The sequence below is a fragment of the Pseudorca crassidens genome, chromosome 9, assembly GCF_039906515.1.
Source record: "Pseudorca crassidens isolate mPseCra1 chromosome 9, mPseCra1.hap1, whole genome shotgun sequence".
NCBI classification, from domain to species: domain Eukaryota; kingdom Metazoa; phylum Chordata; class Mammalia; order Artiodactyla; family Delphinidae; genus Pseudorca; species Pseudorca crassidens.
In genome coordinates, this window is record NC_090304.1 from 60,151,057 (window position 1) to 60,223,145 (window position 72,089).

A 72,089-nucleotide genomic window follows, 5' to 3' on the forward strand; every position below is an offset into this window, starting at 1 on the left:
TGCCATTTGATATTACGTGGAGCTGGGAGGTCTCTTGTGGACCAGTGTCCTGATGTTGGCTCTCCCACCTCAGCGGCACAGCATTGACTCCTGGCAGGAGCACCAAGAACCTTTCATCCACATGGCTCAGAATAAAAGGAGGAAAAAATAGAAAGCAGGAAAGAAAGAGGATAAAATAAAATAAAGCAAGATCAAATAAAATGTTATTAAAATAAAAAATAATTATTAAGAAAAAAATTTTTGAAAAGTAAAAATGAAAACAATAAAAAAAACCAGATGGACAGAACCCTAGGACAAATGGTGAATGCAAAGCTATACAGAAAAAATCTCACACAGAAGCATGCATATACACACTCACAAAAAGAGGAAAAGGGGATAAAAATAATATATCTTGCTCCCAAAGTCCACCTCCTCAATTTGGGATGATTCGTTGTCTATTCAGGTATTCCACAGATGCAGGGTACATCAAGTTGATTTTGGAGGTTTTATCTGCTGCTCCTGAGGCTGCTGGGAGGGATTTCCCTTTCTCTTCTTTGTTCTCACAGCTCCAGGTGTTCAACTTTGGATTTGGCCCCACCTCTGCGTGTAGGTCACCTGAGGGCGTCTGTTCTTCACTCAGACAGGACGGGGTTAAAGGAGTAGCTGCTTTGGGGGCTCTGGTTCACTAAGGCCGGGGGGAAGGAGGGTTACAGACGTGGGACGAGCCTGCAGCGGCAGAGGCAGACATGACGTTGCAGTAGCCTGAGGTGCGCCGTGCATTCTCCCAGAGAAGTTGTCCCCGATCACGGCACCCTGGCAGTGGTGGGCTGCACAGGCTCCCGGGAAGGGAGGTGTGGAGAGTGACCTGTGTTTGCACACAGGCATCTTGGTGCCGCAGCCCTAACGTCTCATGCCTGTCTCTGGGGTCCACGCTGATAGCCGCGGCCCGCTGTAATGCTCATTTAACATTTGTGTATCTTCTTTGGTGAGGTGCCTGTTCAAATCTTTAGCTCATTTAAATAATTGTATTGTTTTCTTTTTTCTCCAGTTTTGTGGAAATATGGTTGATGAATAAGAATTGGATATATTGAGGTTGTGCAATGTAATTTTTAAAGTGTATATTGTGATGATTTAATATATATGTATATTGTAAAATGATTACAAAAATCATGTTAATTAAGATATCCATCAACTCACCTAGTTACCATTTCTTTGCATATACTGAGAGCAGTTATCATCTATTGTCCTTGAGAATTTGAAGTATACAATATGTTACTAACTATAATGATTATGATGTACATTAGATCTGTAGCACTTATTCATCTTATAATTGAAAGTTTGTACCTTTGACCAACATCTTCCCAATTTCTCCAACTCCAATCCCTGGTAACCATGTTCTGTTCTTTAGTTCTATGAGTTTTATAGGTGTAACATACAAGTGATATCATACAATATTTGTCTTGTTGTGTATCACTCTTCCACTTAGCATAATGCCCTCCATGTTCATCCATGTTGTTGCAAATTACAGAATTTCCTTCTTTTTTATGGATGAAAAATATTCCATTGTATGTGTACACCACATTTTCTTTATCCATTTATCTGTCCATGAAATCTTAGGTTGTTTCCCTAACTTGCCTATTATAAATAGTGCTGAGATGAATATGGGATTGCATATATCTCCAGGAGTTGCTGATTTCATTTCATTCAGTTCAGAAGTTGGATTGTTGAATCATAGAGTAATTCTATTTCTAATATTTTAAGGAAACTCCATACTGTCTTCCATAATGAGTGTACTAATTTATATTCCCAACAGTAGTGTACTAAATACACTTTTCTCCTTACCCTCACCAACACTTATTACCCCTTGCATTTTTAATAATACCCATTCTAGCAGGTGTGAGGTGATGTTTCATTATGCCTTTAATTTGCATTTCCCTGGTGATTAGTGGTCTTGAGCACCTTTTCATATACCCATTAGACATATGTATGTCTTTTGTGGAAAAATGTCTACTCAAGTCCTTTGTCTGTTTTTTTAAATCAGATTATTTGGGGTTTTTCCTATTAAGTTGTATGAATTTTTACATATTTTGGATTTTAACCATTCATCATATATAGTGTTTGCAAATATTTTCCAATTCCATAGATTGCTTTTTCATTTTGTTGATTGTTTCTTTTGGTGTGCAGAAGCCCTTTAGTTTGATGTAGTCCCACTTGTTTATTTTTGCTTTTGTTGCTATACTTTTTGCTGTCATATTGAAAAATAAACATAGTCAAGGCCAATATGAAGAAGTTTTCCCCCTGTTTACTTCTAGGAGTTTTACAGTTTCAGGTGTTATATTTAAGTCTTTAATCCATTTTTAGTTAATTTTTATGTGTGTTATAAGATAAAGGTCCAATTTCATTCTTTTGCCTGTATATATCCAGTTTTTCCAGCACCATTTATTAAAGAGACTATACTTTCCTCATTGTGTATCCTTGGCATTCTTCTCAAAAATTAGTTGGCTGAATATGCATGGATTTATTTCTGGGCTCTAAATTTTGTTCCATTGATCTATGTGTCTGTTTTTATGCCAGTAACATACTGTTTTGATTATTATAGCTTTGGAATATAATTTGAAATCAAGTAGTGTGATGCATTCAGATTTGTTCTTCTCAATATTTGTTTTTTGGTTATTCAGGGTTGTTTTGTGGTTCTAATGAACTTTAGGATTGCTTTTACTATTTCTTTGAAAATGCCATGGAATTTTATTAGGGATTGTATTGAATTTATAGATTGGTTTGGGTAATATGGACATTCTAACAGTATTAATTCTTCCAGTTCATGAATACATAAATCTTTGCATTTATCTGTGTTGTTTTCAATTTCTTTCATCAATGTCTTATAGTTTTAATGTACAGATCTTATACCTTGTTTAAATTTATCACTAAGTATTTTATTATTTTTAATGTTATTGTAAATAGGATTGCTTTCTTAATATATTTTTCAGAAAGTTAGTATGTAGATATGAACAAAGTTTCTGTATATTTTGTATCCTGCAACTTTACTGAATCCGTTTATTAGGTGACAATTTTTGGTGAAGACTTTAAGGGTTTCTATATATAAGATCATAAACAGAATCAATTTAACTTTTTCTTTTCCAATTTGGATGGGTTTTATTTCTTTTCCTTGCCTAGTTGCTCTGGCTAGGACTTCCTGTACTGTTTTGAATAAAAGTAGAAAAATTGAGCACCCTCATCTTATTCCTGATCTCAAAGTAAACATTTTCCCCTTTTCAGTTTTAAATATAATGTTAGCTGTGGACTTGACATATATGGTCTTTATCATATTGAAATACATTCCTTCTATACCTAAATTGTTGCAAGTTCTTATCATGAAAGTATATTGAATTTTGTCAAATCATTTTCCTGCATCTTTTGAAATGATCATATGTTTTTTGACTTTCATTCTGTTAAAGTGGTATACTGAAGTCCCCCACTTTTATTGTATTGCCGTCTATTTATCTTTCAGTTTTGTTAATATTTGCTTTATATATTTAGGTGCTCTGATGTTTTAAGTGCCTATATATTTACAATTTTTATATCCTTTGGTGAATTGACTCCTTTATAATTATTTAGTGGCCTTCTTTGTCCTTTGTGAGAGATTTTCACTGAAAGTTTATTTTGCCTAATATAAGTACAGCTACCCTGCTTTCTTTTGGTTACCAAAAACAGTATCTTTTTCCATTCCTTCACTTTTAGCCTATATGTGTCTTTAAGACCAAAGTGAGTCTCTTGTTTGATTCTTTTATTTTTTTCCAGTTCAACCACTGTGTGGATTTTTTTTGGTGAATTTAATCCATTTACATTTAATTTAATTGGTAGATAAGGACTTACTACTCTCATTTTGTTAAATGTTTTCTGACTGTTTTGTTATTCCCTTGTTCATTTTTTCTTCTTTTTCTGTCTTTATGATTTTTTGGTCAGGGTATACTTTGATTCATTTCTGTATTTTTTTTAAACCAATTTTACCTTAAGTATGATGTTAGATTTACATTTTATTTATATTTTTTGGAAGTTTTTTCCTATGAGTGCATATTTAGTTTTCTTAAATGCTTTTTTTTTTTTTTTTTTTGCGGTACGCGGGCCTCTCACTGTTGTGGCCTCCCCCATTGCGGAGCACAGGCTCCGGACGCGCAGGCTCAGCGGCCATGGCTTACGAGCCCAGCCGCTCCGTGGCATGTGGGATCTTCCCAGAACGGGGCACGAACCCATGTCCCCTGCATCGGCAGGCGGACTCTCAACCACTGCGCCACCAGGGAAGCCCTAAATGCTTTTTTTATATCTATTGAAATAGTCATGTGGTTTTTCTTATTCAATATGCTAATAGGATAATTACACTGATGGACTTAATGTTGAACTTGTTTTCCATTCATGGAATGAGCACCATTTTATAATGAAATATGATTTATTTTTATATATCACTTCGAATTTCCAATATTTTGTCAAGGAGTATTTTCTCTCTGTTTACAAGAGATTTATTGGTCTGTATTATTCTAGTTATCTCTTTATCTGGTTTTGGTATTCAAGTAATACTTGGCACATAGAATGAGTTATTAAGTTACCCCTGTGCTTCTATTTTCTGGAAAATATTGTGAAATTTTCCATCATTTCTTACTTAAATGTTTGGTAAAATTCAATGGTAAAACCATCTGGGGCTGTAGCTTTACAAAGTTATTAGTCTTTTATTCATTGTCCTTAATAGATTTAAGGCTATTTAGGTTATCTGTTTTTCCTCATGTAAATTCTAGTAGTTTGTATCTTTCAAGGGTTTGATACTTTTTATTCTAATTTATGAAATTTGATGGGATAGAGTTGTTCCAAGTATTTATTTATAATCCTATTAATGGCCATGGGATCAGTAGAAATCCTCTCATTCATTTATGATATTGGTATTTTTCATCTTCTCTCTTTAAATCTTAATTAACCTGTCTAGTGTTTTATCAATTTTATTGCTCTGTTTAAGAAGCACTTTTGCTTTTGTTGATTTTCTCCATTGTTTTTTGGGTTTTAGCTTCATTAATTTCTGCTATAATTTGTATTATTTTTCTTTCTTGCTTTAGACCTAAATTGATCTTCTGTTTCTAGTTTTCCTATAGACTGTATTTGTCTTTTCTTGAGTCTTTGCATGCATACACATTTTTTTCTGATGTTTAGAACAATAATTTACATAATAAGAGACTTTATTTCCCAAACAGTCCCTTTAGGTAGTTATCATCTACATTTTACTAGTGACAAAATTGATAGAGAAGTTATTACTTCTTCCAGGCCACAGAGCCAGTGATTGAGAATACTTGATTATAGTTCTAAACATTTCTAAAGGCATTGTTTGTAAATATACTACTATTTCCGTGTGAAAATATGTGGAGTTACTTAAGCTTGTGCACAAGTTTATCATCCTTCATAGTCTCTCATATCTTGAAAATGGGATAGCAATACTTACTTGTTTATATCCTTCAAGGAAATGCAATTTTAATATATATTTAATTGCTTTTATAAAATGAAATGAAAAATAGCATTTCTAATTTTTGTAAATATCTTTGGATATGTTTTAGGCAGCAAGTTTTATGGGAAATGACTGTCAAAATTATCAGGTTTTCAATTCTGCTTCTCATTTACTAATTAGACAAGTTTTTAAAATTCTCTCAATCTTAATTTTATTTTTTGAACAATGTGGATAACACCATCAACCTCTCAGTGCTCTTGGGAATATCAAATAATGAATGGATCTAGAAATGTATTATAAATTGTAAAAAACTCTACACAATAGCAAAAATTGTTATTTTTTATTAGGAAGAGTCTCTTCTATTTCAGCATTTCAAAGAGACACTTATAAATTTTGCTCACATTTTAAAATGCTATCTTAATTTTCATTCAAGAAGTGTTTAGTTTCAGGGCTATGGGATTCACTAGGGAAAAACTGGCAAAGCAGTTATTCTATAACATGAATAAATTTAGTCATAAAGTGAATTTGACAGTTGGTGATAATCTGTATTTCAATGATTAATAATATTAATAAAAAACAGAAAGAATTTTTAAATCCATCTCCAGTTTCCTCTGTGTTTGTCTCCCTCTTTTTCATGTTTAATTTTTTGCTATTCATGAGAAAATGAAAACGCCATTGTGTGGAATGATTCTGATAAAGTGAGGAATGGATAGGATAGATTTGAGGGATGGTATAAAAGGATGTTTCAAAAGAACTTTATCAACTTTGTAGGCATTCAACAAATCAGTGCCAAACCCAAGATAATTTGTATGTATATTTTTTATTGAATGAAATATTATTTAAATTCCATAGTGCTTTATAATTTTCAAAAGTTTCACACAGATGATTTCACATAGTCCCATAATAACTCTTTTTTTCTGCCTACCCCTATATTGCTTCTCCCACCTGGTAATCTCTAGTTCATTCTCTATATGTGTGAGAACTTTTTTGTTGTATTCACTAGTTTGTCATATTTTTTAAATTCCACATATAAGTGCAATACTTTGTAGGTATTCAACAAATCAACATGCCAAGACCAAGAAATTTTATAGTTTTAATCTAAATGAGACAACAAGAGAGAATGATGAAGAATTCTGATTACTCTAGAAAATTAGAGGATGTTTTTAAAATTTGGTAGGCATTGAGAGCAAAGCACTTTTATTTGACAACTTCAATTTTGTTTTGTTTTGTTTTTAGAGATATTTATTCAGGGCCTACTGGTTGTCATAAATAATGGTAGCATCTTTGAGTAATATACATATATGAGTAAAGGGCAATGAATATATAACTACCCTGTACCAGACAGTGTTTTAATCATTTTATGTGGGCCTTTCATTTACTCCTCAGAAAATTCCAAATTTAACAGTAGTGAAAAATAAAGGACAGAACAGTGAAATAATATTTTTTTAAGTTCTGGTAGATAATGAATGGAAGAGCTTGGGTTCTAATTCATATCTTTCTGCTTTCAAATCTTTACTATTTCTAATGACTTTCTAATGATGTTTCAATCAATTAGAGAAGAAATAATAAACCAAAATTTATTATATTTATGGCAATATGAATGTAACATAAGATACTGATGAGACTCAGGTTGGATCTCAAGGAGAACCCAAATTTGGTTGAAAACTTACAGGAAAAAAAATCTTTAGGGAGGAGATGACATTGAGATATTTAACAGGAACTTAGGAAAGACAGGAAATCTAGGAAGTGTAAAATAACTGAATTTGACCTCAATATCAGAAATGGGGCTTTAGTTATCAATGACAGTAATTTTAATAGTCACATCATCAGAGAGAAGGAAAAAAAGATAATGTGTACAAACTCTTCATCGAAATAAGGATGGTGTACTGAGCATCTTGCATTTGGCTCTCAAGATATGCTCTCCTCTCTTCTCATATTGTCACCTACTCCATGTTTCTTTGCCTTCCAGCTGGATTTGTCTAAGCAGATGACTTTACAGGGCGCTCTTTCTGGATATTGGTACCAATACCTTCCACTTATCCCTTTAGGCCTCGAGTTGGTAAGTCCTTTGTAGTACAATATTTTTACAGTACTCCAACACTCACATCCTGTAAATAACCCCCTTTTAAATAAACACTCCTCAAATAATCCAATTTCAAGTAGGCCACCTGTTTCTTATTGGAACCCTTCCTGACACAGATGGCTTTATGGAAAAAGTATTCAAATTGAAGAAAGTACAGAATTCAATAAATTGGGGTAAGAAGAGGAAAGTCTATATATGAATGCATAACCAGGACCAGAATAAATGTGACTTAGTGAAAGCACTTTGAAAACTAAAATTACTGTGCAAACAATGAAGATGGTCATGACAACAGTGATGACAGGGACTATCTTGAGTTACCAGAAGCTGTGATCAGGGAAGGAAATGGTAAATCTAAAATCAAGTTTGGAACCAGAAAAGGAGCAGGATTTAAAACAGGGACTTTGACAAAGCTAATACAAGGTTACTGATAAAACATGTATCACTGAACCAAGAGGGAATGTTGTTAGAGATGATATAGGGGGGACATTTCTGGGTAGGAGATGTGAAATAAAATTCATATTTTGTGGCAAGGCAAGAAAAATTTAAACATAAAAATTTTTCGGTGCCCTTTGGCCTCCTTTCCCCATTCTACTTTGTATTGCATAGCTGCATTATGCATCAGCCAAACCTCCCTATCAGCAAAAATACCTGCTCATCCATGATGAGCGACATTCTACTAGCACCAGTAAGACAACTCCTTAAAAGATAACATTCCTTCTTGATCTTGTAAGAGGCCACAATGATGCTTAGATCTGGATTGTGTAAACTGTTAATAATACATCATCTAATGTACAGCCCTCAGTCTCAAAAAACTTATATAACTGTGTTGACTTTTAATGGCTGGAACAGTTCTTGGTGCTTTCGGAGATGCTGTTCCTGAGTTTTAATACTGAATAAAATTTTCCATTTCTTTCTTAGATTGACTGATTAATTTTTTTGTCAACAGATGTTAATATTTCATACTGGCTTTTTAGAAATACTTTATGAGACTGGGCTTCCTGTTAGCTGAGGCCTGCTGTCACCTTAGTCATGCACCTATTTTATGACACAGAATTGTGATGGTAAAAGCTGATTGGTAGAAAATAAATGTGACACTGTGGTGGTGATGGGGTGATAGTGGTGGTATGATTCAGAATGATGGTTAAGAAAGCTGTAGTGTCAGGGATGAAAGATGTGGCAAGACTGGATTAAAACTTTAGTGAGAGAGAATTAGGAGAGATATTCAGATAGTTGATGTGGAACCAGGTTACAGAACCAAAAAAAGTGCTTGAGTCATTTCTATTTCTTTATAATTATAGAATGATAGAAATACAAGTTGAGCATTCAGTTGAGAATGTACAACTGATGAGCACAGTGACACTGAACTAAGATTACAGCCATCACTAAAGTGAGTAAACGAATTTGATAAAATTGCCAACACCTTATCATGTTATCTGGGTCTGTAATTTCCTGCCTCTTCACTCGATAGTGATAAGACACATCACACACTGCATTAATGCTACTAAATGTGCTCTTTTTCATTTTGCTGATTCAGTAGCTCAGAAAACTATTACTCTCCCTAGCTATGTCTTGCTCAGAGAAACTAAGCCCTCCTTGGAAGAATTCGTTTTTGAACATAAAATTCACAATCTGATATAAGAATACTCAGAGTTATGACTAGGTTTTATCTGTAATATTTTTTATAAGGTGGTAGTTTAGAGTTTGAACACACAATTTTCTCCAAGAAAGAGAAATAAAATTAGCATTCATTAAGCACTTATAATATGCATTGTTCTGGGCTAGGTACACTACTTGTACTATTTTAATCCTTCTAATACTTTAATCATGTAATATTCATCAATGGGGCAGCCATTCAGATTGCATAATGCCCATACTGTACTGGCCATTAAATAATTTGACTGTTAACTCAAGCCTTTGGAGATAGATATTAGCTTTATCTCATTCTAATAATAGTGAAGTACAGAGAAGTTTAAAAATATATACTTGTCATACAGAGAGAAATTGATGATTGAAGGAATCATTAAACATTGAGGCCAGCCCACAAAACTTACCTATCCTATAGTGTGGCTGAAATTAGTTGAAACATTAGGCATTTACTCCGTTTCAGACACAGTGCTAGGTGGGATAAACATAAGAGAGAGAGAAACTCTGGCCATAGAAAAATATAAATTCCTTAAGACCAAAAGCAATTATATAATTTTCAGGTGTAGAACAGATTAAATAGGCTTTGGAGTCTATCCTGGAATAGTTATCCAACATCTCAGGTTTTATTTTCTTCAAATCTCAGGCAGCACTTCAGGAGAGGAAAGGACTAGGAAAATAACATTTACTAACTGTGGCAAACAGTTTTATAATTTTATAATCATGAATTGAAAGGATAGTTTATGACAGTGCTTCCCATACATGTTCACATTGTGGCACATAGAAAAAAAAAACAATATTTGTACAGCATATTTGAGAAAACTGGAAGGCATGTGAGGGCATTACATGAGGCTTGATTTTTTAATTAATAAATTTATATTACATTAATAGGAACAGAAAATAAAATATTATAAAATATTAGATATTAAACCTCAACATTTTTCACATTTTGACAAGAAACTTGAATTTATTACTGGGAATATAACTGTAGCAAGTATTTTTATATATAAAATTTTATAACTTTTAAAAATAATTTATGCTTTAAATGGTTACATAAAATTCCAGATCAAGTTATTTTAACATTAATTTAAAAAGCTAAAGAATGTACTTGGTTTAGTTAATCAAATGATGCAAAAGTGTTATAAAAATATACAGTTGTTTTCTAACCCATATATTCCTAATACATTGATTAGCTCTCCCAAAGGCAAGCTCTTTCAACTCTTTTAAAATAATGTGTTTACAGTGCTTTATTTTCATTCACAAACTTTAGAAATTATCTTTTGGATTCCTATTGAAGTACATGTGAATTTATCTCTCTTAAAACTGAATCCTTTTCGTTTCCCATCTCCCATTGTTCCAATAACATTATTAATTTCTTATTTATATCATAGAGGTAGTATTTACAATATTATCCTTATGAAAGATTATTCATAAACTGAGCATTTAGTATATTTGATTATATTTCCTTTCTTTTTGTTTTTTTGAAAGCAAATATTTGTCTTCTTATTTACTTGGTTATTTTGTTTGTCCTCTTCCTATATGTTCTAAAGCCTCTCACTACAATTTTCCACAAAGTCAATCTTATGTAATCCATCATCTCCTGTTTTTTCTTGGAAACTTTCCTCTTAGAGATTCTCTTCTCAGGACCAAGTGCTCACTAGTCCTGCCACACAGCTTGGCTGTCTTTGATCACGTTGAGGTTGTCTGCACTGGCCTCAGTTTGCACTGAGCTTATGTTTGTCTCTTGTCTTATACAATTAGTATCAAGTAGGATTCAAATATGTATTTTTTATTGGGATAAAAAACACATAACATAAAATTTAACATCTTAATAATTTTGAGTGTACAGTACGGTAGTGCTAACTATGTGCACACTGTTGTGCAACAGATCTCTAGAATTTTTCATCTTGCAGAACTGAAATTCTATACCCATAGAACAACAACTTCCCTTTTTATCTTCCCCCAGCCTCTGGAAACCATTATACTTTTCATTTCTAAGAGTTTGATTTTTCTAAAACCCTCATATAAGTGGAATCATGCAGTATTTGTCTTTTTGTGACTGGCTTACTTCACTTAGCGTAATGTACTCAAGCTTCATCCATGCTGTAGCGTATGACAGGATTTCCTTGTTTGTAAGGATAAATAATATGCCATTGTATGAATATACCACATATTCTTTATCCTTTTATCCATGGATGGACAATTATTTTGCTTCCACATCATGTTTATTGTGAATCATCTGTTACTGAGTCCAAGCTCCTACTGTTTGCTGCACAACAGGTCAATAAATCAAGAAACAAATTGTTGGGGCAAGGAATAGCAACTTTATTTGGAAAGCCAGCAGACTGAGAGAATGGTGGACTAGTGTCCCTAAGAACCATCCTGTTGCTGTTTGGATGCTAATTTCTTTTCTAGAACAAAGAAGGGGTAGATGAGGAGAAGAAGTAAAAAAGACCATAAATTGCTGCATATTTTTGCTGGTTCTAGCTAGTCTCCTGAGGGGATATGTTAATGTCTTCTTTCCTGCAGCCATTCACAGGTGGGCTTAGTCATGATGTTTCCTGTGAGCTTAAACAAAGGTATTTTAGTTTAACACTCAGGCATGGGAGGCAGGGTTCCTGGAGATAGGCCGTTATGTATACTTTAAGGTATAGGCAACATCCATTTAGTGATTAACTTGTAGCAAAAGCAATAGAATACATGGGTTAAAGTAAAAGAAATAGATCCAGTGTGGAGTCAGTTTTATTCTTCTCTATTACGCATGCTACAGTGAACATGGGTGTGCAAATATCTTTTCAAGATCATGTTTTCAATTCTTCTGGATGTATACTGAGAAGTGGGGTTGTTTTATCATATGGTAATTTTATTTTTAGTTTTCTGAGGAACCTACATATTGTTTTCCATAATGGTTGCACCATTTTAAAATCCCACTGACATTGCACAAGGGTTCTAATTTCTCCACATCCTTGTCAACACTTGTTATTTTATTTCATCGTGGCCATCTTCAGGGTATAAGCTTATGTCTCATTGTGGTTTTGATTTGCATTTCCCTAATGATTAATAATGTTGAGTATCTTTTCATATATTTGTTGGCCATTTGCATATCTTCTTTGGAGAAGTGTCTAATCAAGTCCTTTGCCCATTTTTTCAATCAGATTATCTTGTTTTTGTTTAGTTATAGGTGTTCTTTTTGTATTCTGGATATAAATCCCTTATCAGATAAACAACTTACAAATATTTCCTACAATCTCATAGGTTGCCTTTTTACTCTGCTGATTGTTTCCTTTTTTTTACATAATTATTTTTTTAAAATTAATTTATTAATTTATTTTTTGGCTGCATTGGGTCTTCATTGCTATGTGTGGGCTTTCTCTAGTTGCGGTGAACGGGGTCTACTCTTCATTGCAGTGCGTGGGCTTCTTATTGCAGTGGCTTCTCATTGCAGAGCACTGGCTCTAGGCACGTGGGCTTCAGTAGTTGCAGCATGCAGGCTCAGTAGTTGTGGCTCATGGGCTTGAGAGCACAGGCTCAGTAGTTGTGGCTCACAGGCTTAGTTGCTCCACAGCATGTGGGATCTTCCGGACCAGGGATCAAACCCTTGTCCCCTGTATTGACAGGTGGATTCTTAACCACTGCACCACTAGGGAAGTCCTGATTGTTTCCTTTGCTATGCAGTTTTTAATTTGGTATAATCCAATTAGTCTACTTTCTTTTGTGGCCTGTGCTTTAGGTATTGTATCCAAGAAATCAATGTCAAATCTAATGTTAGGAAGCCTCTCCCCTATGTTATCTTCTAAGAGTTGTATAGTTTCAGGTATTACATTTAGGGCGCATACATTTTGAGGGAATTTTTGTTTATGGTGTAAGGTAAAGATCCAATTTCATTCTTTTGCAATTAGATACCTGGATTTCCCACTTCATTTGTTAAAGAGACTGTTCTTTCCCCACTGTGTAGCTTTGGCACCCTTTATAAAGATCATTTGAACACTTGATTGTTTGAGGGCTTATTTCTGGGCCCTCTATTCTGTTCCATTAATCTATATGTTTGTCTTTATGCCAGTACCATACTGTTATTTTTTATTGAAGTATAGTTGATTTAAAATTTTGTGTCAGTTACTGGTGTACAGCAAAGTACACCATATATATATTCATTTTTATATATAGAAGTTTATATCTGCTAATCTCAAACTTCTCACTTATCCCTCCCCTGCTTTCCCATTTGGTAACCATAAGTTTTTTTTCTCTGTCTGTGAGTCTGTTTCTGTTCAGTAAATAAGATCATTTGTATCATTTTTTTGGATTCCACATATAAGCAATATCATATGATATTTGTCATTCTCTGTCTGACTTACTTCACTTAGTATGATAATCTCTAGGACCATCCAAGTTGCTACAAATGGCATTATTTCATTCTTTTTTATGGCTGAGTAGTATTCCATTGTATAGATGTACCACATCTTGTTTACCCACTCATCTGTCAACGGACACTTAGGTTGCTTCCATGTCTTGACAATTGTAAATAGTGCTGCACTGAACACTGGGGTGCAGTATCTTTTTGAATTATAGTTTTCTCTTGATATATACACAGGAGTGGGATTGCTAGATAATATGGTAGCTCTATTTTAGTTTTTGAAGGAACCTCCATACTGTTTTCCATAGGGGCTGTATGAATTTACATTCCCACCAACAATGGAGGAGGGTTCCCTTTTCTCCACACCCTTTCCAACATTTATTGTTTGTAGACTTTTTGATGATGGTCATTTTGACCAGTTTAAGGTGACATCTCTTTGTAGTTTTGATTTGCATTTGTCTAATAAGTAGCAATGTTGAGCATCTTCTCATGTGCCTCTTGGCCATCAGTATGTCTTCTTTGGAGAAATGTCTATTTAGGTCTTCTGACCATTTTTTGATTGAGTTGGTTTTTTTGTTTGTTTGTGATATTGAACTGTATGAGCTGTTTGTATATTTTGGAAATTAAGCCCTTGTCAGTCACATCGTTTGCAAATATTTTCTCTCATTCCATAGGTTGTCTTTTCATTTTATTTTTGATTTCCTTTGCTGTGTAGAAGCTTATAAGTTTGATAAGGTCCCGTTTGTTTATTTTTGCTTTTATTTCTATTGGCTTGGGAGACTGACCTAAGAAAACATTGCTACATCGCAATTTATGCCAGAGAATGTTTTGTCTATGTTTTCTTACAGGAATTTTATGATGTTATGTCTTATATCTAAGTTTTTAAGCCATTTTGAGTTTATTTTTGTGTATTGGGTGAGTGTTCTAATTTCACTGATTTACATGCAGCTGTGCAGCTTTCCCAACACCACTTGCTGAAGAGACTGTCTTTTCTCCATTGTATATTCTTGCCTCCTTTGTTGAAGATTGATTGATCCTAAGTGTGTGAGTTTATTTCTGGGCTCTCTATTATTTTTCATTGATCCATATGTCTCTTTTTATGCCAATACCACACTGTTTTGATTACTGTAGCTTTTTAGTATTGTCTGAAGTCTGGGAGGATTATGCCTCCTGCTTTGTTCTTTTTTCTCAGGATTGCTTTGGCAATTTTGGGTCTTTTGTGGTTCCATATAAATTTTAGGATTATTTGTCCCAATTCTGTGGAAACTGTTATGGGTAATTTGATAGGGATTGCATTAAATCTGTAGATTGCTTTGGGTAGTATGGCCATTTTAACAATATTAATTTTTCCAATCCAAGAGCATGGGATATCTTTCCATTTCTTTGAATCATCTTCAATTTCCTTTATCAGTGTTTTATAGTCTTAAGCACTTAAGTCTTTTACTTCCTTGGTTAGGTTTATTCCTAAGTGTTTTATTTTTGATGTGATTTTAAAGGAATTTTTTTCTTTCCTTTTCTGATATGTCATCATTAGTGTAAAGAAATGCAACTGATTTCTGTATGTTAATCTTGTATCCTGCTGCCTTGCTGAGTTTATCAGTTCTAGTAGTTTTTGTGTGGAGTCTTTAGGATTTTCTATATATAGTATCATGTCATCTGCATATAATGACAATTTTACCTCTTCTCTTCCAATTTGGATATGTTTTATTTCTTTGTCTTGTCTGAATGTTGTGGCTAGGACTTCCAATATTGTGTTGAATAGAAATGGCAAAATGGGCATCTTTGTCTTGTTCCAGATTTTAGTGAAAAGTCTTTCAGCTTTTCACCATTGAGTAGTATGTTAGCTGTGGGTTTGTCATAAATAGCTTTTATCATGTTGAGATATGTCCCCTCTATACCCACTTTGGTAAGAGTTTTTATCATGAATGGATGTTGAATTTTATCAAATGCTTTTTTCTGCATCTATTGAGATGATCGTGTGGTTTTTGTCTTTTGTTGATGTGGTGTATCACATGGATTTGCACATGTTGAATCATCCTTGTGACTCTGGGATGAATTCAACTTGATCACGGTGTATGATCCTATTTATGTGTTGTTGCATTTGGTTTGCTAATATTTTGTTGAGGATTTTTGCATCTATATTCATCAAAGATATTGGCTTGTAACTTTCTTTTTTGGTAGTGTCTTTGTCTGGTTTTAGTATCAAGGTGATGGTGGCTTCACAGAGTGACTTTGGGAGTGTTCCCTCCTCTTCAATCTTTTGGAAGAGTTCTTCATTGTATGTTTGGTAGAACTCCCCAGTGAAGCCATTTGGTCCTGGACTTCTGTTTGCTGGGAGTTTTTTCTTTCTTTCTTTTTTTTTTTTTTAATTACAGATTCTATTTCACTTCTGGTGATCAGTCTGCAAATTATCAATTTCTTCTTGATTCAGTTTTGGTGGGCTGTATATTTCTAGATACTTGTGCATTTCTTCTAGGTTGTCCAATTTTTGGCCTATAATTGTTCATAGTATTCTCTTATGGTATTTGTGTATTTCTGTGGTATCAGTTGTTATTCTACTCTTTAATTTCTTGCTTTGTTTATTTGGGTCTTCTCTTTTCTTCTTGGTGAGCCTGGCCAGAGGTTTGCCAATTTTGTTTATCCTTTCAAAACATCAGCTCTTGGTTTTATTGATTTTTTCCTATTGTTTGTTAATCTCTATTTTATTTATTTCCTCTCCAATCCTTATTATTTTCTTCCTTCTGCTGACATTAGATTTTGTTTGTTCTTCTTTTTCTAATTCTTTTAGATAGTAGTTTAGGTTATTTATCTGAGATTTTTCTTGTTTTTTGAGGAAGGCCTATACAGGCATTTTAGATGTGAAATTTTTTATGGTAATTCTGGGACAAAAACTACTTCTGTCTTACAGTTCTACCATTCTTTAAATCGGGGTCAGAGGACAAATCATAGCCACCACCTGTTTTTAGATGACTTATGAGTTAATAATGGGTTTTATTGGGAATTCCCTGATGGTCCAGTGGTTAGGACTCAGCACGTTCACTGTCAGGGCCTGGGTTTAATCCCTGGTTGGGGAACTAAGATCCCACAAGCTACACAGCATGGCCAAAAAAAAGAGTGATTAAAAATGTGTTTTACCTAAGTAGTTGAAAAAATTCAAAATAAGAATAACATTTTGATGAAATTATGACATTTTTTAATGTCAATAAATAAAGCTTTATTAGATAACCAATTTGTTACATATTTTCTATGGCTTCTTACACTAAAATGAGAGTTTAGTCATTATGACAGAGATTTTCTGACCCTCAAATGCTAAAATATTTCTCTTTGGTCTTTTACAGAAAATATTTATTAGTCATTCAGAGGTTTAGAGATTCAGAAGCTAGCCTAGAACAGCTCAATTTCAGATTGAATTGGGATGATCAAGCCCTCACAATATCTGCCTAATAAAGGAAAAAGAAAAATCTTTTGGCGAATAGATGGTTGATCTTTCACTTCCCAGAAAACCTTGGCCTCTTTAAGCAAATTAATGTATTTCCTTCTAAATGACAATATTTTCATAACAGGGATTTTAGGCAACAGAAACTTGCATTGTCAAAAAGTACATTTTATCCCTAATCAAGGCCAGTCAGCTTATTTATCTAAGGGACTTATTTTCTGAGGTGTGAGATCTGCATTAGTAGGAAATATGCTTTATGCAGATGTGTTATTCTCCCTGGGTAGGTCAAGTTTACTGTTAAATATTGATGAAGATATGTTTGATAGTATTGAGCAGTCCTTTGAAGAATGTAAGGGAGATTATATATATATATATATATATATATATATATATATATATATATATATATATATATATATATACTTTCTTAAATAAGAATACAAATGCTTATGAAGACCAAACTATTGTGTCTAACCAAATAACAAATCAAGTAAACTGAGAGGCTGTAAGACATAACCTCAGTAGGTTTTCGACATTGCTGGTTTGTATCAAAATTACTTGTGGAGCTTGGGGAAAATGCAGAAACCATACCCCATAGAAGCTGAGAACAACTAATGCATTCAAAAACTTTAGACACTGGATTCAGATGAGTCTGAATTCCAACCTTGCCTGTGATTAAATATATGGCTTTGGACCAATTTCTTAAAATCTCTGAACTTTATTTGTCAAAAGAACAAAGTTCTTGGCTTCCTTTGGAGCTACTGTGAGGGTTAAATAAAATTATATAAATGTATACTATAACACAGTACTTAGCACTTAATATATGTTTAATTTTTTTTTTTTACTTCCCCTTCCATGAACTAGAACCTATTTCCACCTACCTTTAGCCCTATTATTATTTTAGTGAACCCTAGCAGAAGTCTTGAATTGGTCAAGTCCCTGAATTAGCCACACAATTGGAAGCATAATGGAACGTCACAAAATGGATCTCAGATGCTAAAAAGAAAATTTCTGGGTTTGGACTCATCCAGGATGAAAAAAGACTCAGGACACAAGGGTACTCAAATGTACACAAATGTACTCAAAATTAGGGCCAAGACAAGACCAGCACCTTGGTTCATAAGTTCTAAAAGTCTGAATAGCTGCCTGGGGGAACCAGAGTAATTGGAAGTAAATTTGACAGGGAGCTTGTGAAACAAGCTTTTTTTAGACAGCTGTGTTAAAGAATCCCCTGTGAGAAGCAACTACCTCTATACTTACAGATTTCAGAATTTAACCAACACCTCTGACAGGTTCTGTGACTTGCAAAATCTATCCAGACCAAGAAAAGTTGCTGGACTTTTTCCTTTTCTTAATTGTACATTCTCATATTTTTACTCTTAAATGATAGCAATATTTTTATAAAATTCAACCAAATAGCCTATAGCTCTAGGAAAATTATGGAAGACAAAAAAGATCATAAAATAAAATATAAAAATACAATGTATTATTATTTGTGCAGAGAAATAATTCACAAAGCACTTTGCATATTTAGAATCTATCTCTTGGAAAGTATACAATAGACCCATCATTGTCATAATTTATATTTTAAGTAAGGAGACAAACATAGAGAAGTTGAGGAAATTGACAAACTAGTAAGTGACAACTAGAATTCAAATGAAATCTAATTAATTCAGACTTTGGGCTCTTTGTCCATTTAACAATTAATTCAAGAAATTTTTATTGATATTTTACTATGTGCCAGGTTTTATGCTGGGTGCTTGGTATATACAAATAAAAAAGACATAGTCCTGCTTTTCAAAGAATTCATATTTTAATATGGGGATAGAGTTGAAAACAAAGAATTCCAATAATGTATGACAGTTTAAATGAAAGATTAGATAATTGAGAAATGATATAAATTAAATGAAAAAAAGATTAACTTTACTTAGAATATCAGGCAAAAGCAAGAATATTTTTTATAAAGGATGTTTAATATGGTATAGAGTTTTTCATAGGTATTATCGCATGTAATCCTAATTATATCCTACAAATTAGGGACTCTTATCCCATTTTTATAAATGATCAAACTAAGGTTCAGAGCAGTGATAGCAAGCCCATGTTTATACAGCTAGTAAGTAATAGGGACCAAATCTGTTGGTCTCCAAGCTCCATCTCATAACCATTATATACATTATCTCTGAGATAGCCTCCCAGGAAGAGATGTTTCATCTTGGTGCTCAAGACTATAGGTGTTCATCCATTAGACAACTTGGGGAAGGTATTTCTGAAGAAGAGAGTAGCAAAGCCTAAAGGGACAAGATGTTGAGCCTGGAGAACCATGTGTAATTCAGTGTTAGTGATGCAGTGCCAGCTTTGGAGAGGGCTAAGCTGTGAGGCTGGAGAGAGAGCCACTGAGCAGAGCCCAGTCTATCCTAGGTACCTTGCTAGGGAGGATGGGAGTGATTCATAATCACTAAAGAAGGTTCAGCCACAAAACTACATAGTAAGATTACCATTTTGGAAGAATGAAATTATAACACTGTGATCCATTGTGCCATTCTGTAGCTAACCAGTAATTCATCTAATTAAGTATGCCCTCCTACCTTTCTTAAAACATGTCCTTGGGGAGTACAGAGATGAGCAGAACAGGAATTTAGTGTAAAGAGGAGAAGCCAGGCTTAGATTTCAGATAGGTAAGCCTTTTTACCTCCTCTAATCTGTTTCCTCCAGTGTGCAACCTGGGTAATGAATACAACCTGCACTGCTTACAATCAACTGTGAGGATCACATACGGCTTCATTTTTTTATGACAACTTTATTGAAATATAGTTCACATACAATATAATTTGCCCATTTAAAGTATACAATTCAGTGGATTTTAGTATATTCACAGAGTAGTGCAACCATCACTATAATCAATTTTAGAATATTTTCATGACCCCAAAAAGAAACTCCACACCCTTTGGCCTTCAGTCCCCATTACCCTCCCCCTCCCTGGGCCCTGGCAACCACTAATCCATTTTCTGTCTCTATGGATTAGCCTATTCTGAACATTTCATGTAAATGAAATCATACTGCACGTAGCCTTTGTGACTTAGCTTGTTTTATTAAATGAAATCAGCCATTATCTGAACTACTACCCTGGCCATTAGGCAATATAGATACTATCACTAATAATAATAGCATAATAAAATAATACAATAAATCCCTCCAATGAAAGTGTATGTGTTCTAATAACCTCTATGTCCTCAGAGTTTAGCCCTATTCTGGGAATATACTAATTAGTCACTCATTTGTTGACTACTGAATGAGTATTAATAAAAAATAATCACACATTTGCACAATACTTTGTTTTCAAAGCTGTTTTATTTGATTCTCACAAAATGCTTGGAAAAATGAGTACTATTATTATAATTACTTTACCAAGCAAGCAGAGTCCAGAGAAGTTAAATGACTTACATAAGAACAGAAGCCATTCAGTAGTAGAGCCAGAATTTAATTATAGATTTTCACGTCTCAAAAGCTTTGTCTTGTGGACCACAAATTCTGAATATGATTGATTTGGAGACTCATAAGAGTGATACTATCTTAAAATCTTGCCCAGACTGGTTTTCAAAGGGATATATCATTCATACCATTTATAGCCACTTATTATGGCCTATCAGTTTTATCATACATGGAGCTCCTGTTGACTGGTGAATCCTTGAGCCCTGGGTTGCAGTGGATTCAGAGGCTCTATCTGGGTATGGCAGAAATGAGTGTCAGAATTAGTGATGTCTGTGAGAGTAAGAAGTGAGTGTAGGCTCTGACATGTACTTGTCACCCCTGTGATAAGACACTGTCCCTGGAAGAAGACATAAAAATATATTGTAGTTTTTAACTTACCTATAGTACATTATCACCCATGCCCATATGAGTGTGGCATTTGATGAATGATTAAAAGATCACAGAATAATTGTTGTTGGCTTTTTAGGGAGATATGGAGTACACACTAAAACAATCCACAAAGAGGAATTTTCTGTCCTATAAAACCTTATTCAGAAAAATATTGATTGAGCACAGATGATCCAATAATGTTATTTTTCTAATTTCAATGATTATAAATAATATTTTATTGAACATTTTTGTATATAAAACCTTTTTGGCATTTTAGAATTTTTCCTTTTGGATAAATTATTGTCTAGTAGCAACCTGATGCATAGGAAAATGCTTTCCAAAAGCTTTTATGTTAAACTAGAGACATCATTAGAAGATGATAATATAATTGAAAGAACTAATTTAACAGAAAAAAGTAAAAAGTATAAAGCTTCTTTGTGGCAGAAATATGGAAATGTATCTGTATAGAGAGTGCTGTAAAAAGTAGGAAGCAGTGCTATATGCTCTTTTTAAAAATTTATTTATTGAGGTATAGTCGATGTACAATATTATGTTTCAGGTGTACAACACAGTGATTAACAATTTTTAAGGTTATACTCAATTTATAGTTATTATAAGCTATTGGCTGTATTCCCTGTGTTGTACAACATATCCTGTTAGCTTCTTTTTTTATTGAAGTGTGGTTGATTTACAGTGTTTTAGGTATAATGAAAAGTCATTCAGATATATATATAGATATATATGTATTTTTTTCAGATTGTTTTCCATTATAGGTTATTACAAGATACTGAATATAGTTCCTGCTGCTATACAGTAGGTCCTTGTTGTTTATCTATTTTATGTATAGTAGTGTGTATCTGTTAATCCCAAACCCCTAATTTATCCCTACCCCCTTTTCCTCTTTGGTAATGATAAGTTTCATTTCTAGATGTGTGTCTCTATTTTGTAAATAAGTTCATTTGTCTCATTTTTTTAGATTCCACATATGAGTAATTTCATATGATATTTCTCTTTGACCCATTTCATTTAGTATGATAATCTCTAGGTCCATCCATGTTGCTGCAAATGTCATCGTTTCATTCTTTTTTATGGCTGAGTAGTATTCCATTGTGTATATATAACACATCTTTATCCATTCATCTGTTGATGGACATTTAGCTTGCATCCATGTCTTGGCTATTGTAAATAGTGCTGCTATGAAGACTAGGGTGTATGTACCTTTTCAAATCAGGGTTTTCAACTTTCTGGATATATGCCCAGGAGTGGGATTGCCATATCATATGGTAACTCTATTTTGCTTTTTTTAAGGAAACTTCATACTGTTTTCCATAGTGGCTGCACCAATTTACATTCCCACCAACAGTGTAGGAGGCTTCCCTTTTCTCCACAATTTATTATTTGTAGACTTTTTTTTTAGCATCTTCATTGGAATATAATTGTTTACAATGGTGTGTTAGTTTCTGTTGTATAACAAGGTGAATCAGCTATACCTATACATATATCCCCATATCTCCTCCCTCTTGCATCTCCCTCATACCCTCCCTACCCCACTCCTCTAGGTGAACACAAAAACACTGAGCTGATCCCCCTGTGCTTCACAGCTGCTTCCCACTAGCTATCTCTTCTACATTTGGTATTGTATATATGTCCATATCACTCTCTCACTTCTTCCAGCTTACCCTTCCCCCTCCCTGTGTACTCAAGTCCATTCTCTACGTCTGCATTTTTATTCCTGTCCTGCCCCTAGGTTCCTCAGAACCTTTTTCTTTTTTTTAGATCCATATATATGTGTGTGTGTGTGTGTGTGTGTGTGTGTGTGTGTGTGTGTGTGTTAGCATATGGTATTTGTTTTTATCGTTCTGACTTACTTCACTCTGTACGACACCCCCTAGGTCCATCCACCTCACTACAAATAACTCAATTTTGTTTCCTTTTATGGTCGAGTAATATTCCATTGTATATATGTGCCACATCTTCTTTATCCATTCATCTGTCGATGGACACTCAGGTTGCTTCCATGTCCTGGCTATTGTAAATAGTGCTGCAATGAATATTGTGGTACATGACTCTTTTTGAATTATGGTTTTCTCAGGGTATATGCTGAGTAGTAGGATTGCTGGATCATATGGTAGTTCTATTTTTAGTTTTTTAAGGAAACTCCATACTGTTCTCCATAGTGGCTGTATCAATTTACATTCCCACCAACAGTGCAAGAAGGTTCCCTTTTCTCCAGACCCTCTCCAGCATTTATTTTTTGTAGATTTTTTGATGATGGCCATTCTGACCAGTGTGGGGTGATACCTCATTGTAGTTTTGATTTGCATTTCTCTAATGATTAGTGATGTTGAGCATCCTTTCATGTGCTTGTTGCCAATCTATATATCTTCTTTGGAGAAATGTCTAATTAGATCTTCTGCCCATTCTTGAATTGGGGTGTTTGTGTTTTTGATATTGAGCTGCATGAGCTGCTTGTATATACTGGCGATTAACCCTTTGCCAGTTGCTTTGCTTGCAAATATTTTCTCTGATTCTGAGGGTTGTCTTTTCATCTTGCTTATGGTTTCCTTTGCTGTGCAAAAGCTTTGAAGTTTCATTAGGTCCCATTTGTTTATTTTTGGTTTTATTTCCATTTGTCTAGGAGGAGGGTCAAAAAGGATCTTGCTGTGATTTATGTCATAAATAAATAAATATAGTGTTCTGCCTATATTTTCCTCTAAGAGTTATATAGTATGTGGCCTTATATTTAGATCTTTAATCCATTTTTAGTTTATATTTGTGTATGGTGTTAGGGAGTGTTCTAGTTTTATTCATTTAAATGTAGCTGTCCAGTTTTCCCAGCACCACTTATTGAAGAGGCTGTCTTTTCCCCATTGTATATTCTTGCCTCCTTTATCAAAGATAAGGTGACCATACGTGCATGGGTTTATCTCTGGGCTTTCTATCCTGTTCCATTGATTTATATTTCTGTTTTTGTGCCAGTACCGTACTGTCTTGATGACTGTCGCCTTGTGGTAAAGTCTGAAGTCCGGAAGCCTGATTCTTCCAGCTCTGTTTTTCCTTCTCAAGATTGCTTTGGCTATTCGGGGTCTTCTGTGTTTCCATAAAAATTGTGAAATTTTTTGTTCTAATTCTGTGAAAAATGCCAGTAGTAGTTTGATAGGGATTGCATTGAATCTGTAGATTGCTTTGGGGTGTATAGTCACTTTCACAATATTGATTCTTCCAATCCAAGGACATAGTATTTTTATCCATGTTTGTATCATCTTTAATTTTTTTCACCAGTGTCTTATAGTTTTCTGCATATAGGTCTTTTGTCTCCTTAGGTAGGTTTATTCCTAGGTATTTTATTATTTCTGTTGCAATGGTAAATGGGAGTGTTTCCTTAATTTCAGTTTCAGACTTTTCATCATTAGTGTATAGGAATGCATGAGATATCTGTGCATTAATTTTGTATCCTGCTACTTTACCAAATTCATTGATTAGCTCCAAAAGTTTTCTGGTGGCATCTTTAGGATTCTCTATGTATAGTGTCATGTCATCTGCAAACAGTGACAGCTTTACTTCTTCTTTTACGATTTGGATTCCTTTTATTTCTTTTTCTTCTCTGATTGCTGTTGCTAAAACTTCCAAAACTATGTTGAATAATAGTGGTGAGCATGGGCAACCTTGTTTTGTTCCTGATCTCAGTGGAAATGCTTTCAGTTTTTCACCATTGAGAACGATGTTGGCTGTGGGTTTGTTATATACGGCCTTTATTATGTTGAGGTAAGTTCCCTCTATGCCTACTTTCTGGAGAGTTTTTATCTTAAATGGGTTTTGAAATATATCAAAGGCTTTTTCTGGGGCTTCCCTGGTGGTGCAGTGGTTGGCGGTCTGCCTGCTGATGCAGGGGACATGGGTTCGTGCCCCGGTCCGGGAAGATCCCACATGCCGCAGAGCAGCTGGGCCCGTGGGCCATGGCCACTGAGCCTGCACGTCCGGAGCCTATGCTCTGCAGCGGGAGAGGGCACGGGCAGTGAGATGCCCGCGTACCACAAAAAAAAAAAAAAAAAAGCTTTTTCTGCGTGTACTGAGATGATCATATGATTTTTACCCTTTAATTTGTTAATATGGTGTATCACATTGATTGATTTGCATATATTGAAGAATCCTTGCATTCTTTGGATAAACCCATCTTGATCATGGTGTGTGATCCTTTTAATGTGCCGTTGGATTCTGTTTGCTAGTATTTTGTTGAGGATTTTTGCATCTATGTTCATCAGTGATATTGGCCTGTAGTTTTCTTTTTTTGTGACATCTTAGTCTGGTTTTGGTATCAGAGTGATGGTGGCCTCACAGAATGAGTTTGGGAGTGTTTCTCCCTCTGCTATATTTTGGAAGAGTTTGAGGATAGGTGTTAGCTCTTCTGTAAATGTTTGCTAGAATGCGCCTTTTAAGCCATCTGGTCCTGGGCTTTTGTGTGTTGGAAGATTTTTAATCAGTGTTTCAATTTCAGTCCTTGTGATTGGTCTGTTTATGTTTTCTATTGCTTCCTGATTCAGTCTCGGAAGGTGGTGCTTTTCTAAGAATTTGTCCATTTCTTTCAGGTTGTCCATTTTATTGGCATATAGTTGCTTGTAGAAGTCTCTCATGATCATTTGTATTTCTGCAGTGTCCATTGTTACTTCTCCTTTTTCATTTCTAATTCTGTTGATTTCAGTCATTTCCCTTTTTTTCTTGATGAGTCTGGCTAATAATTTATTAATTTTGTTTATCTCCTCAAAGAAGCAACTTCTTTTTATTGATCTTTGCTATTGTTTCCTTCATTTTTTTCATTTATTTATGATCTGATTATTATGATTTCTTTCCTTCTGCTAACATTGTTTTTTTTTTTTTTTTTCCGGTATGTGGGCCTCTCACTGTTGTGGCCTCTCCTGTTGCGGAGCACAGGCTCCGGAAGCGCAGGCGCAGCAGCCATGGCTCATGGGCCCAGCCGCTCCGCGGCATGTGGGATCCTCCTGGACTGGAGCACGAACCTGTGTGCCCTGCATTGGCAGGCGGACTCTCAACCACTGCGCCACCAGGGAGGCCCAACGTTGGTTTTTTATTTGTTCTACTTTCTCTAATTGCTTTAGGTGTAAGGTTAGGTTGTTTATTTGAGATTTTTCTTGTTTCTTGAGATAGGACTGAATTGCTATAAACTTCCCTCTTAGAACTTCTTTTGGTGCATTCCATAGGTTTTGGGTCATCGTGTTTTCATTGTCATTTGTTTCTAGGTATTTTTTGATTTCCCCTTGGATTTCTTCAGTGATCTCTTGGTTATTTAGTAGTGTATTGTTTAGCCTCCATGTGTTTGTATTTTTTACCGTTTTTCTTCCTGTAATTGATACCTAGTCTCATAGTGTTGTGGTCATAAAAGATACATGATCTGATTTCAATTTCCTTAAATTTACCAAGGCTTGATTTCTGACCCAAGATATGATCTATCCTGGAGAATGTTCCATGAGCACTTGAGAAGAAAGTATATTCTGTTGTTTTTGGATGGAATTTCCTATAAATATCAATTAAGTCTATCTTGCTAATGTGTCATTTAAAGCTTGCATGTCCTTATTTTCATTTTGGATGATCTGTGCATTGGTGAAAGTGGGGTGTTAACGTCCCCTATTATTATTGTGTTACTGTCAATTTCCTCTTTTATGGCTGTTAACATTTGCCTTATATATTGAGGTGCTCCTATGCTGGGTGCATAAATATTTACAATTGTTGTATCTTCTTCTTGGATTGATCCCTTAGTCATTATGTAGTGTCCTTCTGTCTCTTGTAATAGTCTTTCTTTTAAAGTCTACTTTGTCTGCTATGAGAATTGCTACTCCAGCTTTCTTTTGATTCCCATTTGCATGAAATATCTTCTTCAATCCCCTCACTTACAGTCTGTATGTGTCCCTAGGTCTGAAATGGGTCTCTTGTAGCCAGTATATATATGAGTCTTGTTTTTGTATCCATTCAGTCAGTCTATGTTTTTGGTTGGAGCATTTAATCCATTTACATTTAAGGTAATTATTGATATGTACCTGTTACTATTTTCTTAATTGTTTTGTCTTTTTAGAGGTTTTCCTTCTCATGTTTTTCCCGCCTAGAGAAGTTTCTTTTGCATAAAGCCAGTTTGGTGGTGCTGAATTCTCTTAGCTTTTGCTTGTCTGTAAAGGTTTTAATTTCTCCATCAAATCTGAATGAAATCCTTACTGGGTAGAGTAATCTTGGTTGTAGGTTTTTTCCTTTCATCACTTTAAATATGTCCTGCCACACCCTTCAGGCTTGCAGAGTTTCTGCTGTGAAATCAGGTGTTAACCTTATGGGGATTCCCTTGTATGTTATTTGTTGTTTTTCCCTTGCTGCTTTTAATATTTTTTCTTTGTATTTATTTTTTGATAGTTTAAAATGTTTCACGGCGTGTATCTCCTGGATTTATACTGTATGGGACTCTCTGTGCTTCCTGGACTTGATTAACTATTTCCTTTCTCATATTAGGGAAGTTTTCAACTATAATCTCTTCAAATATTTTCTCAGTCCCTTTCTCTCTCTTCTTCTTCTGGGACCCCTGTAATTTGAATATTGGTGTGTTTATTGTTTTCCCAGAGGTCTCTGAGACTGTCCTCAATTCTTTTCATTCTTTTTTCTTTATTCTGCTCTATGGTAGTTATTTCCACTATTTTATCTTCCAGGTCACTTATCCGTTCTTCTGCCTCAGTTATTCTGCTATTGATTCCTTCTAGAGAAATTTTAATTTCATTTATTGTGTTGTTCATCATTGTGTGTTCGCTCTTTAATTCTTCTAGGTCCTTGTTAAGCATTTCTTGTGTTTTCTCCATTCTGCTTCCAAGATTTTGGATCATCTTTACTATCATTACTCTGAATTCTTTTTCAGGAAAACTGCCTATTTCCTCTTCGTTTGGTCTCGTGGGTTTTTACCTTGCTCCTTCATCTGCTGTGTATTTCTCTGTCTTCTCATTTTAGTTAACTTACTGCATTTGAGGTCTCCTGTTCTCAGGCTGCACGTTCATAGTTCCCGTTGCTTTTGGTGTCTGCCCCCAGTGGGTAAGGTTGGTTCAGTGGGTTGTGTAGGCTTCTTGGTGGAGTGGACTGGTGCCTGTGTTCTGGTGGATGAGTTTGGATCTTGTCTTTCTGATGGGCAGGACCGCGTCTGGTGGTGTGTTTGGCTTATCTTTGAATATATTATGATTTTTGGCAGCCTCTCTGCTAATGGGTGGGATTGTGTTCCTGTCTTGCTAGTTGTTTGGCATGTGGTGTCCAGCAGTGTAGTTTGCTGGTCGTTGAGTGGAGCTGGGTCTTAGCATTGAGATGGAGATCTCTGGGAGAGTTTTCGCCAATTAATATTACGTGGGGGTGGGAGATCTCTGGTGGACCAATGTCCTGGACTGGCTCTCCCATCTAACAGGCTCAGTCCTGACAACCAGCCAGAGCCCCAAGACCCTATCAGCCACACAGCTCAGAGGAAAAAGGAGAAAAAAGAAAGGAAGAAAAAGAAATAAAGTAAAAGAAATAAAGTTATTAAAATAACAAGTTAAAAAATTATTATTAAAAATAAAAAATAATAAAAAAAAAGGAAGAAAGAGAGAGCAACGAAACCAATAAACAAATCTACCATGATAACAAGCACTAAAAACTATACTAAAAAAAAAAAAAAAGACAGAACCCTAGGATAAAAGGTAAAGCAAAGCTATACGGACAAAAGCACACAAAGAAGCATGCACATACACACTCACAAAAAGAGATAAAGGGAAAAAAAAAAATATATATATATATATATAAAAAGGAAGAGAGCAACCAAATCAATAAACAAATCTACCAATGATAATAAGCTCTAAATAATAAGATAAACATATAACCAGAAACAAAGTAGATGTAGAAAGCAAACCCCAAGTCTATAGTTGCTCCCAAAGTCCACCACCTCAATTTTGGGATGATTTGTCGTCTATTTAGGTATTCCACAGATGCAGGGTACATCAAGTTGATTGTGGAGATTTAATCTGCTGTTCCTGAGGCTGCTGGGAGGAATTTCAATTTCTGTTCTTTGTTCACACAGCTCCTGTGGTTCAGCTTTGGAATTGGCCTCGCCTCTGAGTGTAGGTTGCCTGAGGGCATCTGTTCCCTACCCAGACAGGACGGGGTTAAAGTAGCATCTGATTAGAGGCTATGGCTCACTCAGGTAGGCGTATGGAAAACGGGGCGAGCTGAGGGAGCAGAAACGGGGATGACATTGCAACAGCTTGAGGCACGCTCTGTGTTCTCCCAGGGAAGTTGTCCCTGGATCCTGGCACCCTGGCCATGGCGGGCTGCACAGCCTCCCAGGAGGGGAGGTGTGGATAGTGACCTGTGCTTGCACACAGGCTTCTTGGTGGCTGCAGCAGCAGCCTTAGCATTTCATGCCCATCTCTGGTGTCTGCGCTGATAGCTTCACTCACGCCTATCTCTGGAGCTTGTTTAGGCCATGCTCTGAATCCCCTTTCCTCATGCACCCCGAAACAATGGTCTCTTGCCTCTTTGGCAGTTCCAGAATTTTTCCCGGATTCCCTCCTAGCTAGCTGTGGCACACTAGCCCCCTTCAGTCTGTCTCCACGCAGCCAACCCCAATCCTCTCCCTGGGATCTGAACTCCAACGCCTGAGTCTCAGCTCCCAGCCCCCACCTGCCAGGCGTGTGTGCAGACAAGCGTCTCAGGCTGGTGAGTGCTGGTCGACACCGATCTTCTGTGCGGGAATCTCTCTGCTTTGCCCTGTGCACCCCTGTTGCTGCGCTGTCTTCTGTGGCTCCGAAGCTTCCACCCCACCCAACCCCTGTCTCCACCAGTGAAGGGGCTTCCTAGTGTGTGGAAACTTTTCCTACTTCACAGCTCCCTCCCAGAGGTGCAGGTCCCATCCCTATTCTTTTGTCTCTGTTTTTCATTTTTTCTTTTGCCCTACCCAGGTACATGGGGAGTTTCTTGCCTTTTGGGAAGTCTCAGGTCTTCTACCAGCATTCGGTAGGTGTTCTTTAGGAGTTGTTCCACATGTAGATGTATTTTTGATGTATCTGTGGGGAGGAAGGTGATCTCCACGTCTTACTGCTCTGCCATCTTGAAGGTCCTCCTGTAGACTTTTTAAATGATGGCAATTCTGACTGGTGCTGTGAGGTGGTACCTCATTGTAGTTTTGATCTACATTTTTCTAATAATTAGCATTCTTGAGCATCTTTTCATGTGTTTATTAGCCATATTTAAGTCTTCTTTGGAGAAATGTCTGTTTAGGTCTTCTGCCCATTTTTTGATTGGGTTTTTTTTTTTTTTTCGCGGTACGCGGGCCTCTTACTGTTGTGGCCTCTCCCGCTGCGGAGCACAGGCTCTGGACACGCAGGCTCAGCGGCCATGGCTCACGGGCCCCGCCGCTCTGCGGCACGTGGGATCTTCCCGGACCGGGGCACGAACCCATGTCCCCTGCATTGGCAGGCGGACTCTCAACCACTGTGCCACCAGGGAAGCCCCTGGGTTGTTGTTTATAATGGTTGTTGTTTTGAGCTGTATAACCTGTTTGTATATTTTTGGAAACTAATTGCTGTTGGTAGCATTGTTCCCAAGTAGTTTGTCCAATTCCATAGGTTATCTTTTCTTTTTGTTGATTTCCTTTGCTGTGCAAAAACTGTTAAGTTTAATTAGGTCACATTTTTTTATTTTTGCTTTTGTTTCCATTACTCTAGGAGGTAGAATTTTGTATATTAATTTTGTATCCTGCAACTTTACTGAATTCACTGATGAACTCTAGTAGTTTTCTTTTGGCCTCTTTAGGGTTTTCTATGTATAGTATCATGTCATCTGCAAATGGTGACAGTTATACTTCTTCATTTCCAATTCTGATTCCTTTTATATTCTTTTCTTCTCTGATTGCTGTAGCTAGGACTTCCAAAACTGTGATGAATAAAAGCGGCAAGAGTGGGCATCTTTTTATTCCTGATCTTAGAGGGAATGCTTTCAGCTTTTCACCACTGAGTATGAAGTTAGCTGTCATATATGGCCTTTTATGTTGAGATATGTTCCTTCTTTGCCCATTTTCTGTAGAGTTTTTAATCATAAATCCACATTGAATTTTATCAAATGCTTTTTCTGCATCTATTGAGTTGATCATATGGTTTTTATTCTTCAATTTGTTAATGTGGTGTCTCACATTGATTGGTTTGCAGATATTGAAAAATCCTTGCATCCCTGGGATAAATCCCACTTGATCATGGTGTATGATCCTTTTAATGTATTGTTGGAGTTTGCTAGTATTTTGTTGAGGATTTTTGCATCTATAATCATCAGTGATACTGAGCTGTAAGTTTCTTGTTATGTGCTATCTTTGTTTGGTTTTAGTAACAAAGTTACTGTGCCCTCGTAGAATGATTTTAAAAGTATTCCTTTCTCTTGAATTTTTTTGCATATTTTGAGTAGGATAGGTGTTAACTCTTCTCTAAATGTTTGGTAGAATTTAACCTGTGAAGCCATCTGATCCTGGACTTTTGTTTGTAGGGTGTTTTTTAACTACTGATTCAATTTTGGTACTGGTAATGTGTCTGTTCATATTTCCTTCTGGTTCAGTCTTAGTAGATTGTAGCTTTCTAAGAATTTGTCCATTTATTCTTAGCTGTTTGTTTTATTGGTCATATATTGGTGTATATTTGGTGTGTAGTTCTCATAGTAGTCTTTTATTTTCCTTTGTATTTCTATGGTGTTAATTGTAATTTCTCCTTTTTCATTTCTGATTTTATTGATTTGGGCACTCTCCCTTTTTTTCTTAATGAGTCTGACTAAAGGTTTTTCAATGTTGTTTACCTTTTCAAAGAACCAGCTTTTAGTTTTATCAACCTTTTCTATTTTTTTTCTGTCTCTGTTTCATTTATTTCTGCTCTGATCTTTATGATTACTTTCCTTCTACTAACTTTGGATTTTGTTTGTTCTTCTTTCTCTAGTTGCTTTAGGTGTATGGTTAGTTTGTTTATTTGAGATTTTTCTTGTTTCCTGATGTAGTCTTGTATCATTATAAACTTCCCTGTTGGGACCGCTTTTGCTACATCCCATAGGCTTTGGATCATCGTGTTTTTGTTTTCATTTGTCTCTAGGTATTTTTTTATTTCCCCTTAGATTTCTTCAGTGATCCACTGGTTGTTTAGTAGCATGTTTAGCCTCCATGTGTTTGTGTTTTTTGCATTTTTTTCTTGTAATTGGTAGACTCATAGCATTGTGGTCAGAAAAGATGCTTGATATGATTTCAATTTTCTTAAATTTACCAAGGTGTGGTTTTTGGCCTAGCATGTGATCTGTCCTAGAGAATGTTCCATGTGCACTTGGAAAGAATGTGGATTTTGCTGCTTTTGGGTGGAATGCTCTATAAATATCAATGAAGTCCATTTGTTTTAATGTGTTGTTTAAGACCTGTGTTTCCTTATTGGTTTTCTGTCTGGATTATCTGTCCATTGATGTAAGTGGGGTGTTAAAGTCCACTACCATTATTGTGTTACTGTTGACTTCTCCTTTTATGTCTGTTTATATTTGCCTTATATATTGAGTTGCTCTTATGTTGGGTGGATATATATTTACAACTGCTATATATTTTTCTTGGATTGATTCCTTGACCATGACATAGTATCCTTCTTCTCTTGTAACAGTCTTTATTTTAAAGTCTGTTTTGTCTGATATAAGTATTGCTCTTCTGGCTTTCTTTTGATTTCCATTTGGTGAAATATCTTTTTCCATCCCCTCACTTTCAGTCTGTATTTGTCTCTAGATCTGAAGTGAGTCTCTTATAGGCAGCATATATATGGGTCATGTTTTGTATCCATTCAGCTAGTCTGTGTCTTTTGGTTGAAGCATTTAGTCCATAAATATTTAAGGTAGTTGTCAATATGTATGTTCTTATTGGCATTTGTTAATTGTTTTGGATTTGTTTTTGTATGTCTTTTTCTTTTTTCCATTTCTTCTTTTGTTCTCTTGTGATTTGATGACTATCTTTAGTGTTATGTTTGGATTCCTTTTTTGTGTGTGTATATATATTATAGATTTTTGGTTTGTGGTTACCTTGAGGTTTTTGTATAGCAGTCTACATATATATATGATTGTTTTAAGTTGCTGATCCCTTCATTTCAAATACATTTTAAATACCCTGCATTGGTACTCTTCTTACCTCACAATTACTGTTTTTTGATGTCATATTTTACAACTGTTTTCTGTATCCCTTAACTGCTTATTGTGGATACAGACGATTTTACTCCTTTTTTCTTTTAACCTCCCTACCAGCTTTGTGTGTGGATAATTTCCTACCATTTCTGTATGGTTGCCTTTACCAGTGAGCTTTTTCATTCTGTAATTTTCTTGTCTCTAGTTGTGGCCTTTTCTTTTTTATCCAGAGAAGTTCCTTTAATATTTGGTGTTAACGCTGGTTTGGTGGTTTGAAGTCTTTTAGCTTTTGCGTGTCTGTAAAGCTTTTGATTTCGCCATCAAATCTGAATGAGCGACTTGCTGGGTAGAGTATTCTTGGTTGTAGGTTTTTCCCTTTCATTTCTTTAAATATATCATGCCACTCACTTCTGGACTAGAGTTTTTGCTGAAAAATCAACTGATAGTCTTATGGGAGTTCCCTTGTATGCTATTTGTTGATTTTCCCTTGATGCTTTTAGTATCTTTATCTTTAATTTTTGTCATTTTGATTACAGTGTGTCCCTCTTTGGGTTAATCCTGTATGGGACTCTGTACTTCCTGAACCTGGGTGACTCTTTCCTTTTCCAGGTTAGGGAAATTTTCAGCTATGATCTCTTCAAATATTTTCTTAGGCCCTTTTTCTCTTCTCCTTCTGTGCCGCCTCTAATGCAAATATTAGTGTGCTTGATGTTGTCCCAGAGGCCTCCAGAGTTGTGAGAAATAAGTTCTGTTGTTTATAAGCTACCCAGTCTATGGTACTGCTATGTTATAGCAGCCTGATGGACTAAGACACCATATGTGCCAAAGTTACCCATTGGGACATAGGTGACATAAATATGGTCTAACTAGAGTAAATATTCAGCCAAATATGAGACACTCAAATCCACTTTCTCAGTCTCCTTGCTGCTTCCAGCTGTGCCAGCTTAGTCAGAAGGTTTAAGTATCTAAGATGACAAAAAAGACATGTTTTGCAGATTCCTGAGTTACCTGTGAGAAAAGATGAAATGAAGCTTACCAAAGGTCCATTTCTAAGCTACACTTGTACTGTTGTAAAGCTATGTCATAGACACACACACGTAAACAATAAACAACTAGTTGTTTGATGAGTTACAGGTAACTCAAATAGACAATAACTGCTGTACATGCAGAAGGGCAAGTCAGAGAGAGGCTTAATCCTGGAATGTTACAACCAGATGGCTGATTGTACTAAAAGAAAATGGGGAGCAATAAGGGTAAAATTCACACCTAAATCAGCAAAATTTAAGCTCTAAAATAAACTTTTTATTATTTTTAAAAAAATTTTATTGGAGTATAGTTGATTCACAATGTTGTGTTAGTTTCAGGTGTACAGCAAAGTGATTCAGTTATACATATATGTATTATTTTTTAGATTCTTTTCCATTATAGGTTACTACAAGATATTGAGTGAAGTTCCCTGTGCTCTACAGTAGGTCCTTGATGGTTATCTATCTTATATACAGTAGTGTGTGTGTGTTAATCCCAAGCTTCTGATTTATCCCTCCTCCCACCCACACATTTCCCCTTTGGTAACCATAAGTTTGTTTTTGATATCTGTAAGTCTGTTTCTGTTTTGTAAATAAGTTCATTTATCTCATTTTAAAGAAAATTAGATTCCACATATGAGTGATATCATATGATATTTGTCTTTCTCTGACTTGCTTCATTTAGTATGATAATCTCTAGGTCCATCCATGTTGCTGTAAATGGCATTATTTCATTCTTTTTTATGGCTGAGTGGTATTCCATTGTATGTATGTACCACATCTTTATCCATTCCTCTGTTGATGTACATTTTAGGTTGCTTCCATGTCTTGGCTATTGTAAACAGTGCTGCAATGAACACTGAGGTGCATGCGTCTTTTCAAATTATGTTTTTCTCTTGATATATACCCAGGGGTGGGATTGCTGGATCATATGGTAGCTCTATTTTTAGTTTAAGGAAGCTCCATACTGTTCTCCATAGTGGCTGTATCAATTTACATTCCCACCAGCAGTGTAGCAGGGTTCCCTTTTCTCCACACCCTCTCCAGCATTTATTGTTTGTAGGCTTTTTGATGATGGCTTTTCTGACTGGTGTGAGCTGATTACCTCATTGTGGTTTTGATTTGCCTTTCTCTAATAACTAGCTATGTTGAGCATCTTTTCATGTGCCTATTGGCCAGCTGCATGTTTTCTTTGGAAAAAAATCTATTTAGATCTTCTGCCCACTTTTTGATTGGGTTGTTTGTTTGTTTTTGATACAGAGCTGCATGAGCAGTTTGTATATTTTGGAGATTACTCCCTTGTTGGTCACTTCATTTGCAAATATTCTATCCCATTCTGTGGGTTGTAGTTTTTCTTTTTCAGGACTGCTTTGGCTATTTGAGGTCTTTTGTGTTTCCGTACAAATTTTTAAATTTTTAGTTCTAATTCTGTAAAAAATGCCATTGGTAATTTGATAGGGATTGCAAGGCAATCTACAGATTCTGTGCAATCCCTACCAAATTATCAATGGCATTTTTCAAAGAACTCGAACCAAAAATTTAAAAAATTTTATGTTTCCACACAAATTTTAAAATTCTCAAGAGCCTACAGATGGTGGTAGTGGGTATACTAAAGTGGTGGCAGTACTAGGATCTATTGTCAGATGATCTAAACAATTTTCATGGGTCACCCTCTCACCACATGAAGTTGAATACCTCACTTGAATCTGGGCAACAATCGCTTCATCTAACAGATTAAACAATTCTCTACCTTCCCCCAAGTCATGACATTTTATTAGGAACTTAAATTATGTTAAAGCTCTCTGTCAACTATGAGGTGAACATTGTGTAAATATTTAGGATTGTTGTCTTTTCTCTATCTATCTAATCACTGGAAAGTTTAGAAGTTTGGATAATTTTTATTTTAACTGTTGATCATCAGTACACTTTGCTAAGTCTTCAAACCCTTACTCCTGTCTTCCTCTGCAGCTTCCTCTCCCTCTTGTCCTTTCTGTACACAGAACTACCCATTCAAATCACAACTTACATACACTCAACCATGCCATAGTTTGTTTCCATACCTGGAATTCCCCTTGCTTTTTGCTATATTGGCTAACTCCTAATTTTCTTTCAAGTTACAATTCAAATATCCACTATTCCGTGAAACCTGCTCTGACTCATTTTACCAATTTTAGTAATTTCTTCTTTGTGCCTCTCTCCTACCTTGTAAAAACATATACCTATTATCCAACCTATGATGGAGCATTCATCATTGAATAGATTATTCATGCTTCCTAGCTTGTGAGCTCATTAAAGAAATGCCCCATGCCTTATTTATACAAGTGAATAAATGCCAACAAACAAATGAAGAAGTGATAATACTTTAGTTAATTATTGAATAAATAAGTAAAAATCATATTCAGCTGGCCTGTCTACTTTCTTGGTCACAGGTTAGCAAGCACCCTTCATACCTTCCAGTTATCCACTATATGTTAATTTTACTGTTGTGATAACCTCATGCATCTGAAATGAAAAAAAAAAAAAAACCATTAACAATGGGACGTTGTAACAAATGAGACTTGTCCAGAAAATTCCTGTTTTTATTCTCTCTGGATTTTTAAAGTGGGTTGCATGCTTTCAGCCAAATATGATAAACTCCAAGATCTTTAAGATTCCATTCACATATATCCCATAACCAGAAGATTTCTTCTTGATCATGCAATCAATATTGCAGACTCATTTAAGGATCCTTTCCCTAAGTGCTAAGATAAGGAAGTTTCTTGTGTTGGGGCCAGGTTGTAGAAGAATTGTTGAATCACATTTTTGTTTTCCTGTCGATCTCTTCCTTTTTCTTAAGTGAAGTATAGGTGAGATTGTGATAGTTTCAGGTGTACAGCAAAGTGATTCAGGTATACAAACATATATATGTATTTTTTGGGTATTCTTTTCCCTTATTGGTTGTTACAAAATATTGAGTATAGTCCCCTGTGCTATATAGTAGGTCCTTGTTGGTTATCTGTCTTTCTTTTTGAGTTATACTATTTTACTTTTTTTTCTTTTTGCACATTTGTCATTATTGACATTATCAAGTATATTATCAGTTCCTCTTGGCTATTGATTCTTGATCCCTCTGCTAATTTTGGCAGTGGCCATTCTAGATATGTCTAAAAGTTTGTAGTCTTTCTTTTATCTATGGTCCTTCTATTGGCAAGAACAACTCTGCTGTGGGCCTAGATTAATGAATATATGTCATCCTGAAATATCTAACAGAACTAATTATGCTCATTTTGATTCCATACTCACCAAACAGATTGCTGGTTTTGACCTGGCTTCCGTTCTATGTCTGTCTGCGTGGGCAAGTGCCCATCCATATTGACCTCTTTATATTAGAATTTTTTTATTAGCATTATGAGCTTAGTGACTGGGAATCAGTCCCAGTGAGATGGCTTTGTTCACACTGTGCTGGCAAAAGAAGGGTTCTGAGCCTAGAAGATAATGGAGAGAACACAGTGACTTTTCACCTAGGTATGTTGAAGTGTATATTCATGTTAGAATAAGTTTTTGAAAAATAACACTAATTTTGTGGTTAAACTAGAAAATCAATATGAACTCATGACCTTAATGATCATTATTTTCTAGATCTCTCAATAATGTCTGGCATATGTAGAACAGTATGGTAACTTTTCATAGTATCCTGAAGTTGGTCTTTAAAAATATTTTCCTTTCAAAGGAATTGAGACTTTCTGGAGACGATCTCATGCATTGAAATAGGAAAAAAATCAAGATGAAATAGCTTGCTGCTGCCAGAAATCAAAGATGTTTTTAAAATTTTCTGAGTGGTATCTTAAAAGGCAAAGTTTTTAACTAAATGAGGTTTCCAGTATATGTTGTAATAATTTAATTTATGCATCCAAAAGATAATTATAATAATAAAATTGAGTTGAATATGTGAAAAAAACATGAAATTGTACTTATATCAAATATGTAAAATTTTAAATAAAATTTGGTATGAAAATTTTAAAGTAGGGCAAGTACATCAAACCGTGGTAAGTAATTAGTTTTAATAATTCAGGAATGCTGATTTCATTTAAATACACGTAATATTTAAAAATTGTAGTATGTATTTTTTATATGTTTTAACAAAAAGGGTGATTTCAGAGAACAGTAAGTCATATAGAATCCAACAACCTGTGACGCAATGATAAGATTATCTGCATAACCTTAATAGAAAATTGTCTATATAAACTCATTCCTTAATCTCCTGAGGCATGAAACTTCTGGATATCCTACTAATTATGCAGTGATAATAGGGCACAGTCAAGTAAACCGTGAACTGAGGTGGATCACTCTGTAACCAATATATCAGTGACTTGGAGGAAAAGCTGGGTCAGCACCACATTCTAACGCATAGTCTTGGAACATACCACTTATTTAACAAAGTTTTGTTTGAGAAGAGTCCCAACCCAATAAACACTGACTCAGGTTTCAATCTACTTAGAAGATGTAACCAAATCCCTTGACAAATGAGGAATGAATAGGTTAATAAAATCTGCAATACCAGCTAGTTTATATTGCTTGACTTTCAGATTGATAAAATTATTGTCCATAAATGAATAAAACCATAACCAGGAATATATCAAGTAAGTTTATATCAAATAAATTTGTATAGAGATAATAATGTGACAAAACCATGGGATTGATGTTTTGAGGTAGGTTCGCTAATTTTTTATTTTTTTAAAAGAGAGCTCAACACAGACTCCAGCCTGTGACTTTTTTTTTTTTTTTTTTTTTTTTTTTGCAGTACACGGGCCTCTCACTGTTGTGGCCTCTCCCGTTGCGGAGCGCAGGCTCAGTGGCCATGGCTCACGGGCCCAGCCACTCCGCGGCATGTGGGATACTCCCGGACCGGGGCACGAACCCGTGTCCCCTGCACCGGCAGGCGGACTTTCTACCACCGCGCCACCAGGGAAGCCCCTAATAAATTTTAATAACTATAATGTTTTGTGTATATAAGGCATTTGGAGCATTTAAAATAATTTTTTATGCTAGATTTATGACTTTATTGAACTGTTATGAAATGACTAATTTTATATTTACTATCTAAATGTTTAAGGGATTTTGATTTAATGCAGTTTATATTTAAATTTATGAATTATATGAGCAATGACAACAATGTTCACTAGATATACTATCTATCTTAAAAAAGGATGTACCAAAGAGTGACCTTCTTAAGCCACAGAGCCCCTTAAGCTTCTAAGATTCTACCCTGAGGTCACTGACCCTGATAAACCAAGCATGAGAGATCTTTATAACACATGGAGCTGCTTTTAGACCATCCAGCCTCTCTGGATGATGAGGTAGCTGGGATGAGGAATTGTAATTTGGTCTGACTATTAAATAATGGAAATTTACCTCTCAAACATAAAGATTTCCCCCATGTAGTCCTTTCAATGAACTTTTTGTTTGGATTTTTATCCAACTCAAAGTGATAATCAATCATTTATTTCCAGGCTTCCCTGGTGGCGCAGTGGTTGAGGATCTGCCTGCTAATGCAGGGGACACGGGTTTGAGCCCTGATCTGGGAGGATCCCACATGCCACGGAGCAGCTAGGCCCATGAGCAACAACTGCTGAGCCTGCACTTCTGGAGCCTGAGCTCCGCAACAAGAGGCCACGATAGTGAGAGGCCCACGCACCGTGATGAAGAGTGGCCCCCACTTGCCATAACTAGAGAAAGCCCTTGCACAGAAACGAAGACCCAACACAGCAAAAATAAATTAATAAACTCCTACCCCCAATATCTTCTAAAAAAATAAATAAAATAAAAATTAAATCATTTATTTCCTAGCCAAAAGGAGACTACTAAATTATGAAACTTTATACTTGTGTCCTCAGTGACTCAGATAAAAGATAAAGCAAAATTTGAAATCCCCTAAACCTGAATTTCTTGTGACACACTACAGGTGCTTCCCAGAGAATGGCAAATCTAGTCTTTTGTACAGCTCATCAAAACAATTTCCTGTGACCCTGTGTCCACTTGAACCAAACTGATTAGTTAAGTCCATAAATCCAGTAAAAATAGGCCATGTAAGTTATCTAGAACAAGCATATTCCCGCTTTGATATCTCCTGTAGTCCATGGACCCCAGGATGTGAAAGATATTGGGGTTTCCAAACCTTTCCTAGTTTGTTTCCGCTCAGTTAACTCAATCTCATTTCAGTCATCTCCATTTCTTCTACTTCCATCTCCGTCACATCATGCTCACTCTGAGTCCCATGGTTTTGCTGTCATTTGTCCTTTCACTTGTCCACCCTTGTTTCTTTCTTTATGTTTGTTTCCCCACTTGAAGTTCTTCCTCCTTTGTGAAATTTTCCATGCCTGCCCCAACTCTTGCTCTTGTTTAACTTTCTAAAAAGTAACACAGGAGTTTTCACAAAATAATTCTATCGAGGGTAAGCAGGCTATTTTCAAATCCTTAAAGACCAATGACTAGGAAGCACTCCCTCCTCAGAAATATGTGTCATAAGCTTTTAAGTCCCAATAATCCTAAACTTTTCCCATTGTTTCACAAGCCTTAGAGCTGGTAGTTGCCTCATTCAGTGATTACCTCTATGTTATCTCTATGAAAAGGCATTTAGAAAAAGAGAAAAGTGGAAGCTGATTCAAAAAGGTAATGGATATAGGCTGAGATTTATGACCTGTACAAAGTAAGAGGTATTCATGTGTGGACTCCCCTGAACATAAATAAAGGTTTCAGAGACTTAATACACAGGGGGCCAATGAGCAGCCTTCCAGCCTGGCAGCCCTCCAATGGGCACACAGTAGCTATTACTATTTTCTTTTCAAAGATGAGAAAACTGGGGCTTGGAGAGACCTCAGTTTTCCCTAGTCAGTGTTTCATTTTTGCCTTTTCAGTTTTCCATACTTGTTTATCCAATTGTCTATGTTAAATTCTCTCTGCTAAAATAACCTGTATGGTTTCTATAACCTGCCTGGACCCTAACTAATATACACAGTATTTGGAATATTGGATGAAACCAATATACATGTTGTCCCTATCTTGTAACTTCAAGGGCTTCATGTTTGTGGAATCAACTTTCAACTTAATTCTGGAGACTTTAACCATACAAAGTCCTGAGGAAGAATAAAAGCTTACCAGGAATTGTTTTCATCAGGAATTTACGTGCATCTAAGGAAGATGTTTTTAAAGTTTCAAAATTCAAGCTTAACTCTTCAGTACAAGACTGAAATAACACATGTCAAATGCATGCTCAGTAGTATAAATGACCAGGACATAGCCATGATCATCTTGTCCATGAGCCAAGCAGCAGTCTTACGTGTAGCCATCCAAAGTTCTTGCAGGACCAAGTGACTCAATTGTGGGAGGAAAGAATTCAAATCCCACAATTTTTTTATGCTTAAACAAGGGCATGTTCTCACACCTCGGTGTGTTCCCATTTGGGCACATTTCCACCATCACTAATATGTATTTTTATATATATGTGCAGGCTAGACAATTTATGTACATTAACTCATTTAATATTGGTGAAAACTCTTGCAAGCTAAATACTGTCAGAAGTTTATAGAAAAGAAAACTGCCTATCAGATTGATTGAGCCAGGTGACCCCAAAATTCACAATTAGTAAGTACCAGAACCAGAAGTCCAACTGAGGTCTGTCTTATTGCTAGTATTTTACACTATATCATTCTGATGAACCACAGTCTTGGGAGTAGGAATAAAGAAGGAATGGTTCATTCGGATCTAGAGAAGAGACTAGCAGTCTAGTTGATTATACCCTGAGGAATAAAAGAGTATAAAGCCATAAGCAGTAAAGGTTATAATTACAAAAGATCATGAAATTGCCATTCCCACTGGGCAAAATGGTATAATATAATACACATGGTCTTTGCCTTCAGAAAAACTTGAATTCAAATTCCATCTTTCCACTGTATATGTCTTACTTTAGACAAGTCACCTAACTCTTATTCCTCTGTTTTTCCAAAACCATCTCATAGAATTACTGTAAAGAGTAAAAGGAGGTACAAATACAGTAGACGCTCAATAAATATCAAATCTCTTCTGACTTTATAAACTCTTTCATATTTACTATTTCCTTCATTTATCACCGCTTGTACCTCTGTCATAACTAATAACAGAATATCTTTAAAATTAAATGAACCTATCTAAACTAAGACTAAAGAGAGAGGCTTCCAGCATTCTTTGGAACACTTTCTGAACAATTATGGATAAAGAAACACTCAAAAGGATAGAAAGTTAAAAGCAGATTCAAAATTATAATAAATATAGGCTACGTACTTAGTCCTATCCAAAGGAAGAAGTATTCTTAGGCTTCCTTGAGCCTAAAGACTGTTTTCAGAGTCTTGATACAAAAGAATCAATGAGCAGTGATGTAGCAATTCTTCCATTGGGTAAAAGGTGACTCTTACTTTTTTTTTTCCCCATAGGTGAGAAAACAGGCTCAGGCAGGCCAGAATTTCCCATAGCTAATAAAGGTTAGAAAGCTAATCTGAACCCAGTTTTTCTAATTCCAAGCCAATACTGTTTCCCATATGGTGCAACATTATAAATCAATCTAATTCCCTATATTTCTATTCCTGCTTGTGGAGTTGTAAGTTTTCCCATTTTAATAAAAGAAAAATAGCCATCTTTTATTAGGGAAATTAAGAAGCAGTAAGGAGACATGTACACTACCTCTATATCTCTTCCACATAATCTCTTCTAGAGGTTTGCCAGTTAGAAAAAAAAGAAAAAAGAAATCAAATGGTCAGAGCATCATTGCTTGCCTAGAGTACAAGTGATCTCCAAATGCAAACGCCATCTAATAGGCATTTTAGATGCTCTTTGTCAAGCAGTCTTATTTTCCGGAACATAATTGCTTTATTCAATCAAAGTGTCTCCAACTGCTGTGGACTAGAGACCTCATGATTTAGTTCTATCAAAATAATCCTGCCCCAAGTGGAGAAACTTGCCTGATTTAAATGAATATCAACAAAAATGATGATTTTACACTTTTCAGAGAAACAACAGTCCCTAAAGTTCTTGTGTATTTCCAGGGACCTTAACGGAGGCTAACAGATTTATGGTTTCATTATTGCCTGAAGCAATGTCTCCCAATAGGTAATTTTTATGCTGTGGGACAGCAGAACATATAAGAATAAATGTTCTTGAATAAAGGAACTGGCTGTCAGGGTTTTCAAATACAGCCGTTACTAAAACAATAGATTTTTCACAAAGAAATGAGCTTCTTTTCTCCTTAGCGTCTCACCTGTGTTTCACCATTAATCCCATCAGAAACACTTGTCTCTTTAAATAGTGGAAAATATCATTTAAAGAATTGGGAAACAATAATAAAAACCTGTAATACTATATCCAATTAGTATTTTAATAACATTATATAATATTTTGTATTCATAATATAGTATAAATTCTAATAATGTGTATTAATAATCTATCCTACTTCAATTAATGATTCTAATCCATATTATGCCTATCCTATTCCCATTCTCAAACAAGACACAATGGACTGAATAGAAGTTATAAGAAATGTGTTTTCTCTTATCAGTGAATATATTAAAACAGAGATTGAATGGCCATGAGTAAGCATGGCTTTGGAATTGAAATAAATGGAAGATTTTAGAATGGATTCGTGTATTAGATAGGAGATGGTACTATATATCATAGAATGTTAGGGACCCGTGAAAACTAAGGAATAAAAAAATTTAGGGACCCATGAAATTTAAGGACATAAAATGAAGGAAACAAACCTTTGTCAAATATTGGTTTCATGCTAGGCATTTTGCAAGTTAAAGTTTTCCCAAATGTATAAATAAAAAATCTGAGAGTTTGAATAGGAATAGAACAGAACTGGGAATGAGACTACCTAATTTTAAAGAATTTTTTAAAGTGCACTTTCCTAATCCTGCATAAGAAATATCAAAAAACAACCAAATTAAAAAGAAAATTACACTATGCCTACATTCAATTTTAATAAATGAAAGGGAATAAAAGTTTTAGTTTACAACAACGAAAACTTATCCAAAAATTAACTTCAAGTTACACTACACGGTTATCAATATCTCAGGGTAGTATTCTAACTCTTCTTCCTTCTAGGCCCTCTCTGTCACATCACCCTGTTGCAATGACCTCATAGCACTTATCACTACATGAAATTATCTTTTTCTTTATTTTGCTACACATTCAGTGTTGTTTCTTCACCTCTACTTTGTTGCTTCAAGTGTTAAAGATAACTGGCCCAATATGGAGTTACTTATGCTAAAACCCATGTCACCAAACCAAGACTTGACTTAATTAGTTTCAGCTATCCCGCAAATGGAATCTTAAACTAGTCAGCCAGGAATCTCTTGATTAGCATTAGTTAGGTAATCTGCCTGATAAATCTGCCCCATTCCCTATAAGGAAAGTTACTGTACAATAACCAATCTGCTTTTCACCCTAGTACTCTTCCTTGTTCCTGCTCCCTTCTGCCTGTAAAATGTCTTGCCTTGTACAGCTCTTTTGGGCTCCTTTCTATCAGCTAGATTGTATGCTGCCTAATTCATGAATCACTGAATAAAGCCAATATGATCTTTAAAATTTACTCAGTTGAAATTTGTTTTTTAACAGAAGCAAAGCAAACTTTTCTGTTTGTTCACTACTATATCCCCAACACCTAAATTAGCACCTGGCACAGAACAGAGCCCCAGTGAATATTTGCTGAATCAAAGGTAGTTTTACCACAATAGCGTTAATACAGGCTTCCCACATAAAAATGTGATAATCTATGAAAGAGGCAGGACTGCACAGTGGAAGGAAGGCATGTTTGAAGTCACACAGTTCACTCACCAACACCAGTCCATTGCCTGATTTAATCTTCACAACTTCAGTGTGAGGTGGACAGAGTTGTCATTCTGAATGTATGGACGATGATAAGACACCTAGAGAATCAGAGTGAATTTTACAAAAATAGGTAAAAAGCAGAAATGAAACTAAGACACTTATCCTAAGTTTGAGGGTCAGGACATTTTCTTTTACTGTTTTCCTGTATTAAACCAAACAAAATTGCATAGGAAGGGGATTAAAAATATAACAAGCAAACACAAAAATTAGAAAGGAAATCATGAGAGTGGTCAGGCTATAGTGGAGAGGAGGTTTCAAGAAACATTAAAAAGTGAGGATAAGTGGAAAAGCAGTGGTGGCTACTGGAGAACTACATATGTTATGTATATAGGGATAAAATAATTACATTTGATATTATACAAATATATAAATAGCCATGTTTACATATGGCTAATAAGAGTTTTCGAGTTGGAAATCTTGGCCTCTGTCTTACCTTGAACCTTTATAGGGCAAATTTAATCTGCTAAAAAATGGGAACTGAGACAATCAACTTTTTTTCTGCTTTATTAAACTTGGTATGGTGTGGTATATTGTGTGTGTGTTGTACATGTGTGTGTGCACGTGCATATGTTGAAAAGCACTGACTGATTTTGTACCTTCAGCTCAAGCTACAAATTCCCAAATATAGGACATACTTCTGAAAGTCCTCCCTACAGTACTTAGCAAAAAAAGAGCTTATGATCAAATAAAATATGAAGGAAAGAAATGGAGAAGAAAAATAACGAATACAAGAAGGAAATTGGGCAAAATGAAAAAAATGGGAAAATATAGAGAATTATTTGCAATCAAGAAGGAAATACTGTCTTTCTTTAGTATATATATATATATATATATATAAAATGTGGACATAAAGTGTGCTATGGTTAAACATAATGTGATAAACATGAGCTAAACCACCATAAAGGATGTGGCAGACTCCTAATGGGAAACTGGCATGTAAAATTAGAAATGAAATAAAGTGTTGAAATTTCCATAACAAAAGACTGTACAAACACAGTAGGGGCACAAAAGCAAGAGTGATTTATTTTGTCTATTTTGTCAATATGTAAATTGCCAGTTAGAACTATCATTATATCAGCTTTGAGGAGGACAATTATACTTTTAAAAAAATGTTATAGTGGTCCAATGCACATAACAAAAAATTCACTGATTCTAAGTATATAATTCAGTGAGTTTTGACAAACGTATAGAGTGTATAGTGTTATAACCACCAATACAATCATGATAGAGAATATTTCTATTGCCCCATAACATACCCTCATGCTCTCCCATTTTTTATTGCGATATAATTGATATATATTAGTTTCAGGTGTACGACATAATAATTCAATAGGACAATTATACTTTGATATTGGATGTTTAAAATATACGTTTGAATGTGGTCCAGATCAGAGTTTATCAGCTCTCTGACAGTACAGAATGTGGTGTTCTCCATCAAACAGAGCAATTCAAGCAACAGAGTTTGCAAACCTGTGTTATTAGTAACTTTCTGGAAGCAAAATTCAAATTACAATGCTGATAGAATCTATGAGGAAGCCAATTGCTAAAAATTAATTCCAAAACACACACACACACACACACACACACACACACACACACATTCAAAATTGCATCACTGTAATCTAATTATTTTAATAGAAGCTAAACCAATTACACATACTTACAACCTTGAGGTTAACAATATTGATGAAAAAGCTCTGCAGTTATGTAAATGTACTAATATAATGTTTTAATTATATCCACATCTATTTAAATCAGCTAATTCCATTTTATACACAAAGCAGTTAGTTATCTTTGTATTTGAGCCCCCCAAGTCACATGGCCTCGTTTATTGAAAAATTTTTAAATAAGAGCATCTATTGACAAAATAAGGTTGTGAATGAAAACCACTCCAATGTATTCAAATTTATTTAAATTCAATTTATTCAATTCAATGGGGGAAAAAAGTCCAGCTGGTTATTTGATATAATAGAGAAAAACAAAAACAAACCTTTAGATTGACAGAATTTTTTTGAGATAAAAATAGCTATATTCTGGTGAAAATTTGTAAAGATTCTGACTTTTACATCTAATGCCTACCTTAGTATAGAGGAAGAGCATTGATTATATTAGGTATCTAGGTTCAAAGTCAACAATTATACTAGACTTTTCTGAAAATACGAATATTTATCTAATTCCAGCATTTGACAACTTATTGAAAAATAGTAGTTACTAGATGGTAGGCATGGGTCTAGGTAGAAGACATGTCCATTAATTTTCCAGATTCATAGGATTATAAACAGATCCCGCTCTGTATATTGTAAAGCACTTCAAACAATGTATTATTGCAATATTTTGCTACTGCCATGTGTCAGTCTCTGGAGTGACACATACCATCTCCAAATTTTTCCCCCTTTAATGTGCTGAGCCTTGATTTCCTCACCTAAATGATCAGGCATTCCAGAGACTTTTCCACAAATCTCCCAAGGACTTAGCACCTGTTAGATTCACCAAGGAGATTGTGTTAGGAGAGTACCGGGGATTCCAGGATGTACCCTCAGCCTTCCAATTTCATGATCTTTCCTTGTCAGGGTCTCAAAAATCCTTCCACCCGCTCACCCCAAGTTAGGAATGACTCCAAACATTTGAAAACAGGATTGACCCAAGGACAGGAGCCAGTTGCCAAAAACAATATATCCAAATCTCATTCCTGTGCAATAGCATATTACAGTACTGGGTGTGTTATTGTTTGAAATAGAATGCCATCTTCTCCCTGTCCCTTTGATTTCTATCAACAAGTCCTATAATAAGATTAGAGGACATATAAACAAGGTCCTACTTTATAGCACAGGGAACTATTGATGTATTCAATATCTTATAATAACCTATAATGGAAAAGAGTCTGAACAAGAATATATATATATATATAACTGAATCACTTTGCTGTATACCTGAAACTAACACAACATTGTAAAATCAACTATACTTCAATGTAAAAAAAAGATTAGAGGACAGATTCCATATGAGATAATTGTAGGTTTATTGAAAAATTGTTCCAGCCTCGACTATCTAAATTGTGAGAACAACAAATGTTTAGTGAGAAATGAGGAAGATTTCTATAAATATAAGTGAAATATTTTAAAAAAACATATTTTAGCCTCAGCGAAAAAATCCCCAAATTTTCAGAAAGTGTGAAATTTTCACTTCAAATTACATGAAGCTATCATAAAATATCCCAGAATATGCTGAAATCTTTGCCTCAATTCCTAAGCACATTCTGTTTCCTACATGTAGCATAACCCTGTAATCTACCTCCCAAACCAAGATATTTTTTAAGAGGTGTGATACAATTTCATATTCGATTTATAACCTATTTTCATAACTAACTTTTTCTAAAAAATAAATAATAAATTCATATAAATTAAAGCAAATATATATTTTAAACACCTATATACTGCTTATCTAAATAATAGTAATAGCAGAGGAATAATTATTTTGGTATATATTCATATACTTTAATCATTTTCATAATCATATCTATTTCTAATACTCTGCAGTAGATATGCTTCTGGGGTAAAATAGAACACTTTTTAATAAGACAGTCTTATTAATTGATCATCTGTCATAAGCTTTCCTACAATCTTCTTTAACACTGCATTTTATAGTTATAATCTTTCCACTTATTTATATTAAGATTTTTGTTTAAATATTAATATAACATGTTTATTTATCATTTATATAGTTATATAATATGAATATAACAATTTTCATTGAAAAATATTTTCTGTGGGTGCTGAGTTACACAGTCAACTGAAAGAAAATTCTGCTAAACAGATGTTCGAGTTTTAAAATTTTGCTAATTGGAAGGTATTAATATATTTGCTCAAATATATTAACAGCTATTGTCTTTTTGCCTTCACTTAAAAACTCTTTGTACTATCATATTTACAAGAAAAACATCATCATATAAGTATTTGTTTATAATTGTTTTTAATGTTTTGTCAAATTTAAAGCATTAATATTGTAGGCTTTTTAATCTTTCTTACATTCTGGCCAAAGTATAAGCATACACAATTAAAATATAATATCCAATTAAAAAAAAAAACTTCCTCTCAAGTTCATATATTCCCAACTTAATATAAAATTATCATTGTTGATTTATAATTGTTCAACAACTAGTTCAAATTTTCAGTCCCTCCCTTGTTTTTGTACAGATCAACTTCATGTTTTCCCCTTTTCAAATTTTGTCTTCAATAAATGCAATTCCACAAAAGGTTAAAAAGTGGAAAACTTAGAATCTCTACTCACTGAATATTTTGATTAAAGATCCCCAACCGATTTTGTTCAAAATACAAGCAAAATTAAGACCTCTAATTTATTTTATTTATTTATTTATTAAACATCTTTATTGGAGTATAATTCCTTTACAATATTGTGTTAGTTTCTGCTGTACAACAAAGTGAATCAGCCGTATACATACATATATCCCCAATTCCTCTCTCTCTTGTGTCTCCCTCCCACCCTCCCTATCCCACCCCTCTAGGCAGTCACAAAGCACCGAGCTGATCTCCCTGTGCTATACAGCTGCTTCCCACTAGCTATCTATTTTACATTTGGTAGTGTACATATGTCAGTGCTACTCTCTCACTTCGTCCCAGCTTACCCGTCCCCCTCCCCACATCCTTAAGTCTGTGTGTCTTTATTCCTGTCCTGCCCCTAGGTTCATCAGAACCATATAATTTTTTTTTTTAGATTCTATATATATGTGTTAGCATATGGTATTTGTTTTTCACTTTCTGACTTACTTCACTCTGTATGACAGACTCTAGGTCCATCCGCCTCACTACAAATAACTCAATTTTGTTTCCTTTTATGGTTGAGTAATATTCCATTGCATATATGTGCTACATCTCCTTTATCCATTCATCTGTCGATGGACACTTAGGTTGCTTCCATGTCCTGGCTATTGTAAATAGTGCTGCAATGAATATTGTGGTACATGACTCTTTTTGAATTATGGTTTTCTCAGGGTATATGCCCACTAGTGGGATTGCTGGGTTGTATGGTAGTTCTATTTTTAGTTTTTTAAGGAACCTCCATACTGTTCTCCATAGTGGCTATATCAATTTACATTCCCACCAACAGTGCAAGAGGGTTCCCTTTTCTCCTCACCCTCTTTAGCACTTATTTTTTGTAGAATTTTGATGATGGCCATTCTGACTGGTGTGAGGTGATACCTCATTGTAGTTTTGATTTGCATTTCTCTAATGATTAGTGATGTTGAGCATCCTTTCACGTGTTTGTTGCCAATCTGTATGTCTTATTTGGAGAAATGTGTATTTAGGTCTTCTGCCCATTTTTGGATTGGGTTGTTTGTTTTTTTGATATTGAGCTGCATGAACTACTTGTATATTTTTGAGATTAATCCTTTGTCAGTTGCTTCGTTTGCAAATATTTTCTCCCATTCTGAGGGTTGTTTTTTTGTCTTGTTTATGGTTTCCTGTGCTGTGCAAAAGCTTTGAAGTTTCATTAGGTCCCATTTGTTTATTTTTATTTCCATTTCTCTAGGAGGTGGGTCAAAAAGGATCTTCCTGTGATTTATGTCATAGAGTGGTGTTCTGCCTATGTTTTCCTCTAAGAGTTTCATAGTGTCTGGCCTTACATTTAGAACACCTCTAATTTAAAAAATACTTTGTATTTGTTGATAAATATCAGGAAAGAGAAATTATGTACATCACAATCAACGTTGAAGCTTTTTTTAGTCAATATAAGTTTGTCATTAAAATTTTGAAGTTACTGTTTACATGTAAACATATTTTAAGTTTTGACATCCCCAGTTTATGCTTTTGTAAATATGGCAGCTTGATTGGATAAATTAATAAATTATTTGTGCACCAACACCAGTGATAAGTACATATCTCTTCCTTAAGTTTTTAAATTTAATAGTTTAGTGACCTATGGAATCTAGTGCCCAGGTTTTCAAACTTAGTAGTTTAGTGATGTTCAAAGGAATTTTTATACGAAATATCAATGCAGAAACAATTTTATCTTCATGTTTAACTTTTTAACCGAATTTACAGAAGAATTCAAAATAGTATCAGTTACTTCCCTTTTAACAGAATGAATTTCCAAAACTTTGTGTTAATTCTATAACTGGATAAAAACCATGATTGGAAACAAATTCATTGATTTTCTATTTGAAGCTTTGGACACAAGTGATATAAAACTGACATCACATTTAATTATGTATGAGGTTCTTCTGCAAGTAGAACCAATGGATTACTAGCTCTTACTACACTTTATATACATCTACAAGAATACTGAAAAGTGAGCAAAATTTAGAAAAACAATTGTCTGAGGTCATCGATAGTTATGCTTCATATTGTGATGTATAAAGGCACCTTCTGCCATTGTGTGTATTCAACTGATGTTATCAAGCTTAATCTTCTAAAATAAAAACAAACTGCTAAAGTAAATGCTGATGCTTCTTCAGCAGTGCTATTGTCTTCTGGCTTTTATGTGGCCATTGGTATTATTACAACCCCCATGACAGTTATTTAGGGCCTCAAAATATTTTGTCCTAATTATATTTCATTATCAGCTTTTTTGAGAAATTATAAATTCTTACACAAATTATTTTGCCTTCTTAAGCTCATTACTGCTGAAAAGATTTATTTAAAATTGTGATGTTATCAAGTTATCAAGTTATAAATGTATGTCATTCAGTGAACAACAAAATCACTGTGATAGGAACATCTAGACAAATCTCTACTTTCTCTATGGCAGCAATGACTCAGCCTCAATTTCCTGTGCATACTTAACATTTATTACCCAGTATTTCCTCATATTTCTCACTTAAGCTACTAACTGACAGCCTGGCAGCCTTGACACTTTCACAATCCATGGTCCAGGCCACTATGTGCCCATCAAAGGCAGTACCATCAAATATCACTAACTGAGACCAGAAGGAGCTAGCAGTCTACTGAACAAATTTGAATAAGCATGGGCTACTTCTTTCATAGCACTTAACCTATTGTGTTATAGCTGATTTGTTTAACTTTTGTACCCCACTACGTGGTGAATACCATGATGAAAGTGTTCTTGTTCGTCTTTCTTATACACCTATTGCTCTGTATATATCAGGGGCTCAATTAACATTTAGTGAAGATGAAAGAGTTCTAGCTTCCTGTCTTCCAGCTGAATAATGTTTGGAACATCATTTCTATTTTTGCATCTCATTTTCAAAACATTACTTCTGTGGGGGATGGTTTGGAATGGGAGGAGAAAAAAAAAACACTGGAGTCTATTTTAATAGAGTCGGACAGCAGGTTCCTAAGTGTATACCACAGAATGGTGACTTTTCCTGTGTGAAGCCAAGAGCTTTCTAGAATGATGAAAAGCTAATGGTAGAGACAGTGTTCAAAGACACCTGTCCCTGACATTGCTTTATTCCGCTGGAGGAGGATGTGATCTTGCTGATACCTGGATTTCTTATGAACTAGGACAGTCTGAGGTTTGTACACATTCCTATACACTGAAGTTTGTAAATTAATGGGTTAAGTTCTTCAAGAACAGTAACACTGATTTAGAGAATTAAAAATTGCGGCCCAGCAAGGAGTAAGCTTTCTGACCTGAGAAGGCCCTGCCTTGCTTGGGTGGTGTCACACCCAAGCCTCCCATGGGAGGCTACAGCTCTCCCACCCCAGGCCTGCCCTTTCCTTCTCCCCTCTACCTTCTTAAGGACCAAGAGAAGTTATGCTGAGGTACGCAAACTGGCTGATGTTATGTGTGCACATCAAGTTTCTGATAAATGTCTGTATTATTGGTAAAATTCAGGAAGTTAAGAGTGCAGAATGTTCATACCTAATATATATATTTTTAAGTTTCCATAGTCAAATACAGTTTGGAAACCCAGGCTTTGGCAAGGGTAAAGGTGCATGTGTATGTTTAACTGCAGGAAAATGCAAAACCTTTATTATGCTAATATGTTCTGTGAATCTCCAATAAGGAAACAGAATTTGCAGGATTTGCCAAATTTATCTGATCACAGAAAATTCCGTAGGCCTAGTATAATGTGAAATGCACTCTGGGAAAAACTGAACTAATCAAGAGATACCCAGAGCCTGAACCATAGTGTTTGCAGCATTTAAGTTAAAATTTAGAGCTAAATTTTCTCCCCTTATTGTGAGACTTCATTTTGTCAAAGACAGATTCAGATCTTTTAAAATTCATTTAAAAACTTCATTTGTAGTTTCTTTTTGGACAGTTACCCACAGAAACATACATATACATATGCATACATATATATAAATGATACATATATATAAATAAATAAGAAATTTGGAAAAATAATAGAGTTAACTGGTGAAAAATTATTTCATATTCACCTGTTTAAATATAATTCCTGTTACACATCTTTGAACCTCATTTTAGTGCTTTAATTTTTTTTACATATTGGAGAATTTAAATATTTGATTTTAGTGGTTATATAATATCCCGATCCTGCAATTAACATGTTTGAGCAAGATGCTTTTAGATGTGTCAGATTATTTCCTTGGGATATGTTACAGCAATGGAATTGTTGGGACAAAAAATTTGAAAATATTATGGCTTTTGTTATATATAATTTATATAGAGAGGGATGGGGAGAGGTTAGAAGGGTGCAAGTACTTCTCAGTACTTGTTAAGGAAATCAACTTGCAGCATTCATAGCTGCAAAGCCTGTCATGGATGAAGAATGGCTTATTATGTAAAATAATAATTAATGTGTTATTATCATTAATTAGCAACACTTACTGTATTCTTAACATGTACTGGAAACTATTCTAAGTACTTTACATTTATTATCTCTTAATCTTCAAGAAACTCTGAGGTACTTACTCTCATTATTCTCATTTTAAAGATTAGGATTTGAGGCACAGAGCTATTAAGTAATTTACCCAAAGTCACTCAGCTAGCCAGGAGCAGAGCTCACATACAAATTCAGGCAGTCAAACTTCAGAGCTCCCTTTCTTAATCATTGCTCTTTAGCAATTAACAAAAAATATATACATATACACAGCCCAACCAAATGCGAGTACCTACATTACAGCTCTGAATTTAACCATCCACATTGCATTACCAGAGTATGAAAGAGCCTCAGAACTGTTGGGAATGGTTATATGCCTTTTTCTGTTTCTTCTTCAGTTGTATTTATTCTGATCATTCATTTTCCAATCTACATTAATTACTTCAGCATTAAATCCTTGGCTAGATAGACATTTTCTTTCCTGGGATCTCTGTTAATATTGGCAAATTAAAAGCCAACGTTATTTCTATAAATATGAGATCTCAGGGTAGATATCTTAGGTCAAATATGAGTTACAGGGGAAATATACTTTCAATGGACATATTAATCGGAAAACACACACAGAGTCACATACACAGATGTACATACCTTCCTGTGTACGGCTCTCATGATCCAATCAAAGTGGCAACACTCACAGGCAAACAGAAGCTTTCATGGTTGTTCGAATGGAAAATCTCTCAAAAGTTCCAATTCTGTGTCTCTTTTATCCAGCATTCTAGCAGCCTGCCTAGCTGACAGTTATATTTCCTAGACCTACATAATCCATTTTCCCAATCGGTGTTTGGCTAGAACCTGTGTATATTTCATCTTAGTGAGAAGAAGCCACTTTGAAATTGTAATTTGGACTTCCTTAAATATCCTGTCTTATTCCCATCAGATTCATTTTCTAGTAAACATATATAAATTCAGATTTGCCTATAATGTCCTTGTAAAACATTTATTCTTTTCTTTAGTTTTCTTTCCATCTTGAAATATTAGAATGGGTTCAGCATTCCATTAAGTACCAAATATATACTGCTAATTTTTTTCCTGGCAATATTTAGGAATATAGTTATTCTTAATTTACTTTAAGAACTGGTCAGTGTAGGATAGGATCTGGCACATTGTAGTATTCTTATTTATAAATATATAAATTATTTATAAATATATAAATTATAAATATATAATTATATTTATATATAATTGTAAAACAAATTATAAATATTACTTTTGTACCCATAATGCCTTCATAACTTCATAATTCAAGGAGAGCTCTCACTTCCTGAAATAGATCCTGTAAATTCCTGTCTCAGCTATGCAAAACTTCCCTTTTTTTTACTTTGAGTTTTTAATTTTGCCTAAATCTTCAGAATTAAAGAACTTAAAACATAAGCTTTATTGTCACTTATTTTATAATTCCTTGTAGCATTTAGTATAATAACACAGTGTCTGGCACATAGTAGTGCTTCAATAATTTTGCCCTGGAATACAGTATCAGTGAAGGAAGGAATTACATATTATTCCATAAGAAATTACATATGGGCCTGAAAAACTACATCAACTGTTGCCTTTTTTGTGTGTCATACTTGATACTTTCCCAAATTCATTCCTCCCCAGTTTTTTTGGTCACTCACTGGAGTCACAATTCAAAGATTAATATAACACTTTCACTTTTGTTCACTTACTTATTCAAAGGGCTAGCAGTGCAAAGCTCATTTAGAGTGAGATAACTTGTCTTGACGTTTAGAACATTCTAGTTTTGGTCCCAGTTTACCAACTACTTTAGAGAATTTGTTTAACCTCTTAGAGTCTTGGTTTCCTCATCTATTCAATCTATTCAATTGGAAGAATAGTGTAATCTATTTTTGAGATACCTAATGAAATAAGTTAAAGGAAAGTTTTAAAATTTGTAAGGTGCTAGGAAAATGTATAATTATTATGGCAAAAAGCTGAAACAAAAGCTCAACATTTTGCCTGGATCTTTCCTAAATCACCCTGCTTTCCAGCTGTGTTTTTTTATTTGTTTGTTTTTGCTTTTAGAACTAATAATCCAAATTTCTAACAGCCATATATGACAGTAGTAGTGGCTAGCACAGTAGTGGCTAGCATACCATTTAATGGGCATTGGTTTAGGTACTTTACTTACCTTTAATTCTTACAATTATGTGAGGTAAATACTATTACTATCTACATAAAAGAGAGGGGGAAACTGAAGCTTAGAAAGGCTCAGCAACTCCAAAGACAAATAAATATTACGCGTGGGAATCCATATTCAAAGCTAGGAATGACTGACCCTGAAGTTCATTTGATTAACCACTTTGCTACCACGGCCCCTTCCTTCCCCTCTAAATGCACATCTTTCTTTACTCCTTTCTCTGCATCTGCCAATATGAAAGTGCCAGGTGTGAAAGCTTCTGAGACCTCTTCATCTGAGAAATTGAGAAGTCAGAGAGAAATGAAAATTAGGCCACAAATTCAATGTAACAGAGGTCAGACTTGAGAGGTCTTATCTACTGAATAGCAGCAGCAGTTTAAATAGCTTGAAAGTCCCTTCTCACACAGAATAATCTCTGCAAATTCAATTCAGTTACATCAATATGATTATGAACTATGTAATGGCTTATGGAAATTTAAATTTAGGAGCAAACAGATTGATTTGTGCTTTGCTGACCAGAGCCTATTCAGTAGAGATGGGCACAAATTTTATTTTTATGTAAATCACCTCAAATGCAGTTCTTTCTTCTAAATTCTATGAAACTGGCATTTGCCCATGTGCATTATTTCGCGGGCAGCAGGAACCTTGTCTGGCATCGAAAAGCTCAATGTAAATCCAAATGTGGATGTGAGGAAAAGTATCAGGGATAGAAGCAGTTTTCATTGTCAATATCAGAAATTGACAAATGCATTGAGGTTTGATGTCCATTTAGTGTGATTTAGTAGAAAAGTCTGGAATTAGAAAGAGCTGGGTTCTCATTTGATAAGGATGATTTTTGCCCTCCATGAAGCTGGTCTCTCTTACTTCCTGTGTCTATATCTTTTTCATTCTTTCAGCAGACATTTACTGAGAACTTCCTACATGTCAGTCACCTGGATAAGACTCTGGAGATGAACTATATAGAATTCCTTCCTAGCATAGTTCCCAGTCTAAAGACAGGATAATATAAACCTAAGTAAGGGTCATAAGCTCTGCAATACTGGAGTAAGATGGTGTGGAGGTGCAGGGAGAGGAACCATTAGAAAGAGAGTTATCGGGGCTTCCCTGGTGGCGCGGTGGTTGAGAGTGGTTGGCGCAGCCTGCCGACGCAGGGGACACGGGTTAGTGCCGCGGTCCGGAAAGATCCCACATGCCGCGGAGCGGCTGGGCCCGTGAGCCATGGCCGCTGAGCCTGCGCGTCCGGAGCCTGTGCTCCGCAGCGGGAGAGGCCACAACAGTGAGAGGCCCTCGTACCGCAAAAAAAAAAAGTTATCAACTTTATTTCAATAGGATAGGCTTCCAAGGAAAGATAATGCTTGAGAAATACATCTTTATAGATGGTAAATAAAGATAATTATATGAATTTAGCAGGGCCATTATTAGGAATAAATACAACAATATATGGGAGGACTGGTCCTAATGGTCTACATCTAAATGCTAGTTTTTTATATTACTGCACAAGTGTACAACCAGGAATTAGCTCATACTTTTCAAAACCTCTTCTTCTGCTGTGTTTAAACAAACAAATGTGTTAATATCAGAGTCAGTCTTATTTTGTGCCCATAACTAATTCTCACCAGCCTGGAACTCCCATAAAAGGCACGGGAGCATTCAGGACATTATATCCCAATCCAAAATGTGCTTTCTATCTCTAGCAACATACAAACAGTTGAGCCAGTCATTTCTACCTGCCACACACACAAAAAAGCAAGTACCGGAGTTAGATCAGGGCACAAGAAATTGCCCATATACTCTTGGATCAATTATACTCATCCTCCTCTCCCCCTGCCCCCTAATCTCCCCAAGCCCCAATCCACAGGCTCTTGCCTCTGTGCTCAGTTTGAGTTTTGTTTTTGTCTCTTTGTTTTGCATAATATCTGAATCATTGCATCTAAAGCCGTTTGCTCTGAACTCCACAGAACATAAAGGATTTACCAGACATATTTTCAATTTAAATGACTCTGAATATTACTAAAGCTTGAGAGAAATAGCTTCCGGACTGTGCTTCTGACTTTAGATGTTGTCTTCCCACCCATTTCCCAGGGATGTATGCACTTCAACCTTTTAAGACTATAATTAATACAAAAAAAAACAAGGAAAAACAATCATAAATGTAGAACTTGATGAATTCTCACAAAATGAACACATCCATGTAAACTTTATACACATCAAAAATAGAATGTCGAAAGCACCTCAAGAGCACCTCTCCCTCCTTTTCAAAAGTAATCACTATTCTAATATCTAACACCACAGATAAATTGTGCTGGTATTTAAATTTATAAAAATGAGATTATATAACATATATACTCTCATTTCTGGTCTCTAATACTCAATATTATGAGATTCACCCCTTTTGTTAAATTAGGCAGTTTATTCATTCCCATCACTGCACATCACGCATTGTAAGAATGCACCAATGTTTTATTTATGAGTTCCACTGTTAGTAGATACGTTATTTCCAGATTTTGTCTGTTACAAATAATGCCACCATGAATATTTTGTACATATATTTGGTGCACATATGTGCAGTATGGGAAATGTAACTAGAATTTGAATTGGTGGACTCTTGGATAGACATATGTTCACCTTAAGTAAATACAGACAAATAGTGTTCCAAAATGGTTCTACAATTTTACATACAAAGAGTGGATCAGAGCTTCAGTTGTTCCTTATTCTCAGCAACATGATACTTTTGGTCTTTTTAATATTAGTCATTCTGATGAGTGTACAGTAGCATTGATTTATGGTTTTAATTTGCATTTTCCTTATCACTAATGAGAACGATTCATTTTTCATACATTAAATAGCTATTGGGATATCCTCATTTGTGATGTTCCTGTTCAACTCACTGGCTCATTTTTCAAACTAGGTTGACTGTTGTGATAGGCGGAAATAAGGGACCCCAAAATGTCCACACCTTAAGCTCCAGAACTTGTAAATATGTTAACTTACATGGAAAAAATAGCTTTATAGATGTGCATATGGTGAAGGACCTTGAAATGGGAAAATAATCCTGGTTATCTAGGTGGGTCCAGTTTAAGTTCTCAAATGAAATCTTAAAAGTGGAAGTGGAAGGTAGATAAGTAAGGTCAGAGTGATGACAGTGTGAGAATGATTTGACACACCCTGTTGCCACTTCTGAGATGTGCACCTAAAAGAACTGGAGAGATCCCTCTAGGAGCTGAGAGTAGTGTCCAATTGACAGCAATGATATGGAGACCTCAGCCCTACAACTGCACAGAACTGAATTCCAAATCTGAATGAACGAGGAAATGGATTGGTCACCTAGGGCCCGTGGAAAGGAACACAACACTGCCAACACTTTGATTTTAGCCCCCTCACAGCTATAACAGATTTCTGACCTGCAGTACTGGAGGATATTATGTTAATATTGTTTTAAGCCCTTAAGTTTGTCGTAAGTTTTTAGGCTCATGAAATAAAATTAACACAGCTGTCTTCTTATTGATTTGCATAACTTTTTATATATTTTGAATACAAATTAAACATTGCAAAGAACATGTCCCAATCTGTATTTTTTTCTTTACTTTTCTTAGTGGAATATTTTGATAAAAAGTTCTTAATTCTAATATAGTTCAATTTATCAATCTTTCCTATATAGTTCATTAATTGTGTGTCTTTTATGACATTTATCTGGCTACCCCAAGCTAATTAAGATATTCTCTCAATCCACTTAGATATATTTTTGCATATGGCATGACACGAGTCCAGTTTCATTTATTTTCATATGGATATCCAAATGGGCACTTCACCAGTTATTTAAAAGATTACTTCCCCCACCCCACTCTCTTCCAGTTCACCTTTGTCATATATCAAATATTTCTATATATGTGTCTCTTTTTGAACTCTTTTTAATTTTTTCTTTCCTTGTGCCATTCCTATACAATTTAAATCAACAGTACTTTTTAAAGTCTTGATAATAAAATTCACCCAAATTTGTTCATTTCCAAGACTGTGGGTATTTCTTCTTTGGCCCTCTGCATTTTCATATACATGTTAGAATTATCCTCTATACCCCTACACACACACACACACACACACACACACACACATACAGACTCCTACTGGAATTTTAACTAGGATTTCATCAAATACATAAATAAATTTGGACAGATTGGCATTTTTATGGTATTACCTGCCAATCCATCAACATGGAATACCATTCCTTTTAGGTCTTCTCTGTTTTCTTTCAATTATATGATGTAGTTCTCTATGAAACTATTTTACACATCATTCACTAGATTTATTACTGTACGTATGATATATTATTAAAACTTGTATCTTTACATTTTATTTTCTAATTGTTCATTGCATACAGAAATTGAATGATATTTTATAAGAAGATAGAAATCTTTCTAAATCACTTAGATGTCTACAAACTATATTGTATTTTCTACATATACAATAGTGGCATTTTTGATTGATAGGAATTTTATTTATTTCTCCCTTTGCAATTATTTTGCCTTTTAGTTATTTTTTTATCTTACTTCTGGATAGAATATCCTGTATCATATTGAATAGAAATGGCAATAGTGGGCTTCCATGCCTTATTACTGACTCAAAGGAGAAAATGTCAGTATTTTATTATTAAGTGCGACATTTACTGTTATATTTTTTTCTATAGATACCTGATATAACAATAAGAAAGTTTCTGCTTATTTCTAGTTTCCTAATAATTTCTATTATGACTGTGAGTTAAATTTTAGCAACTGCTTTTCCTCTATCTATTGAGGTACACTAATCATAGCCTCTTCTCCTTTATTCTGGTAATGTGGTAAACTGCATTGATTGACTTTCAACTGTTAAACTAATGTTGTATTCCTGGGAAAAGAACAAACTTTGTCATAATTTTGGGGCATTATTCTTTTACTTATTGATGAATTTGGCTAATACTAATATATTTAGAATTTTTGTATATATGTTAATGGGCTAGATTAGGCAACTAATAACACAGCTTTGAAATACATGAAAAACACCTGACAGAACTGCAAGGAGAAACAATATGATCTCAATAGATGCAGAAAAGTATTTGCAAAATCAGTCATCCACTCCTGATAAAACCTCATTGAACTATGAACAGAACGGAGCTTCCTTAACTTTATAAAAGGGATCTATAAAAAAATCTATAGTCAAAGATTGAGTTAACCCCCTCCCCAAAGTCAATGATGTTTGTCCTCACCACTTTTATTCATTCAACTTTGAACTAAAGGTTAGCCAATGCTAATATGCAAGGAAATAAATACAAATAGTGTTCAGATTGCAAAGAAAGATGGCATAATCATCTGGTAGAAAAGCCTATGAAATTTACAGAAAAACCTGATAGATTTTACAGAGTTGCAAGTTACAAGAACAATATATAGCAATTATATTTCTGTATACTAGCAGCAAACAATCAAAATTACAATTTAAAAACAATGCCAGCTATAATATCACATTATGAAATATTTTGGGATAATTCTATCAAAAGATATATAAAGTATATAAGACTCTGTACTCTGGGTGGTAATGTGTCTTATCTGTTATCTATTAAGCATTGGAAAATATTTGTTATGAGCTTACGTTTCCACATCAGTAAACATGGAGTGAATTTTTCACACTCTCAGTGATAATGTAAAGATTGAGGTATTGTATGTGAGAGTCAATAGCATGATACCACAGAGAAGGAATTCAATAAATGACAATTGTTATTTGAGACTTAGTCTCAAACTTAATTTCACTTAAATTTTCTCCAAAGAAATTATTTTAATGGAGAAACAATTTATAGAGGAGTGTTCAGGGTTTAGAGAGCCTAATCTTGTGAAAAGGGGTACGATGTTGAATGGGCAAGGGAAGGAAGCAGTGTTTCTGGAGCTCAGTGAATGCTGAGCAGTAGTTGGCCAACAAGAGCAGCAGTCATGGAGTGACTTAGCCACTGCTTGCCACAATTGTGGAGATGATTCGGGCAAGGAATGGGGGAAGAAATGCTGTGACCTCTGTTTTCTCTTACCCTGTGCTGACCTGCTGATAAGTCCCACTGAGTGAATCCAATCAGAAGACAGGGAGATATGGGTGACACACTTCTAGAGGTCAGCTCCTCCACACACACAGCAGAGAAGACAAGGACAGAGAGGACAAAGAATGAATCTAGGGGTATTGAGTGGAGATTAATCTGTATCATTCCTTTCTTCTCTTTCCAGAAAATATATATTTTAAAAAGAAATACTAACGGTGCCAAAGGTTTTCATCTGCATTTGTCTTTAAGCCACCTGGCCGTGTGGAAGTCCAATACCCTTCAATAATTTGGCCATGACTGTTAAACAAGAGAGGCTGCAGCCTGACTTAATGATACTAGTAGTAAGTTATCATCTAAATGGGTACTCATTTTTCAACATTTGACACAAAGTAATTAAAATACAATGGAGTAACAGGATCTGTCCTAATTGTCTCATTTATTGTGGAGTATTATGAGACAAAAGCAAGTATATCACAGTAACTCATCAATACAGGCAAGTGTTTTAATAGAAAAATTCCTGATGAATAAAACATAACCCATTTTGCATGATGATACCTGATTGGAACATGTGGCTGAACCAACCAAACAGTGATCCAAATAACTCTTTCCTACATGTGCCCCTTCAAATGGGTGCTTTTGCACATACAGGGTTCCTCTACTTAAAGCACTGTTTGCTCCCATTATTGCCTATTAAAACCTTTCCCATCCATCCATCCATCCTTCACAGGCTGGCTCAAATGAGACCTAGGTGTAGACATCTCTGATTTCCCACCAAATGACACCTTGTCCCTTAGGGGTGCCCTTTATACTGTTCCTCTTTTACATCCTTTTCCATCTTATCAGTAACCCCATCCTATCCACCATACTTCTTTATTTCATATATTCTTTCATATTCCTTCCCACAGTCTATACTTTAAATCTGCCCACACAATCTCTACCCTGGACTTTGCAATATCAGACAGTCCTCAACTTAACATGATTTGACTTACGATTTTTCGATTTTATGATGGTGTGAAAACCAGTAGATTCAGTAGAAACCATACTTCAAATTTTGAATTTTGACCTTTTTCCAGGCTAGCGATATGCAGTACGATACTCTCTCAGGAGGCTGGGCCACAGTAGCAGCCACAGCTCCCAGTCAGCCACACAATCACGCCAGTAAACAGCAGATACACCTATAACCATTCTGTACCCATATTATGATTCTGTTTTTCACTTTCAGTACAGTAGTCAATAAATTACATGACATATGCAACCCTTTCTTATAACATAGGCTTTGTGTTAGATAATTTTGCCCAACTGCAGGTTATTGTGTTCTGAGCATGTTTACTGCAGGCCAGGCTAAGTTATGATATTTGGCTGGTTAGGTGTATTAAATGAATTTTCGACTTACTATGTTTTCAACTTGTGGTGGGTTTATTAGGACATGACCCCATCTTAAGTTGAGGAAGATCTGTGTTCCTAACTGGTCCTGCTCTCCTCATTCACACCTATTTTCAACAGCAGACTGACTCTCCTAAAAAACAACAACAATAAAACAAAATCCAAAATTTCCCTACTGCAAATCCTTTATTTATTTGTCATTGTCATAAAGGCCTATTTCATTAGAAAGAGACTCAAAGCCTTTCAAGAGTCATCCCTAACGTCCCAGCCTTATCGCCTGCCACTTCCCAGAAGCTCTTGAGCTCCACTACTGAAGCTACAGTATTTAGTTTCCTCAGTTGGTCAGGTTGTCTCATAGCCCCAGGCCTTTGCCTATGGTGTCTTCCTGACCTGGAAATCTGCACCCACAACCACTCTAACACCTGGCTTGTTATCTTCCCCAATCCCTTTGCATTCTTCTAACTCAGTTCAAATGTTATCTGCTCCATGAATCTTCCTCCTCCACATTTTCCAGATCTATGTATACCTTCAGAATTTCCCATTCTAAATTGCAGAAAGCTGCTAGACATTGAGACCGTCCAAGGTCAGAATTGTTTTCTACTCTTTGTATCTGCAGCATTTATCACATTGCCTGGCATATATAGATGTTCAAAAATGCTTACTGGGGAAAAAAAATGAAATAAAATTCTAACTGAATTTTTATTTGCCCTGTTAAGTTTGTGATTTACAGTGTTAATTCTCTAAAAATGATATTATTTGGTTATATAAGCATATCTTCAATTTGGCTTAATTCACTGTTATAATCTGCTATAAGCATTAAAAAAATTAAGATTGTAAAAATTATTCTGGTCAGTCAGTATATCTCTATAACAAATATTCTACTTTTATAACAAAACAATGCCTTTATTAGTGATGTTGTCTCTTGCTAAATCATCAAATCATTTATTTTGGCTCATCAGTTTAGTCTAAAAACCAGTATGTCATGGCAGTAGGGAGAGCCTAAGTTGCCTGAGACTTACTCATGCAAATGATATTTATTGGTTGGTTCTTGACCTCCTGTGTGCCCACAGTGCTCCTAGTTAAATTAGGATATAATATTAAATAAGGCAGACAAAGCTCGTAGCCTCAAGGGTACAGATGAGGAAATAGATAATATTGTAAGGAAACAAACAATAATAATAATTTCAGATTGCAGTATGTTTATGGATAAATACTAAATTAAGGTGGTATTATAGAAAATAATGGGCAGGACTACTTTAGGGGCTTATCAAAATAGTTAGTGAATGTATTCAACTAACAATAAAAAAGGACTAATGATTGTCCTGAAATTAAGGTGCATTCAGTTGAACTGTTTTCTTGTTAAACTCGCATTGCCTTGTACAGTGTCCTAAAATGATTAAATCAATTTTAAGATGGAATTCAAAGTGGAATTTCTTGATTCATTCAAAACATGTTAACATTTACTAAGTAATTTAGGCATGGTTCTCCCCTCATGGAACTTAACTACTGGAAGAGATAAGATAAAAATAATTGCATAAATAATCATTATTTGCAATTGAAACTTTATTATACACCTATGTTTAAAATTGATGAGATCTTTACTACTATCTCTGATTTGAGAATTATAATAAACCTAATGGTCTAAACCACAGCCATACTAAAACAAGGAGAAGAAAAACACAAGGTAGATAAAAATAGTGCTGTATCTGTTAAAATAGTATGTATCTGATAATATAGAATGTATCTATATGTAGTCACTATACCACATGCTAACTCATTTGTTTTCACAATAGTCCCCTGTGTTTGGCAGTTATTCAAACAACTTTTCTTTAAAGGAACCATTACTCAGAGAGGATAAGCAACCTGCCCGCCCTGGATCACAGCTGCATAGCAGAGGCAGGATTCAAACTCAGCTGTTGTAATTCAAGACCCTTCTTATTCACCTAATATGTTCTACTGCAAATAATAAAAAAAGAAACAATTTTTTAAAAGCCATAATGTATTTGTTTGAATAAAAGAGACATTTGGAATTCAAAATTTTCATTTTAGTTTCATCTAGCTTCCACTGAGAGATTCAAATATAATAGAATTTACAATTCCTTATATATTGAAAAAACCCTACAAACTAAACATGATTTAGATATAACCTAAACTGTTCCTATCACAATCAAGAAAAGTAGATATTATTGTCATCATCCCCATTTAATTGTAAGGGAAACAAACAAGAGAAAATGAAATGACTTTCCCAGGATCACACAGCCAGTATATGACACAAGCATCTAGACTCTAAAGGCACTCTTCTTTCTCCAATATGTTCTATAATAGTTCCTTTTTTTATTGTAATATATAAATGTCTATCCTTTTCAATTCATATTTAGCAAAAAACATTTTAAAAAACACATTTTTCAGCTATATAGTTAGGTATAAAATAATTTTTGCTTTATCTTTCTACTGGAAAGCAAAAGATCTTCAAGCTCATATAACAGTTGTTAGCCTTAAAATATGAAATGACTTCCAAATTATCCAGCCAAATGAGTTCAGCAACAAACGCCCTGATGGTCATAACATTAATATAATCATAAAAGTACCATTACATTAATTAGAACTTTGTAAACGCTGTAATTAAGATATTCCGTGACAGCTGTCTTTCCTGTCCCTGAGCGTTCCCAAGAACTCTCCCAACACCACTTATTTCTGAACCATCATCTGCCTAGAGTTGGGAGAAGCCATCTGTTAGTATATTTGAAATGTTAAGTGACAAAGGGGTTTCAAACCATTATATCCCTTAGAATCCTTTTGGGGGGAGAAAAAAAAGAAGAACCACTCAGCAAGCATTTCTAAGTGATTTTTAGCTAGACCTGGAAGGGAGGCTAACTGAATCTATTTATTTTTAATCTTGCATCAGGATTAAATAATAGAAACAGTCTGGAGTTCTGAGTCAGGTAGATCTGACCTGATTGCTAAGGCAAGTTACTTAAACACTCTGAGCCTCAGTTTCCTCATATTTACGATGGGGAAACATCACAAATGAGGGCAGTCATGCCTATTTTTTTATTACTGTTGAGAAAATAAAAGAACAAATGTCATGTCTAGTGCCTTATAAAATTGTCACTGAAGGCTAATTTTATTTCAAAATATCATTAGAATGACTTTAACGATGATACACTGCTAGTCTTTTTCCAGCTATTTTATGCAGTTTTGGAAAATGGGATTATTTTAGTCCTGAAACTATTTCTCAGGTCAGTTATATTTATTTGTATTAAATCTAAGAGGTAGCATAGTCTTAAAATGTGATTAAGAAGAATTCAATTTCTGCTATAATCCATTACTCATTTGATTTTAAGCAAATCACTTCACTGGACCACTGTGTAGAAAATGATGTAAAAATTAGGGATAACATATATTTTTACCGTTAAGAAAATAAATTAGGAATAATAATAGATGACATTTTTCCCTTTTTAAATCTCATTCTTGATAGTGTTTTTATTATTATTCTCATTATTATGAGTTTCAACAGGTCAGCACTGCCCACACCAGGTTAACTTCGTTGTATACTTTAATCTTCACAGCAGTTCTATGGAGTGAGTACTGTCATTTTTGGAAACAAGGAGACTGAGTCTGATGTTAAGCAACGTGCTCAAAATGTCATACAGTTAGTTAATGACAGAACCTAGACAATATTCCAAAACTAACTCACACCAAAGTGCATGCTTTTCATCTTTTCTGCTAGTGATTGGCAATTTGCAAAACACTACCTAAGTGGAAAATATTAGTTTTACAGGATAAGAAACCAATGATCTGATTGGTACTTTTTATCTCTGCCTGGTACAGAAAGGCATTTCTCACTGTTAGGAAAAATAGTAAAAATTTAAGTAAGACTTACTACGTGTTTTACAGAAAATTACTCCATCTTCCCGATGCAATGAGGTAGTTATTGTGATTTGCCTCATTTTTATAGAAGAGAAAACTGAGGCAGAAAGTTGAGTATCTTGTCCAAGGTCACACTATTAAGTGGGAAAGTAAGATTCAGATTCAAGTGGTCTGAATTGCTCCATTATGTTGCCTTAAGAATCATAGAGAAAGACGTGGCTTATTTGTCCTTCTTTGAAATACTAGAAGTTGCTTTAATAAAATAAGAGCCTACTATGTGCCAATCTCTTTACACATACAATTTCCAGTGATCACTATCCTGAAATTTGAATTATTTCTCTTTCTCTTTCCCTCCTACCTCCTCCTTCCTCCTCTTTCTCACTTTCTTTCTCCTTTTTCTCTCCCTCTTTTTCCTTCTCCTTGTCCTCCTTCTTATATGAGACAAAGTAACTGAGTCTCAGAGATGTTCCATCATTTGACCAAGACATCAGAGCTAATAAATAGCAGAAGTGTTATATGAACCTATTTTAACATAGTCTGATTGGTTCGAAAGTCTGAGGTCTTTCTACTATATCACACTACATATAATTCAGAGATTTCCTAGATTTTTAAAGTAGCTAGGAAAAAAATGGCCATTTCTCAAGACTGTGACTGATTAAGCTCTAACTGACAAAAAGATGAATGTTTTGTGATAAGACTTAGGTAATAAAGACTGTTGAAATCTACATCTAGGAGGATTTAAAAAAAAACTTATCTCTGCTTCCTCTTTTGCACAAGAGAGCATAAGAGATTGGAACTATAGGATATAAATATAGATTTGATATCAAAGGATTCTTGCCAAGTATCTCTCTTAAGGATCTTAAGGGAATAGGCACTATAGTTTAAGGTGGACTAATTATATGAGTTTAGGCATTACTGAGAGCTATGTCTCATCTGTGTGTCTGCAACTTAGCCATGAGGACAAAGGCCATAGTCAATTAACTTGTGTACATTTCAATTGCTATTATCTCTGAAACATATGGTACAGCATTCTGCTTGAGGGAAAACAACTTTAGATAAGTCTTGTCAACACTATTTACATTATTTTTGAAGGGTAATCTACTTATTTATAATAATCATAAAGGAAGACAATTATAATTGAAAAAGCAACAAAGATAGCAATGAAAGTCTAAATTTTTACTGTTTACATATTCATAGAAGAGTTATCTTCCAGAACTAACTTTCAAAGAGATAACTGATTGTTAAATCTTTTCCACACCTCTGCCCTCAACTTAGTAGAGAAATCTCAGATTGAGAGTTAATGCTAGAGGCATCACACTAGAGGTTATTGTTAATTATTTCTTTCAACTCACACTACTTGACAACTTAAAGCTCTTCCATATAGAAGGCATTACACTTGTGCTAGAAGCCCTATGTCTTAACCTATCATTCATCTTTATACTTGAGAATGGGATGTGATCAAGACAAACATGGGGGCAAGGGCAACTTAAAAGGTTCATGATTTGCCAAATCTAGATCTATAGGGGTATCTACTTGGGACTGTACGTATTTGCTTGCTCTTGAGTTACATGTAACTAATGGGGGAAAAAAGGAAATAAAGAGAAAGCAAATATCCCACAAGTGCAGATGAAAAACAAATCATTGAAAGTTATTTATTACAACAACTAGAACATGTACAAATTCATAAGCAAATAAAAGGCTGAATAAAAAAAAGTCAGCAGCTTGAAGTGAAAGGGAAGATGAAGAGATTAAAAGGATGAATAGGAAATTTTTAAAAGTCAAATTCAAATATCAAAATGAAAATCTGCATTAAAGGTAGTAAATATCAAAGGTAATTGAGTTGGAAATTAAATCAGAATGTGGAGGACAGATTTAATCAGTTTCTGAGTTTATTATAAATATTAAGAGTATGAAAATAAAAAGAACAATGTAGCTGTCCAGTTGTCCCAGCACCACTTATTGAAGAGACTGTCCTTCCTCCATTGTATATTCTTACCTCCTTTATTATAGTTTACGTGACCATAGGTGTGTGGGTTTATCTCTGGACTTTCTATCCTATTCCTTTGATCTATATTTCTGTTTTTATGCCAGTACCATACTGTTTTGATTAGAACACTCCCTAACACCATACACAAAAATAAACTCAAAATGGATTAAAGGCCTAAATGTAAGGCCAGATTGAATTACAGAAATTAGACTTCTTAAGTCAGAGAAAATCAAATATCATATGATATCACTTATATGTGGAATCTAAAAAAATGGTACAAATGAACTTATTTACAAAACAGAAATAGTCACAGATGTAGAAAACAAACTTATGGTTACTGGGGGTAAAGGGGGGGATAAATTGGAAGATTGGGATTGACATATACACACTACTATATATAAAATAGATAACTAATAAGGACCTACTGTATAGCACAGGGAACTCTACTCAATACTATGTAACAGCCTATATGGGAAAAGAATCTAAAAAAGAGTGGATATATGTATATGTATAACTGATTCCCTTTGCTCTACAGCAGAAACTAACACAACACTGTACATCAACTATACTCCAATAAAAATTTTTAAAAAAGAACAATGAAAAATTTGAAAATGAAAATCCAACATAAGATTTATTTTTTTTTCTCAAGTAGAAACCAGAATAATTATAACAGAAACAAAAGTTAAAAACATAATAAAATAAAACTTGTCTTAACAAAGATCCATGCACATAAAATGAAAGGGCTCTCCAAAATCCAGATAAATCTAATTGCTCTTTTTATTAAATACAGACATAGGTGGCGGCTATATTGGCCAAATTCAAGAGAGTATAAATACCTCAGGACTATATTGGAACAATCTCTAATCTAAAATGAGTGAATGTAGGAAAAGGAAGAGAAAAGGTATGATCCAGAAAATTAGACCACTGCTCATTTCTAACCAGAGTTGTAATGATAATTATTTGTTTAGCTTAAAAAATATAACTATCCTGAATACACTCCACAGAGATTCTGAGTCTGTCAATCAGGTATCATCTGGGCAAGTGCCCAGTCACTACAGGTGATTTTTTCATACACACCCCTGGTTGGGGACTGACAATTGAGAATATGACAATAATATCATAATTGGAGGCCTCTTATGTATTAGGTGTTGTATATTAATTATCACTTTAAACCTTTACAGTTGCCTATTATACAGTAATCACTCTTATTTTATGGATGAGAGAGCTGATCCTCAGTGAAGTTAAAAATTTTAGATAGTATGTCCAAAGACTTGAATTACTGAATGTACCCAATACCTGTTTTGATATATTTCCCCCCTCACTTCACAGATAAGAGGTTAAGCAATACCTCCCAGATCATCAAGTAGGTATTGGAGCCAGTATGCAGAGATTTTTGATATTTAATTACATCTGTAGAGTCAAGACAGGAATTAAGCTGTAGTTCATCTAACTAAAGAACTTTACCCTTTTCAAGAAACTATTTAGGAAGTAAGAAGGAGATCTTGGGAAGTTTGGCCAAGCATGGATAGCCCAAAAGACTGTGGTTAACATTGCCATATGACAAAGAATGAGGTTACAAACTGATTTTTTATGAGATTCAGATTTCTTTTTGTGTTTATAGATAGAGGAACCATATACTGTCCCTTATTCCTCAAAATGCAAGTCACTTTTTATAATTTTCTCTCATTTATTTATTACCTCCTCAATGACCATCAGAGAAATAGATGTGGGAAATATTTTTTTAAGATTCTCTTTAGATTATAAAGTAACTATAAGGAATGACTTTATCAGTATACTTCAGTGAACTAATAAGTATTTTAATTCTGAAGTGGTTAGAATATGCCAGGAAGCTCTTTAAATATTTAAAAGATAATAGAAATAGTAGATAAAGGTACAGTATAGTATATTAGAAAAAGGTACTGGAATTGGTTTCAGAAGACTAAGTCTTTGTCTCAAGAGTTACAAGCTGCCAAAATATAACTGAATCTCTGACCATTGGGGTCTTTATTTATAAAGTGGAGTAATAAAAATCTACCGTGCATCGTTGGTGTGCAATATGGAACCGTCCAATTGTTTCTCTCTTTCAATGGATTGTTCTGGGAATACCCAGAATGTGATATAATTAACTGACTTCATTCGCTATTCATTTATTCAGTTCAATTTGCATTCATTATGTCTCTCCTGTCATAAAGGGGATCTCCCATTATGTACAATATGTTTGGCTAAACAATTTAAGCTTTCAAAGTGTTCCTCATAGTAGACTAATTTAAGGTCTACTTAACATTGAGCCCAGTTCTACCCTGGACATCATAGGATGTACTTTTCTGGAAACAAGAGATGAAAGTTCGTTTCCAACATTCCTACCAGAGTTGAAAGAATTTCAGACTTTGCTACAGATAAAGGATCCTGAATATCCAGACAATAACCTCACTCTTCAGAAAGGACTAGTATCTAGAAAAGCAAATTAACTTGCCCAAAGTCACGGACATATAGGTAGGTCATAAAATTAAACCAATATCTCCTCTCTTTTAGACTAGTGCTCATGTGTTTATCCATGCCCCAAGAGTTGAATTCAATCAGTAAAAAATGACAAGCCATGATTTAACTTGTTTGAAAGTCCTGCTCTACTTGGGTTTCACAATTGATTTGAGAGTTTCTGAGTTACTCAAGTGCAAAAAATGCAAACTCCTTGAATAAATTCTGGAATATTTCTGAGATCCCTCAAACTCACATGTTTGTAAACCTTTATAGGCTTACCCTAATCCTTAACACGTCCTTTAACACTCCTCCCAAGAACTTAAGGAATTACTTCAAGTCAATGCAATTGCATTTATAATTCAGATATCTTAAGTGTAAATTGTATTTGCCCTTGCTGCCACCAGTCATTGCTCAATTTTTAATAACTCAT

General features: G+C 34.9%; 1 long non-coding RNA gene across 1 annotated transcript; it reads right to left on the minus strand.

Annotated features, from left to right (window-relative positions):
* Window positions 1-35,624: 35,624 nt before the first annotated feature.
* LOC137231337 (uncharacterized) lies at window positions 35,625-44,957 on the minus strand. Its single transcript, XR_010946463.1, has 3 exons — window positions 44,878-44,957; window positions 37,318-37,499; window positions 35,625-36,537 (listed from the first exon to the last, which is right to left on the minus strand). It is a non-coding gene; the product is annotated as an uncharacterized lncRNA (long non-coding RNA).
* Window positions 44,958-72,089: the final 27,132 nt, after the last annotated feature.